Source organism: Natrix helvetica (genome assembly GCF_964273705.1).
Source record: "Natrix helvetica genome assembly, chromosome: 2".
NCBI classification, from domain to species: domain Eukaryota; kingdom Metazoa; phylum Chordata; class Lepidosauria; order Squamata; family Natricidae; genus Natrix; species Natrix helvetica.
In genome coordinates, this window is record NC_138552.1 from 65,159,744 (window position 1) to 65,222,480 (window position 62,737).

Here is a 62,737-nt window from a genome sequence, read left to right on the forward strand (position 1 = left end):
CTGCATTGTGTATTACATTGATACCTAATATATATTGCTTGCAGCCATTTTGTAATCTGACAGGTTACCCTCATGAAATATATGTAGATCCACGAAGAGAAATTTATAAAATTCTTGGTATGAAAAGAGGGGAATCCTCCAGCTCAGCAGGTGGGTTGTGCTACTGACTTCCAGTATCAAAAACTGCTAATATATCTTTACCTAATGATATGTAAACTGAAACTGTACTTTCAGTGTACAAAGTACCGTACTTTGTTTTATGTACATACAATATCAGGAATTAAGACCTCATTTGATTATAGAATTGGAGGGGCCATTTTGGCCATTGTAAAACCTCCTGCTCAGTGCAGGAATCCAAATGAAAGTATCTCTGTCAGGTAGTTGTCTAGTCTGGCCTATAGCAAAGTTAGCTGGAGAATTCTGGAAGTTCGGGCCATGGCATGCCAGAAATCAGGCCACACAAACAAACAAAGTCCAATCCGCAGAATGCAGGCAGCACACAAAACTATACCCCCTCTGGTCTGCATCTCTTCACAGAACTGGTCCCTAGTGTCCAAAAAGTTGGAGGCCACTGATCTAAAGCACATTTCTTTCCTTTGAACTTAGTTCTGATCTTCCTGCAATTGTTTGGTAGTAACTGCCCAGAGGACTGTAGCCTAATGTATTCATAATGACAACAGAGCTAATGTAAGCTTTTTGCCAAATAACCTTCCTCTTCTACTATCGTTTGCAGTGCACAGCCCTCATGTTAAATCCAGTTTGCTATCAGGAAGCGTTAAAAGCATGTGGAGGGCAATGACGAGCCCTGCATTTGATTTTCAGGGTGACCCAGCTCAGCAGGGAGGCACTTTCATTTTAGGACCAGGTAAAGTAATACATTTAGAGCTTTTTGTTGGCTAGGCAATCTATTGTATAGTCATCGAAGCATAAGCCTCTGAGTTTAAATCCTGATAAAAAGTTGATCATGCCATGTATAAGACCTGTCACGTGTGAAGAATCGGGACCACATATTAAGTTCCAGTTAAGAAGATTTATTGCTCAAATCTTTACACAGGAATTTGGTAAACTAATCACAAGCACGAAATTGACGCTAGTTAATGGAATTTAAGGAGATGCTGCACTTGGATCACTTGTGAGAACATAATGACCTTTCAGTCCACCCCCAGATTCTGCCCCTTCTTACCCTAACGAATTGTTACAGAAAGAAGCTGGTTATATTGGCACAAACACATTTGTAATGCAGGGAGGTTTGTGGTGGTGGTAGGCCTCTACCACCAATAAATATAAATTGCTTTCTCCTGGGTTTGCATGGCAAAGGGACACAGTCCTCTTCCTGACTTGACCGATGAATTTTCATCCATCAGATTTTCTATTTTCATTTTTGGTCAATAGCCAAACAGGTGACAGAAGGTAAATGATCTTGATGATCTTAAAAATCTAAACAGACTATGATCTAGTTAGTACTAGTAGGAGACTACTGGGAACCTCTTGGCCTGTAGGCTATAAAGGGAAATGGGGGGGGGGGGGGAATCCAGACGAAGACAGTGGCAAATAATCTCTTTCTCTCTTTTTGTCTCTCTCTGTGCATATGTGTGTGTCTATGCACACACACACAAGAGGATTGCCTATCTCCAGTTTCCAGATGAAAATCTATATTTGACAGTTTTACTTTTTAAAAAAAGTTTTTATCACAACCAATTCAATGATCTTCATATTGATGTAGCAACAGCTTCTTTCTATCCTTATTCCCAAGCATAACAATAGGATTTCTTGATGAAAAGGGTATATTGTCCAGATGCAGTGCTCAGGGAAAATATACAGGTAGTCCTCAATGTACAACTATACTTGAGTCCAAAATTTCCATTGATAAACAAGGCAGTTGTTAAGTGAGTCAGACTCCATTTTGCGATCTTTTTGCCACACTTGTTAAGCAAATCACAGCAGTTGTTAAGTGCATCATGCGGTTGTTAAATAAATCTGGTTTCCTCCATTTTTTATTTTTTATTTTGCTTGTTGGAAACCAGCTGGAAAGGTTACAAATGCGGAATACTTGACCCCAGGACAGTGCAACTTTCATAAGTGCATGTGAATTGCCAAGTGCCCAAATTTTGATCACATGACCATGGGAACGCTGCAGTGGTTGTAAATGTGAAAACTGATCATGTGACTTTTTTAGTGCTGTTGTGACTTTGAACGTTATGGTTGCAAGTTGAGGACTATCTGGCTAGATAACATGATGCTGCTGCTGAACCTGTGTTTTGTGGAGCTGAAAGTGATAATATTATTTGTTTCCCATTTGTTCCAGGTGATGAGATTCACTTTGCGCACCTTGACCAAAACAGGTTGGACCATATCCCCATTAATAATATTTTGCAGCTTGCTGGAGTTGAAACACTAGATTTTACCTACAGATGTCCGATTATTGATATATGAATTTTTAGAAGAAAAATACATCTGCCAAGACAAGTTATACATACATACATACATACATACATACATACATACATACATACATACATAAAAAACCAATCAGGATGCAACTACGCAGCCAATCAAACCACTTACAGCAACAAAGCCAGCACTCCACCCCCACCCCCCACCAAGATTTATAGAAAGATGGCAGCTCCGACCACGCTTTACTTGCACAAGCACGAAGCCGAAAACACCAGCCTGAAGATGGCGAGTGGGACCTCGCCGAAACGTTGCCAAGACAATCTCAATCTTACACGGGAAAAGACCCGAATACAACAAGACCAGCATGTATATACACATACACACACACACACACACACAGCCTATAAATTTAATATTGTACTCAAGACACAATAACAAGAAAAAAGTCATTAAACTTGCTGAACAAATGTAATTATTTTATAGAGTCTGTGAGTTTATTTCAATCAAACTATTCCACTTAGAATTTAACTTTTTTGTGTTAATGATTGAAACGTATGGGTAACAATGTCCTTTTGCCTCTTCAGTGTTTAATTAAAACAAGACCTCAGATCAAAACAAAAATGCAAACTAATTGTCTATAATTGCTTTCTTGGAAACCAAATTGGCGTGAAAGTTGTTCTGATATCTGTAAACTAGAGACTGAGAAAAAAGTGTTTCCAGAATTAATTTCATGGTAGACTACTGACTGGGTAATCTTTATTTTTAGTCTTGACACCTCACTAATCTTGAATTAAAAGTTATCTGCAGTGTTTTCTGCAGTATTTTGTTAAGGTGCATGCAAGAAGAATAATCAGTGTTACACCCAACTAATGGGTTTCAGATGATAGTTTTCACACTTTTGCTCACTTTGATCCCAAGAGTTCAGAAAAGGAAAGATCCTTGATCTTTTGGGAGGGCAACAAATTAGAATCAACACAGTTGTGGAGGCAGAGGCCTTCATTAAAAAACACATTGCCTTTCTAGATGGAACAGGGGACAGTACACAAGACATGAAGGAGGGAGGGGCAGTGGCTTCGCCAGAGGGCAGGGGGGAGGAAGCAACATCGAGAACACTCAGGTCACAAAAATAAGTTTGAAATATTATTGCAATTGTTATTACAATGCAGTTGTTGGAAGTGACATATAAAATGATTGAATATATTGTTGATATAATGTAAAACAAAAAGCTGCCAATGTTTATCTTTTAATATTTGATCTTTATTTCTTTTTCTGTAAAAGTTGTGAGATTTGGGGGGACTTCTACCCTTCGCACGATGTAGCTGTCAAAAAATTTTATACCTACTTACCCCATCCTATAAATATTTGTAAAAACCAATAAAATTCTTTTTTAAAAAAAGGAAAGATCAATTATATAATGCAGAGGTGGTAAAATTATAATCATGCAAGTCTTGTTAGCATACAGTTAACCAGATGTCCTCAGCAACAATACAGGTAGTCCTTGATTTACAAACCATTTGTTTAGTGACCATTCAAAATTACAAATGCATGACAAGTTTTCACACTTACAACTGTTGCAGCATTAGTTTACTTTATTGTCATTGCACCTCATACTATGAAATTAAATGCCATCCCCATGATCACATGATCAAAATTTAGGCACTTGGCAACTTGCATGTATTTATGACAGTTGCATTGTTCCCAGGTCCAAATGGTGATAACCATTTGTAACTTTCCCAGCTAGCTTCCAACAAGCAAAGTCAATGGGTAAAGCCAGATTCCCTAAAAAACCCTCTGATTCACTTAACAATGGCTATGTTTGCTTGACAACTGTGGTAAAAAGGACATAAAGTGGGATGTGACTCACTTAACAACTGCATTGCTTAACAACTGAAATATTGGATTCAATTGTGGTTGTAAGCTGAGGACTACTTACAATGCTCATTGGTGCCACTTCTAGTTGAGAAATATTGGTTAAAACTCTTATGAAGAATTATAGTGAATGAGAGATTCTCCAGCTTTGATATGTTAAGATTATTTACGAAGACATAAAGAAAAACTGCAAAACTGAAAATGCAAAATGTATATAATACGTGGATTTACTGTTTTATTTAGCCTGACATTGGCAACTATCTAAAAATCAATGCAGAATTGGAACATAATCATTGTTAAGACAAAACACATCTGTTATATAACTAGCAATTTTCATACCTGCCAACTACTTTAGCCAGATATAACATTTTATTAAAAAATATTTCTTATATTGTAATCCTCTCCTCCCCTCTCAAAAAAAAACTAGCAATAAACCCATTTTACAGAGGACTTTTAGCCTGTTTTTTCTGGCAATGTATTTTATATAATTTATGTAATGTAGCCTTTGCGAAGTAGTAAATGTAAGGGACATGATCAGTTTTATAAACATTAAAAAATGTGGGTTTACTCAAAAGTAAATTATGGGTTAATTTGATCTATAGTTTACAATACCATTATTCCACATAGTTCTCAAATACTCTACCTAAAAATTTATTTCTACAAGGCTTGATAGTGTATTTATTTCTTGGATTTATATTTTTCCCAATCACAACCCTATGTAATAGATTGGGCTGAGACACAATGACTTTCATGGTTGAAGATGCATTTCCCAGATTCTGGTTCAGTTCTGTAACCACTTTACCATATTAGCTTTTGTCTGATGTTTGAGCATTACAAATAAAAGTTTGATCTATATTCCCAAAATATACGCTGAAACATTTAATATGTAATCGCATTCAGAACAAATATTTTTATCACTGATCAGTCATTTTCTTTCAATGGCACATCAACATATATATCTTAAAAGTTCAGTCTCTTTCTCCATATCAGTAATTTTTGTCTATTCTTTTATCATTTCTTTAACATTGTGTTGATATAAATTCTTATTATCGTATGGTTAATCCATCTGATTTCATTGATGTCTAAGATGTCCATTTGTGATATTTCATTTAATCTTTCACTGGGTTGAGCTTTTCCATGTTTGCACTTCTTACCTTCTATTTTCCCAGTGTAATTCTGTCCTTGCAATTTTGGATTTTCATTTCCTGTGTGACAACATCAACAAATCGTTGCAGTGATGTCATGATATCACTATATTATTATGGTATATACACTGAATTATATTGTAAGAAATGTTAACTTGACAATTCAGTATGATTCCTTTTTGGTTTTCTGTTGAACAAATTAACCAAAGAGTTTTAAAAAATTTTCAGACCAGAGAACCTGTTATTTTTTTAAAAAAAAAATCCTGGAACCTCAATTCAGGTCATAAAGTTTTAATTATAGAAAATTGTCTGTATTAAAGTGAGTGTTTTTCCTCTTCATCTCTGACAAAACCCTATCAAATATTTTTTGAATCAGGACTCCACAAATATAGTTCAAAATCCCCTAATTCGCCTATAAATAAGTTGGTGGAACAAAACCTGTCCTTTGAAGAATCTTGTTTGTGGCGTGACACTAGAAATGGCCACTTTTCTAAAGACTTACCATCCTGACTTTCTTTGCCCATGAAAATTTGTAATGGACATAAGAGATTAAAAATGACCTTTGAAATGTGAGATTGTGAATATCCAGCAGATGGCACACTTCCCCTAAAGGGAAACCACAACAGTTAAGTACAGTAGCTGCAATGTATGAATATTTCGACATACCTCCAAAACAGGCAGGAAAATTGAGAATGAAGAGAACAACTGGTAACATTTTATAGATGCACTATGCAAAAACTCCATGCAAATTATGAGGTGTGTTCATAAACAGTTTGCCTCATACTGTACTTTTATAATTGCTCTTCCCTCGCATCTGTGTAATTATCAGCAAGTGTAGCTTCGAGCAAGGGAAACTAGAATTATTCAAATTTTCCCTCTAGTTTTATTGGACAGGCAGAATTTTTCAAACAATACTGCTGGAATTGTTTTCAGTGAGAATTCACAGAGGCGAATGTATTTTAGATTGAGCAAACATGGATATGTATGCATGTATCTTATCATTACTAGTCAATTTATTATGTTGCTGTTGGTTTTTAATCAGTTTTCAATTGCCAACCTGGTTCTCTGCCTATCTGCAAAATCTAAAGCAATTTAATAAATGTAAAACCAAGAAATTCACAGTAAAGCTTATTTTAACTATTCAGTACAACCATGCCAGGAATCAAGATATAAACCACTGAAGGCTCTCCTCTTGTAATAGCCATGGAATTCATCCATTTCCTGGAAATCATCAGTTCCATGCTAATTCCTGCTAAGTAACATGCATAAAATAAACCTACAATCCTAGTTCTTCTATAGAAGTCACTTTCATAGAAGTCACTTTTAATACACGTGTCTGCTACCACGTGAAAGAGACTCATCTAGTGAACTGGGGCTTTCCTGATGTGCAAAAATACTACGTTAAACCTTTTGCGTGGTATGGTATTACAAAGGCTCAATATATTTTATCACTTTAGAAATGACAATCTTGAAGCCACGGAAAGTAAAAATATTCAAATGTTTCCTCTGAAGTTTTATTTGGTTTTTGAGACATGGGGCCAACCACTCACAACGGAAGAGTATGCCAGGAGGAGATGGGACGGGAGGTTGCAACACCCTGATAAATTCAAGTGGTCCTTTTTGCAATGTTATTTTTGGGGGAGAAGAATAGAGCCGCGGCGAAGGCACTCTTAGGACTAGTTCGCCTTTGTGACGCAGGTGCTCAGGTGTATCGCTATGACATCACTCTGTCAGAGGCTCTGCGATTGTGACCTCACACTGGCCCGGCCCAATGAGGAGCGAGCGTGAGGGGAGGCCGAAGGGGGAGCGCTGGCTGAGAGCGGGAGCCGTGGCGGCAAGTGGCAGGTTGGGAGCAGCTGGGGGGGAGGGGGCGACGCTTCAGAAAGCGGCCGCAGTTGCCTTCCCTCCTCTTCCTCCTCCTCCTGGTCCTGCTGCTGCTGCTGCTCCTCCTCCTCCTGCTTTGGCTCCCGTTGGGCTGCTTATACCCCTACTGGGGGCGAGGCGGCGGGGATGAGCCCGGGCGCCCTGCAGCCGCCGCCGTCTCCTCCGCTACCACCGCCGCCATGAAGCGGAAGACCTCGGGGGTGGTGAGCCGAAGACACTCGGCCCCGGGTACTCTGCCGGCGACGGCCCCGCCGGCATTCAAGAAAACTCGGAGCTCCGCCGCCCTGCCGATCTTGGGCGAAGCAGAGGAGCAGTCCCCCCGGAACCCCCGGCGCGATATCTGCCTACAAATCTCCGGTGAGGAACGGCAGAAGGAAGGGTCGCTGCGGGGAATCTTGGCGATTTAACCCCCCAACTAGCGGGGCGGTTCGTACGGGCGTGTCTGCAGGCGGACGACTTCTGGGTCTCGGGGAGTGTGGGGTTCGGGGGCCCTTTCCGAGCCTAATCGTAGTAAACAACTCTCGTGGAGTTACTTTCCAGAAGTGCTTCTTGGTTGCCCCGAAGTGGGGCTTTGGTGGTGGTTTGCAGTGCTTGGGGGTCGGAGGCGACCCATAAACGGGCACGAGCGTCTGGATACCTTTCTGGTTTGAGGTGCCTCCGTTTTTGGGGGTGAATATCCTTTTGTATGTATTTCGAATGTATTTTTGAGAGAAGGTTTCCAATCTCCGTGGCTGTCCCTGGGGGGGGGGGGGGGAATGCTGTAATAAGGTAATAAAAAACATAAGGTTACCGTAATATTCAGATCGTATCTTATCCAAATTGCAGGTCAAACCTTGGAAAATAACTTAAATGCTTCAGGCGTGAAGATGCCGTTTGAAAAAGATGAGCACTGCTTTCACTTTTTCTTGTGCTAGCTTCTGCAGGATTGGTATACGAGTATAGAGGGAAACAATACTTTTTTTATTTTTTTGCTTAATGGATCTGTTTTCCTGGCTCCTGTTTTGCAAAAATCCTTTATGATTCAATATTGTTTTGGCACCAAAAATAATGGATAAAAAGTACATCTAGTTTGTTTTGCCAGTGGTTCCATTGTTGTGTTTTATTGTTGAGTTGTGTTAAAAATATGATGGAAAATATGATGGAAAGCATTGTACCACTGCTTTGAGTTATAAATAGGCAACTTTAGTGATTTCTTTCTCTTCTTTGCATTTTAAATTTAATACATATTTTGTAGCCTGCATACTATCAAATATTTTGTGTCTTACGTAAAATGAATGTACAATCTATGAAATACAATTCATCACAGTATAAATATTAATTTCAATTATCAATATTAAATATTTAACAATTAAATCTAACTGCAAAATTATTTTCCTGTTAAACTTTTTAAAAATGTGGTTGGGGGCCCGGGGTGGGGGGGAGAGATGGGAAAGGGACAGGATGAAATTTTTCAAGACCTCCTTATGGCTTCCACTTGATCTGTCCTGTTCCCTTCTTTTTCCTCAAGCATTTGCATGGGGTTTTGTTATCTCTATTGAGACAAGAAAAGAGATGTCCAGAGGCAATTTCCTGAAAACTATGTTATGTTGATTAGTGATGATTTCAGAACATTCATTAGCCTGAGGAGATCTCCAGGGATTTGGGGGGAGGGGGCGCAGCAAGACAACAGCATTTCTGTGAAAAGACATGGGGTGATTAGACACCATAATGATTTCCAATCTATTATTCACTACCGTGGATTGGGACAAAAAAAAACCCACCTGAATGAAAACAGCTTTGACACTATTCAGATCATTAAAATTAAAACCTACAGTGGGTGTCTGCTGTTTATGTGTTACAATTGTAACAAAGGGAGTTTATGTTGGGGAGCTCTAGACTTACCTTTTTCATTTGACTCTTACCCATTACTGGCATGATCCCTTTTGTCCAAGAAGGTGAACCAAACGGCAGAGTAGGCCTCAGAGTGAAAAGTTTTAAACATTGTAGGCCTATTCTCTTAAATGAAGGTAGTTCATCTGACAAAAAGGGCTTTTTGTTACCTGAAGTTCCTCTTTCAGCCACTGCCCCTTTACTAGATCTCAAGCCCTTCTAAAAGACAAAAATTCTCCAGGTTGTTATGAATGGTTAAATGGACTTTAAAAGCTGCTGAAAAAATGAGACAACTATATTTAGTAACTGGTTTCTATATGATTGTCTGGGTTCAACTCCAGGGGAATGGTGGCCATTGTGGCCAGATTCCCTTACAGGATGATTATGGCTCTTTAACTGAAAGACTGGTTTTGGTTTCAATTTTCAAGTCAATCAACTTCTTTCTGATATGTTTACTCAAAAGAAAGACAAGCCTGAAATTTATATAGCCTTACTTCCCAAGAGAATTAATCTGCCTGTTTTACTGCTATACTGTCACCAAAGTTAGGTTTTGAGTACATTATTTTTTATCTGTCTAGAGCCAATTTGCCATTGATTTTCTTTGTTCCTTGTTGCAAAGCTCTGTAAACTACATTGCTGGAGGTTTTGAATTATGCATAAACTCTATCACTTGGTATGCTTTCAATTAGGATCACGATTTGTTAGAAAATGTACAGAATTGTCTGACATAAATTATTTGGTTCATTTTTCTTGGTACTTTAAATTATTTAAACCAGCAGTTCAAGTTGCCTGCATTTAATCTGACCAGGGCACAATAGTAAATTCAGTATTGCTCTGAATCTTGACTTAAGAAGCATTATGTATACAGAAAAGCAGTCCAGATTAGATTATTACAATTGAACAGGGGGAAAAAATACTCAAGAAAACATTATTGTTTTCTTATGGGATTTTATGACATTTACCCTTGCCCACTTTAAATCAGTCTTTAACAGTTAATCTTTAACTTTTAATAAAATAAAAAGGAATTATAACTGGCAATAATGTAAAAGGAAATATGTATTATGAATATTGTATTGAAATTCAACAGCTATATTACAGCTATTAAAATAAAGAAGGCAACTAGCAAAACCCTAACTATATTTTAGTCTTGTTTTTCTTTTCCGAAATTCTTAAAGCCTGCATGTATTGTAATTCTGGTCCACATACCAGCTTCATGTATTGGTTGTTAATAGGAATTATGTTTTTTTTCATAGACATGCAACAGCTTCCTCATTGTGTATCATGCCATCATGATTTTACTAATATAATTGAAAAATATATGGACCTTATTATTTACTATGTGCTAAGTAAAACAAGACTTTCGACAGTCAAATCAGATCTATTGTAAAACCTCTTTAAGTTCCAAGCTCTTGCAGTGGAAAATAAAACAGTTGCATCATAAAAGTGTTACCTCTTAATTTATTGAGCAAAGGCTTCATTGGCTGAGCTCACACATCATTGTCAGCGGTTACGTTCTTTTCTCATTTAACCCCAAATCAAACTACAGTTATGGCTTACTTCAATGTGTGAAGCAGCCATTTCATTCCAGAAGTCACCACTTTTATATTATTAAGTATATCTCAAGTATCTCAATGGGTAGTCCTTTACAAGCCCTTAATTTTTAAAAAGACATGTTTGACTGTTGCTTCTTCTATATTATGCTTGAAAAACCTCTGTTCAGATTTTAAAACTTTTAGTGACATGCAGCTTCACCATCGATATTTATACTAAAAGATTTACAATTGCTTTAAAATAATTCTTAGAGAAAAGTAGTGTATTTTCAGAATGTAACCTGTTTTGACAAGAAACTTATCAATTCATATAAATGGCATAGTAGTCACTACCTCTGTAAAGAAACTAGACAGAAGAGAATTGTAATGTGTCTGTGTTGAAATGTACTTGGCAAATCTGTCCTATAAAAGATTAAATAATACATTCTGAAGGACTGCTTTGACAGAACAATTCTTCAGTCTGAATTAGTCTGGAGTTTGGAGTCTCAGTGCAGGAATTCAATATTTTAGTAGTGCAGTATTATATCAGTCATGGTGCCACAGAAATATTCACCATCAACAGCTGCTCGCAAGAATATATAAACTATTTTTAGAAAGACGGTGATAAATACAAATTGGCAGATCATCAACATCATATGTACTGTAATATGTATACAATATATACTGTGTGTACCCAAATTCAGTAATACTTGCTTTGAGAAACTATTATTTATTAAATTATTGTTGTAAGTCATTGAGAGTTGCATACAAGTTTAATAAATTATTATTACCCTTATATATATAAGAATGTGAAATAATAGCTAGTTCTTTAGCTGGTGCTTCATACACATCAAATTCTTCTCAAAAACCTAGGGAGGTGTAATGTATCCAAGCATTGTCGCCTTTTGTAATTGACAGTTGGAAATTTTGCACAACTGTGCAAAAAACCACTAGACCAACACAGCTAGTTTATGCCATAATCTTTTTGATTTTCAGTTCTTGATACTTTGTGATCTTCTCCCATTCTTTGTCTTCTATTTTATTGTCCCCCTGGTATTGCCACATCAATTATCCAAGCATTCTTCTTTTTATTATTATTATATGGACAGAGGAGCTGGAAGTTTGAATCAGAAGCTTTGTGGTTTACTTATGCAGATTTGTAAAGGGGGAGACACAGAAAGCAGGAAAAATGCAAAAGAGAAGTTATCTAAAAAAGGCATAGAGGTAATGTGAATTACAATGCAATATTAAGTATAGTATTTGAGAAACATGTATAGCTTCAATAGCATTTTATTATATGTCCCTATTCTCTGAATAAGCATAAGCAACCTTGATAAATAATACTACCATAGGCCATTACCATACTTATTTATTTTCCATTTTATTTTAACAGTCATTTAAAAATACAACCAGATAGAAAAGAAATACATTAAAAATTGATTTAAAGGCTATAAAAAATTGACAAGAATTTTCAAAGTAGCATTAGGTTAATACTACATATAAAGATAAAATATCAGTTTTAACTGTTACTGAAATTAAATCAATAATCATTAATTAGCAAAGGTATAATAAAAATCAACAGTCAGAATAAATAAGAGAAATTTCTATTATAATTAAGTCCTATCCTTACTAAAATAAATGCTTTAACAACACACTTTAAAAACAACCACACTTTGGATGCAATATAAATCCATGTTTAGAATTATAGTCCATAAATAGTTTCCAGATTAAATTCCATATTGTGTTTTTAACCACAAAGTCATTGTTTACATTGATGGCTTAGTCTATTATTCTAAATTAATTTTGCATACTTTCTATTTAAAAATGTAACATTTCCTGACAACTGTTATCATATAGAGAACTAACAGCTGTTATCGTATAGAGAACTAATATACTCTGTATACTTTTTAGAAATATAAGGCTAAGTAATATTTAGTTGAAAAACAGCTCTCAGAAAAAAAAGTCAGTATTTCATTCTATGGTGAATCACCTTATAGAATTATTGAGCTTGAAGACATAACCATTAAGTGCAATATCGTTAGTAAGTTCTGTATTATGTACTCGGCAATGCAGCTATATATTGGAGGGAGGGGGAGTCTTGTACCAGTTTTCTCTAATGTCATATTCACAATAAATTTGATACTTATCTTCCATTGGTATGCCCATTGTTATATATCAGTTGTCATTTAAGTAAGCCTCAACAAATGTTCTGGATTTTGTTGATAAGTTTTCCAAATTTATTCAAATCTACCTTGTTTTTTTGCAATTCCTTTTGAACTATACTATTCATTGAAGATGATAGAACCAGTGAGGTGTTTTTGGTTATTCCAAAGAGAAAGCTACCCAAGATTTTGTTTTGTTTTATCCAACATTTAATATTGATGTCTATATGAATGATCTCTCCGTGGAACAATTTGGTATTTGAGAATACTCTGTGTGGCTAAGAAATCATGGCTATTTATAGAAGGGATATAATGAAATGTGCACCGGGAAGAACAGTGAGGGAAAGTATTGGCAACACACAACTTTCTCAGAAAGAGGCCCGGATTAAGATACTGTGCAGTCCCAACCTACTGGGAGAAGACGGGGATTCAGGATAGCAATACTTTGTAATCCCTTTGGTTATATCAAGTAGGTTAAAAGGTTAAGTAGGTAGCTTTAGTTTGGCAAAGAGTCTGTCTATTATTGGTAAGTGTAAACAAATAAATGAGTGAACTCGATTGGACTTTGCAGAGTCATCTCTGGGCTTGGGCCTTAACAGGGATCCAGATATTTTAAAGAATGTATGATGGTGAAGTATTTCCAGTGAAGAAATGATAACAGAGCTGACAACTGACAGAATTAAGAGCTGGTGAGTAGGCCAACTCTTCCTAATTCCTGCCCAGACAAGGAAAAGTCCTGAAGTTGCCCACAAATGTTCTAGGCCAGGGCTGTCAAACCCGTGGCCCGCAGGGCATATGCGTTACGCGCTGGCCATGGCCATACCCAGTTTAACAAAGGGGGGGAAAGTCCTGATACGTCACGTGATGCCACATGTTTGACACCCCTACTCTAGGCAGTTGGTTCTTATAAGACACAGCAAGACAGTAGCATCCTGTGTGTTTAGATCTCAGGGAAATGAGGAAAGCCATCTTTACTCAAACCATGATCAGCACCAGAGTTTGCCTGATTCGTTTTTAATGTTTTCAGAAATGATTTGCTATCTGCTTTTTAGCTATTAGTAATCTTTGCATCAACAAGTTTTACAACAATGAGTGAGTTTTGATCAATCCTAAAGAAAAAAGTTTTAACTACAAGTTTAAGAACTTTATTTTTGTTTTAATAAAAAGCAAAAAGGTGATCAGAACATTGGTTTGAAAAGTTACAATGGACTAAGAGCCCACATGTATTTGAAATAAATTATAAGAATCCTTCCTGTGGGAAAATGTTTTTGTTCTGAATTCTTTAAAAAAAAGATAGGATGTGACTTTGACAGTTGGACACCTGAGGGAATCAGAAGGAATGAAAGGTTACAATTAAAGAAGAATGACACTTAAATATGATTTACGAATACAGAATGGTGCAAAATACATTGGATCTATTGAAGGATATTTGGGAACAATGGACCCAGTTAGTTTTAAGAATGTCTGCTGCTATAAATAGATTGCACTTAAAAGATATTATGGAAGAGGAACAGTTTGCTGTGTCAGAGAGACCGAGCTAAAAGTGGGTTTTGAAATGATAAGCTATAAGAATGATATGGAAAAAGATGCTCTATACTGGATATACAAATGAAAGCTGATATCTTAATAATTTGTGGGAAGTAAAACAGATTTAGGATAGCCACTCCCTAGAAGAGGCAAGTCAAATTTGGTTTCATTGAGGGCCGCATCAGGCTTGTAAGTTTGACCTCGGGGGACTGGGGTGGGCATGGCCAGGGTGGTATGGCCAGCTCAATGTGACTCATGTTGGGATGCCTATGGTAGCCCAAGCGCTCTGCCAGTGAAAATGGGCTCCCAAGCTCTGTTTTAGGCTGCGACGCCTCCTGCAACTTTCTGCCAGTGAAAATGGAGCTCAAGAGAGCTGTGTGTGAACCTCCCAGGCTCCATTTTCACTGGAAGAGGCACTGTGGGCCAGTCCATCACTATTTCCAGGGCAGCCATGCAGGCCAGATCCAGCCCCCGGGCTTTGAGTTTGGTACCTGGCCTAGAATCTCCCAAGCTATATCTGTTATGTTAGGATAGCATATGCTTAGTTTGGTAAGATTCTGACAAGATTAAACAAAGAACTGAACTTTTGCTGGATTGTGTGATGTCATTTTTGAGCTAAGCCTGACAGATATACAAAAATAAACAAAAATAATAATACTCTGGATAATTTACAAAAGAGACCTGTTAAGATTTTGAATAGCTTTGTGAGAAGGGACAAAGGAAAAAGTGAAAAGAAATTAAATTCCATTACATCATTTGAAGAGACTTAAGATCAAGATTGTTAAATGTAAAAGAGTAGAAAGTTGGTTTATTTGACCAAGGTTAAAATAGATATGTTGTTATTGCTGGTAATCCTTAACCCTTTTTGTTTATCAAGACAAATGCTGAGGTTTTAAGGATTTGTTTATAGATAAAAGATGAGAAGAAGAGATCATTTGTTGTATTTTAAGAGAAAGTGATAAGTTACTAAAGTTGTTTATACTTGGTTGAAAAGGGAGGTCATTTCCTTATGTATTTATTTTCTATTTCTTACTATATTCTTTTACTTTTCCATTTTCTGTTTTCTGCACCTATTTTTATTGTTTTTACTTTGTTTTAGTTTTCGTCAGTGCAATTATAATTTTAATAACATTACTATTTAAAACAAAGTATTTATGGTATGTAATAGGTAAAGAGAATGATATGCATACATGGTCATATTCAGCCTCAAAAAATTGCAACTGTGCCTTCTATCCCCTTCAAAACCTGTTACAAATTGTAGCTTTTAATGTGATACTAGGAGAAAACTGTTAATAATAAGCACATTTTTTGTCTATTTTTTTAAAAAGTCTTTTTAAAATGTTTTAATATTTCTATATTAAGGCAAGATATCCACTTTTTTACAGCAGGTTATAAATTAATTAAATAATACGTATTAATAAAATCTCATACTTCACATTATTTTTGGCCTTGTACCTCCTTTTTTTAAAAAAGAATTTCAAGTATTTCCCATACTTTGAATAGTTCATTGTTTTTGTTGCTAGTTAGATTTTGTGCTGCTCTTTACATACCTAATACTGCTGCCTTTTATTTTCACCACAACAGCTATCCTGTGAAGTGGGTTGGACTGAGAAAATGACTGGTCCAAAGTCACCCAGCTGACTTTCATGCCTAAGAGAGCCCTAGAACTCACAGTCACCTGGTTTCTAGCCCAGAACCTTAACCACTACACCATATTGGGCCCAGGTTCACGATCTACTTCAGATTAAGCAACCAAAATCACTACAGTATAAGTAGATAAGGTAGAGAAAACGGGCTAGGGTCAGTTCTGGAGCAAAGTAAGGTACTCAGAATGAGGGGAATTATAGATATTTGGACTGTTTCTTAGTTACATTAGAGAACTACATTGTTACGTAGAACTTAGCACAAAAGATACATTTTATCTGAAAATCCAAATAGAGTAAACCTGCTATTATCCCAGAGCACTAATGTCATTTGTCCCAATCTGTTTTCCATTGTGGGAGGGGAAGTGGTCACGTGTGGGTATTCTCATAGCCTGATTGGTCCAAAGACTGAGAGCAAATGCTTAAATACTCTTGGCTTTCCTTTCCTTCCCAGTTCCTCTCAGTCTTTTTGGTCCAATCACTTGAGAATCTGTGTGTAGGTAGGAATTTATTGAGTTGTTTTCTTTAATTTGGTCTGGATTTGGCTAATTGGGCATTTTAAATTGTTTTCCAACAATTTTAAATTTGCAGATGTGGCCCAAAGGGACAGTTTCTGCCCCTTTGGGCCACAGGTTTGGGGGGGCTCTTGGGGTCTCTTGGGGGGGTCTCTTGGGGGCTCTTGTCTCCCTTCTCAGGGCGCGGAGCCTAGCCCGACTCCCGGGACTGCGGGGGTGCCGGCTCTGGGCAGCTGCAGCCGCGCCGAGGCTTTAAATTCAAAAAGCAGCCTTCGGCGAAGAACACGAGGTTTGGAGCGGCTGGGAAAGCCGCGGATCGCTGGAAATGGCGTTTTTCGCCTGGGTGCGATCCTTTTGACTACAGGAAGAGCGAGCGAAAGGGGGAGTGCGTGCGGGACTGCCGCGAGGTCCCAGGGTGCCGCCAAGCCGCCGCTACTGCAGCGGGAGGCTAGGGGAGCCGCGCCATGCGGTTTTCGCCCTTTTTTTGCCGCGTTGGTGTTCCGGTGGCCATTTTGGATCACGCCACATGCGCGCGGCCCTTGCAAGCCGGTGGCTCTTTACAGGCCTTATTGCAGGCGAGCGGCCTAGTACAGGCCTTACTACTACGAGGGTCCAGGCTCCGAAAGGGCCTACAGCGGCCTTCTCTTCGCATCTCCTGGGCTACTGGACACGTGAGTAAGCGATGGAAAGGGACGCGGTCATTCCCCAGGACCAGGACAAGGGCCCAACTGGGGGGAGCTAGCCCAGGGGGCCGGGGATCCCTCGGGTGTTCCAGGGACGGCCCAGCGTCCATCCAGGGCCTCCACCAGAGAGGAGGCAAGGAGGCATAGGGCATTGGAAAAGACTTTTGCCAGGGCCAAAAGACAGGCCAGGTCTGCGGGGCGGGCTTCAGCCAGCAGGTCTCGTTCGCCCATCAGGCCTAGATCGATCCAATCCTCTCCCAGGGGATTCAGCCCTTCTTCCCCCTCTGTCTCTCCGCCCAGGCCTTGCAGGTATTCTAGGCGGAGGGAGTCTTCCTCTCCTTCCCCCTCTATCTCACCAAGGTTAGCAAGGGAGGATGAGGAAGATCCCTTGGAGGGTACTTCCAGGGGACCTGTGTCCTCACGCAGGCTGGCCCCTCAAAGGCCTGGCTCTTCTTATGGAGGGGGGGAGGATCTAGAGCATCTCCCTGAGAACATTAAGAGGCTTATTTCGACTGCTATTACTAGGGGCATTGCACAAAGAGATAGGGGTTCCCTTTCTGCTAGATCCCAGTACAGGGCATCGTCTCCGTCTATGGTAAGCGAGGCCTCAGCCCTGGGGGAGGAGAATCCCCAAGGTATGGGGTTCTCTGAGGATGAGGAGACTGCTAGGCCCAAGAGTTCTCCTCCCAAGGGGCTCTTTCACCCGGCCATGTTCAAGATCCTTCTGAGCAAGGCTAGGAAGACCACCAAGGTGGGCACAGGTGATCCTACGGTTCCTCCTCCAAGGGACCCAGATATGGCCATGTTTTCAAACACTGCCACTAACAAGGCTGAGATTCCGGCTCCCCCTTTGTTCATGGAGGTTCTGACCAATCAGTGGTCTCGTCCTTCCAATTTCCCTAACCCCGGGAGCAATGACCGTCGCTTCTATAATGTGGAGCAGACCTTTGCGAGTGCCATTCAGCTACCCTCCATTGACGCCCCGGTGGCCGCCCTGGTATCTTCTTCCCCAGTGGTGTCTGGGGATGCGGCTGATAAGTTGAAGCCCGAGGATAAACGGGCTGAACTTACCTTGCGGAAGAACTTTAACGCCACAGCGTGGGCCATTAAGGCGGCGGCTGCTGCGTCTTATTTCAACCGGGCTACGGTCATGTGGTTACACCAGCTCCAGGATCGCATCCCGATCCAGGACGAACGGTTGCACCAAGATCTGTTCAAGATCGTTGCGGCTGCCGAATTTTCCACGGACGCGACTTTGGACGCAGTAAAATTCGCGTCCAGCGCCCTGGCCACCTCGGTGACCTCTCACCATCTCCTGTGGCTGCGTAATTGGCAGATGGATAGTAAGGCTAAATGGGATCTGGCGGCCGCCCCGTTCAAGGGCCCCACCCTCTTTGGGGAGGCTCTCGACCCGATTCTTGTCGAAAATAAGGACAAGAAGAAGGTCCTTCCATCTTCTACCAAAAAGTCAGAGAATAGGTCTCATCCTTACCGCAGGCAGTCTTATAGAGCATCTGAGTTTGATCACCAACAACGCTTTTCTTCTTTCAGGTCGGACAGACAGTTTTCGCGACAGCCCTATCAGGACAGGAATAGGTTCCAGCATCAGTCCCGATGGCCCTTTCGGGGGGGCGGCGGTCGCCTGTACCGTAGGGGGAAGTGACTCGAACCCGAGTCGTCCCATAGGCGGCCGCCTGTCCCTCTACGCAGATCGTTGGGACGACATCACGTCAGACACATGGGTGAGGTCCACAGTTCGCCAAGGACTCAGGTTAGAATTTCTCTCCACACCCCCGAACTCCTTCAGATCGTTCCCTCCATCTCGGAGCCTGGAGCGCCGCCGCCTGATGGAGCAGGCAATCAAACATCTCCTGGACATTCAGGCGGTGGAGTTAGTCCCCCGTTTGGAGAGGGGGCTGGGCCACTACTCAAACCTGTTCGTGGTTCCGAAGAGTTCGGGGGGTTGGCGAGCAATTCTGGACCTCAAACGTCTGAACCGTTTCCTAGTGTACAGACGATTCAAAATGTCATCACTCAAGTCTATTCTTCAGGGCATCAGGAAGGGGGATTTCCTGGCATCGGTAGACCTCACAGAGGCCTATCTTCACATCCCGATCTTCCCTTCTCACCGTAGGTTCTTACGGTTCTCGCACGGGAACCAACATTATTAGTACAGGGCTCTTCCGTTTGGCCTGGCCTCGGCCCCCCGCACCTTTACGAAGGTGCTGGCGGCTCTGGCAGCGCACCTTCGGGCTGTTCCAGTGAGACTACAATGTTACCTGGACGACGTCTTGGTCCAGGCGGGATCCCTTCCGCGGGCGATCTCAGATATCCAGCTCACTATCCGGACTCTTCAGTCCCTGGGGTTCTCAGTAAACTTCCCCAAGAGCCATCTGTCTCCCTCCACTCGCATCCTTCATCTGGGGACGGTGATAGACTCGGAGGAGGGGGTGGTGCGTCTGTCTCAGGACCGTCAGGATGGGTTGCGCCAGCTGGCAGAAAAGGTCCGCGTAAGTCGGTCCATTTCTGCCCTCACGTTATCACAGTTGCTGGGCAAGATGGTGTCGTGCATTGGGATAGTTCCGTGGGCCAGGCTCCATCTCCGCCCTCTGCAGTGGGAGCTCATTCCATTACAGAGGGACCGGATGAGCAACTCGCTCTGTACCCTTCGCCTTCCGGCAGGGGTGCGTGCTTCCCTTCGGTGGTGGACGTCTCCGGCCATTCAGATGGGCTGCTCCTTCTGGGAGCTGGACAGAGTGACAGTCACCACGGACGCGAGCTTGTTCGGGTGGGGAGCTCTGGTGGGTTCCCGCCTGGCTCAGGGCAGGTGGACCCAGACAGACCTCCGCCACAACATAAATTGGTTAGAACTAAAGGCGGCCAGGCTCGCCCTCCAACACTTCCGGTCCTCGGTGGAGGGCCGGCACGTGCTCCTTCTGACGGACAATGTGGCCACCAAAGCCCACATCAACCGACAGGGGGGGACGCGGTCTCGAGCACTCTGGCTGGAGGCTCTGAGGCTGGGCGCCTGGGGAGAGAAACACCTCTTGTCCTTGGTCTCGGAGCACATCTCCGGCCTCTCCAACCATCAGGCGGATTGGCTGAGTCGAGCCACTCTGGACAATGGCGAGTGGCAGATCCATCCGGACCTCTTCCAGAGGATTTGCCAGCGGTTTGGCACGCCCCTGGTGGATCTCTTCGCATCTCCGTCGAACGCGCATCTGCCCCGGTTCTTCACTCGCTTTCAGTCCCGGGGGGCGGAGGGGACGGACGCTCTCAGGAGCAGGTGGCCGGCGGGTCTCCTGTACGCTTTTCCCCCAATTCCGCTCATCCCGGGGGTTATCAGGAAGGTGGTGGCGGAGAAGGCTCTGGTCATAGTGGTGGCCCCCTTTTGGCCCAGGCGACCTTGGTTTGCGGATCTCACCCAGCTATCGGTGGCCCCTCCGTGGAGGATTCCACGGGAGGAGGTGATCTTGCGCCAGGGGGTCCTGATTCATCCGGAGCCCCAGTGGCTTCATCTGACCGCATGGTTGTTGAACGGGGATTGCTGAGGGCGACTCAGCTGTCCTCGGGGGTCATCCGCACCATCGAGGCTTCCAGGCGTCCATCCACAAATCGCATCTACAACTCAACTTGGGACGCGTTCGTGAGGTGGTGCTCCCACAATCAGGTCTCCCCGACTAGAGCCACCATTCCTAATGTCTTAGATTTCTTGCAGAAGGGCTTAGAGAGCGGTCTGTCTCCCAACACCACGGTCAGGTGGCCGCTCTATTGTCAGTTCTGGGGGGAGTGGGCTACTCTTCGCTAGCTCATTTTCCCCTGGTCAAGAGGTTTCTCAAGGGGGTGGCTAATCTCCGGCCTCCCCCTGTCCACAGGTTCCCCACGTGGGACCTGCCCCTGGTCCTCAGAGCCTTAACGGGGGCCCCGTTCGAGCCGCTTAGGTCGGTTCATCTCAGGTTCTTGTCCCTTAAGGTAGTTTTTCTTGTGGCGATTACATCCGCCAGGCGTATCTCGGAGTTGGGCGCCTTATCATCCAAAGATGACCTCTGCCATTTTCATTCGGATAGGGTGGTGCTTCGGCTTGACCCTACCTTTCTTCCGAAGGTAAACACTCCGTTTCACAGGGCCCAGGAGATTGTTCTCCCGGACTTTTGCCTGGGTCCGTCTTCAGATAGGGAACGGCTCTGGCACCGTCTTGATGTTCGTCGAGCCTTGCGCATTTACCTCCGGCGGATGGCTGAGTTCCGCAGGTCGGAGGCCTTATTTGTGTCCTTTCAACCTAGGACCTTGGGCGCTAGGGTGTCTTCGGCCACTATTGGCCGTTGTCTGCGTCAAGCCATCCAAGAGGCGTATGCGGCAGCAGGGCGTCCCGTTCCTTCAGGGATAACGGCCCACTCCACTAGAAGTGCCGCGACTACGGTGGCGTGGGCCACTAGGGCCCCCCTTGAGGACATCTGTCGGGCCGCCACTTGGGTGTCCCCGACACCATTTATCAGACATTATCGTCTGGATTTGTTTGCTTTGGCGGATGCGGCCTTTGGGAGAAGAGTGTTACAAAGGGTGGTAGCAGATACTCCCCTTGGGCCATAGTTTTTTTGGATTAGGTATCCCTCCCTTGGGACTGGGCTTTGGTATGTCCCACACGTGACCACTCCCCCTCCCACAATGGAAAAAGAGCGTTGGTCTTACCTGAACGTGTCTTTTCATTGTGGTAGGGGGAGTCGTCACGACCCGCCCTTATTTGATGTTGGGGCCAAGGGGAGCCCGGGGTCCCTCCGGGGAGGGGGGTTGTGTTGTTTGTGTTTATTGTTTCAGTTCTGCTGTTCGCCTTCGAGGAACTGGGAAGGAAAGGAAAGCCAAGAGTATTTAAGCGTTTGCTCTCAGTCTTTGGACCAATCAGGCTATGAGAATACCCACACGTGATGACTCCCCCTACCACAATGAAAAGACATGTTCAGGTAAGACCAACGCTCTTTTTAGGAGTCTATTAAAATAGATAGAAATATTTTCACTAAATTTTATAGATCTGCATTTCAGGAACCTATCAGAAGTCAGGGCAAGATAAGAGTGGAAGAATGAATTTTATTGCAGGTCATGGGGATTTTTTCAGCATCTTAAAAGTGGAGTGCATATGCATTGAACTAGCAATACCCATTTAATAACAAAAGGAAATGGCTGAATTAAATTTGGACAAGTTGGAAGCGAGCTGTAAAAATCTTAAAAAACACAATATGTGTTTTCTATGGTTCTTAAAATCGTAGAATCAGAAGGGATACTGGAGGTCTTCTCGTCCAGCCCCTTGTCCAAGGCAGGAGTCTTTATATCATCTGAGACAAATGGCTGTCAGTCTTTTGAAAACCTGTAGCAATTGAATTAAGATTCCATTGATTTTAATTGTTCTTACTGTCAGGAGATTTCTCTTTATTTCCAGCTTGAATCTCCTTCTAACAGGTTTCCATTGCTTCTTGTCCTGTCCTCAGGTGCTATAGAGAATAAATCTTCCCTCTTCTTTATGACAGCCATTCAAGTTTTGAAAGACTGCTATCATGTCTCCCTTGAGCTTTCTCTTCATTAGGTTTAACATGCCTAGTTCCCTTAGCTGTTCTTTGTACGATTTAGCCTCCAGGCCTGTTATCATCTTTGTTGCTTTTCTCTGTGCTCTTTGTAAGACCACATTATCTTTTTTGTATCTTTCTGATGAATGCAGAATTTTTTAAACATCTAATAGCCATATTGGCCCTGAGGAAAACAAACATAAACAAGCAATCCCATGGATTGTTAATTCAGAAATAGGGCCCATAAACTCTTGTTTGCTTACTGTTAAGTGTACACAATATTGAGTCTAAGTTATGTTGTAAATGTACATTTTCCATTACTTAATACAAAGTATTCTATTATTCAAGGAAATTGTTCTGCATTGCCTGTTTTGATTACTGCAAAGCTTTTTCATGAAACATTAAACACTTTCTAACTGCAGTTATTACTCTGCAAATATTGATAATTGATTTAGCACTCTATCTTTTTGTATAGTAATTTAAAGAAGTAATTTTAAACTTGAATGATCTATTTTAATAAAGAAGTAAACATATTACAAAGAAATAAAATATGCCTTGTGGGTAGGATTTCATAAATATTTTCCTTACAGATAATCCTCACTTAGCAACCAGCACAATTGGGTTCAGGGACTCGGTTGCTAAACACTACAATTGCTAAGCAAAGTATCATAGGCCCATGATGGATTTACTATATCATTTCCCATTTGGTTATATTAAGCAAGTCACCATGGGTTATTAAGTGGGACATCATGTGACCGCAATTTATGATTTTAAATGCCCACTGGTTGCCAAGCACCTAAATGTAGATCATAGGACGATGGGCATGGTTGTAAATGCAAGAACCAGAACTGCAATAGTCATAGATGCGAGGACTGGTCATAAAGTTAGAGTGCAGCTGTAACTTCAGATGGTTCATAAACAGGACAGTTGTTATGCTTTCAGAAGTCTACCTATATTAGTCATATATACTATGGTAATAGCTATTAAAGCATTTAAACCAGGCCTGTCAAACTGGCAGCCAGCAGGCTGGATACAGCCCATGCAGGCCACACCCACCAAGGCTCCACAAAGGCAAAAAAAAATCCCAATACATCATGATACTGCCTCCGATGCGATTGGGTTTGACACCTCTGATTTAAACCACTGATTTATAGCCTTAACACAGTTTGGATACTAACTATAACAGGTTGTTTGATTTTTTTTCCTTCGCATGGTACCAGTGGTGGGTTCCTGCTGGATCGCACTGGATCGCGCGCGCTCCCTTTCAGCGCTCCACCTGGCTTGCGCGCTCCCTTTCAGCGCTCCACCTGGCTTGCGCGCTCCCTTTCAGCGCTCCACCTGGCTTGCGCGCTCCCTTCCGGCGCTGAAACCGGAAGTACAGTTTTGCCCGGCCCTGGCGAAGCAACGACGCCTGCCTGCGCTCCACCAGCTCGGCTGGGAACGGAGATGTTTCCTCAGCGGAGCGGAGCCGCTCCGCTGAGGAAACATCTCCGTTCCCAGCCGAGCTGGTGGAGCGCAGGCAGGCGTCGTTGCTTCGCCAGGGCCGGGCAAAACTGTACTTCCGGTTTCAGCGCCGGAAGGGAGCGCGCAAGCCAGGTGGAGCGCTGAAAGGGAGCGCGCAAGCCAGGTGGAGCGCTGAAAGGGAGCGCGCAAGCCAGGTGGAGCGCTGAAAGGGAGCGCGCGCGATCCGGGAGGAACCCACCACTGCATGGTACGTATACATTATCTAGTCATTGTACTTTGTAAACCAAGACTTAGTATTAAGTGTGTAACAGTCACTCTGGCTTAGTCAATAAGTCAAAAGTTAAACAATGTTGTATATAGCTTGACCATTGGCTGTGATATGCAATTTAGAACCATTATTATATATAAACCATACTGAAGACGTGAAACAAGAATAGTGATGTTAGCGTTTTAGAAATACCGGAAGTTGAAAATTGGGAGAGACTAGGATGGTGCCTTCCTTTAAGATGGAATGCCCTTTCTGTGTCCAATTTAGGCAGTGAAAAACAAGCAGATATCTATGCTTCTTATGGATTATTTCATTCTACTGACCAGCCCTTTGGGACAAAATTTCAAGATTCACAACATGTACCTTTGACTGCATGAGCTTAATCTTTCAGAAGTCTTTCAGGAATCGTTGTATTTTAACACCTTGCCTTTTAAGAAAGCCAGGTATTCCCCTCAAATTATGTAGTATTCTTTCAGTCTGCAGTAGTAGCTTGGTCTTTTCTTTTTCTGAAAGAAAGGAGGTCAAAGATATAGTGATCACATTTAATGCTATTCTATATTGGCTGTCATCCCTGTGAAATTCAAAAGCTTTTCATTTAGTAATGACAAAGCTCATCCAACTTTTCATGTAACCGTCAAAGGACAACAGTTACTCAGTGGCTTTGTACAGACAAGTAACAGTCACCTAAACTATGACAAGGCTCACACAACTTCTTTCTTCCTTGGATTGGTTGGCACTTTGGGGAACCATTGTGCCTAGCTGTGCCTTGCAGCATGTGCCTTACGTCTTGCGGTAGCTGGATGCAGACCTAGCCCTACTGTACTACTGGGAGGAGCAAGATTTTACTACTGAGAGGGACAAGATTTGATCTTGCTGAAGAAATATGTCATATCTGAGAAGTACAGAACTTGTAAGTTTTCTGGAGCGCAACTGCAATGTTATTGTGTACTTTAAAAAGACAACAAAATTATTGAGTCTGTTTCATAGTAATAGAGATATGAAGAGATTAAAAAATAATATGAGTGGTTTTTAAAAAAATTACACCCTGAAATTCTTCCACACGCTACACTTAGCATCTTAAGTATGCTGCAACTAACATATTACTATTATCACTTGTTTGAAACAGAAATGAGCCTTAGGCATAAAAAATAAATATGCAATATTTGTGTGTATTTAAGGACTATTGCCTACTAGACTATTAAAATAATAATAAGTAGATGATAGATTGATGCAGAATTTTAAAAGCATTATTTTAAACAGTTATATTTTGTGGAATTGGGACCACATCCAGTTTTCTTCTCCCATGTAAGCCTTTGACTTACAACAGTTCGTTTAGTGACCGTTCAAAGTTACAATGGCACTAAAAAATATGACTTAGGACTTTTTTTCCACAGTTATGACATTTGCAGCATCCCCATGATCATGAAGTTTGGCAACTGGTTCATATTTATGATCATTGCTGTGTCACATTGGAGTCATGTGATCACCTTTTGCAACCTTCCAGCTGCAAAGTTAATGGGGAAGCCAGATTCACTTAGCAATCAAGTTACTAATCAACTGCAGTGATTCACTTAACTGTGCCAAGAAAGGTTGTAAACTGGGGCAAAACCCACTTTACAAATCCCTCACTTAGCCACAGAAATGTTGGGCTCAATTGTGGTTGTGAGTCGAGAACTACCTTTACTACACAAAATGAATGAAAACTTTTCCGCAAAAAAAAATCAGACAACCACCAAATGACCACAAACAGATTTTTTTAAAAAGCTAACATTATGCTTCCTTCTACTGGTCATCTTAATTTTTGCAGGTCTCTTCAATATTTATAGTTCATTGAAAGTGATTTTTCAACACATAATGAGTTACAATATAACCAAAGCAAGGAGGTTTATATTATATTATCCAACAACTTTCTGAATGATCAATTAATTGATCATTACCACCATAAATAACATTCCCATTTCCCTCTGAATATTCTGGGGTAAGATTTATGTACACAGCATCTGAAATATAAAACACATCAGGTGAACTCTGTTTTATAAAAATTAATGTAATCAATATGTTAATCTTTACATTGAAATAAAAGGGAATTTTGAATACTTCATTCTCCATTTCCCATATCAACCTTGCTGATCTTCAGTACATTTCTCTGTATGTCCCCCATCTATCTGAATTACTGAATTAAATATTAACAGAATAAAGGAGCTGGAAGGGACCTTGGAGGTCTTCTAGTCCAACCCCCAACTCAAGCAGGAAACCCTGTAACATTTCAGACAAATGGTTGTCCAATCTTTTCTTTAAAACCCCCAGTGTTGGAGCATGCACAACTTCTGGAGTCAAGTCAACCCACTGATTAATTATTCTATCAGGAAATTTCTCCTTAGTTCTAGTTTGGTTCGCTGCTTGATTAGTTTCCATCTATTGCTGCTTGTTCCGCTTTCAGGTGATTTGGAGAATAGGTTGACTTCCTTTTCTTTGTTGCAGCTCCTTAGATATTGGAATACTATTATATCACCCCTCATCCTTTTCATTAAACTAGAGATGCCCAATTCCATTCTTTGTATGTTTTAGCGTCTAGTCCCATAGTTAATCTTTGTTGCTCTTCTCTGCACTCTTTCTAGAGTCTCAACTTCTTTTTTATATCATGGCAACCAGAACAGGTTGCATTATTTCAAGTGTGGTTTTACCAGGACATTATAAAGTGGTATTAACACTTCTTGTTATCTTGATTCTACCACTCTGTTAATGCAGCCTAGGATTGCATTGGCTTTTTTGGCAGCTGCAGCATGTTGCTGGCTCATATTTAAGTGATTGTCCACTAGGACTCCAAGGTCACTCTAGCAGTTACTACTATTGAGCTAAGTACCATCTATTCTATACCTGTGCATTTGGTTTTTCTTGTCTTAAGAACTTAACTTTTCTCACCATGTAATTTCATTTTGTTAGATAGGGGTAGGGATCAATGTCTGTTGAGATCCTTTTGTACCTTGAGGTTATCTCCTGGGATGTTGTCTATTCCTGCCAGTTTGATGTTATCTGCAAATTTGATGAGTTTGCCTTTTATCCCGTGTAAATATTGATGAAGATATTGAAGAGTACTCAGCGTAAGACAGACCCTACTGCACACTTTCCTCCAAACATAATATAAAATTATTTAAAAATAAAATTGAAGTTATGAGCATAATGCATAATGACAAATGCCATAGGTCTTTTGCCCTTTTTATGATAATTTAACTAGTCTTGTATTATACTTTCCATTCAGTAGTAGTAGTTCTTATGTGTACACCTTCCTTTCACATTTAGAGTTCATGGAGACTCCTAGATCTGGATGAGAGTTTAATAATATATTGATACTGGTATTAGGAAATACTATTGTATTTGTATACTGTATATCAATATACAGATAACTATGTACTGACATCTGTGAGCATTGTTGCAACTAGAAAATGAAGCATTCAATTTATTCCATGGTTATTCCATGTTACTGCAACACGTTATTGAATCTGTGATATGAGCTATCCTTTACAACTATGACATTTGCACTGCAGTGCCAAATAATTATTTTTTGTACTATGGTCTTAATATGAATAGTTTAAAGCCCTTCGTGGTGTAATTACAACTTTACTGTAGACTTTGGAGATTATTGATCTTATTCTGCAGATAGGGCTTGGGCTTGCCCATTGTTGGTTTACTAACAGTTCTTGCTCAGATGTAATCTCAAATGCAAACAATAATTTATCTGTTTGATTTTCAAGGGTCCCCAGATTTGGCAACTTTAAAACTTGTCGTCTTCAACTCCTAGAATTTTGGGAGTTGAAGTCCACAAGTCTTAAAGTTGCCAAATTTGAAGACCTCTGAGTTAGTTGTTAGAGAGTTGTAAACGAACAAATTGCTCCATTTGTTTTCCCCCCATAAAGGCTTCTGAAAAATAAGCAATTTTTAAATAAACTATCTAGCGCTTTTTTGTATCAGATGTACCAGTGCTTGTTCAACGTTTGAAATCAACTTGGTGTCTCAGCATGACTAACCAAAAAAAATGCAGAAAGTGCTTGTGGTGCGTGGGCAGGCACCACTTCCACACACCGGGAGTTAAGATCATTTTTGTGATCCTTTTTCAAGCGCCTTTACAATTCGGCCTGGTTCCACACGCGATGGTGTTGCTAAGCGTGTTTGCGGTCGGGCGGGTGTAGTTTTCTGCCAGAATGGCACAAAAAAGACACACAACAAAACCGGAGGCCAGGCAGTGACCAAAATCTTCCATTCTTCCCAGGAGGAACTAGGCCAGGCCGAGGTTTCAGGGAGGCTCCTAGACTGGGCAAAGGCCCTTGGTTGCAGTGCGAGGTGGCCAGCGGTTGGCAAGGAGGGGCTCTGTTTGCTTCCTTCGCCCAGCCAATGGCCGCTTCTCGGTGCGAAGCTTTCGAGAGCTGCCTCCTTGGCTGAAGAAAGGGGACGCGTTAATGATTGTTGGGAAAGTATTCGTCGGCGCCTTTGACAGAAGCGGAGGCGCGTTCGGAAAAGCTGGGACGCCCGACGCGCGCTCTTGAGGCCCCTTTGCAGGCAAGCGCGGCGGGCCGACGTTTGGGAATTGCTCCTTGGGCCGAACAAATCAGGGGGATTTGGAGCTGGAGAAAGCGCGCGGGAAGGACTGGCGGCCCTCTGGAAGCTGCGTGTTGAAGAAAGAAGCTGCAGTAAACTCAGAGGGGGAAAGGCTTAGGTGGAAGAGGATCTTGTGGCGCCTTTTTTCGAAGCGCCCCTAGCCCTGGCGTTCGAGTTGGCGCTGCTTTCTCTCCCCCCCCCCCTTGAAAGCAAGAGTAGGGACGTTGCAGTTAGTACTCCGAGGAGGGAGGGAGGGAGAGATTTTGGAGTTTCCGACCGCGGCTGCAAAAGTCAGCAGCGACCTCCGCAAGCAGCCATTTCCAGCAGCTCCGTACCGCTGCTCGCCCAGTCCCTGGTTTTTCCGGTTGAATGTTGATAAACGGAGATGAACGCCGCCAAGCGCTTGCCCTTCTGCGCGGAGTTAGTTAAAGGTAAGCAAGCAGCGGAGCTTTAAAAAGGAAAGGCGGGGGTGGAGAATGGCTTTCCCCTATGGTGCGTTTAAAATTCTGACTGAACAGGCAGAAGTTTTCCGCCAAGTGGGGAGAGAGGCCAACTATAAGCTCACTCGTTGTGGGTTTTCAAGTTCTTTCCTTTGATGCAGGGTAAACGGTTTAAAACAAAACAAGGTGCCGCAGGTATTTTGCACAACAAAGAACTTTTTCTGCCTCTGTCTTTGTCGGAATTTAAGCCCTTTAAATCTTCGGAGTAAGTGGAATCGTTGTGTCTGTAGGGCTATTAGTCTGTTCCACAAAGCTCCCCAAAATTGCGAATCACCACAGCAGTTGCTGATGTGTCTATTGGCTTCCTTGCCCGCCCATATATAATTTTCTGTGTGCCATTGTGTGGGCAACATTTTTGAATTTGTTAGGATTTCCACATGCTGTGATATGTAAGCTTAAGTGCTTTTCAATAACTATTTATTTATTATAGATAGTTTTGTGCTTGTACTGTATGGTTGTAGCAAAACCATATTTACATGGAAATAATGTAACAAATCATGAAGCAGTCTGTGGAACTTCTTTATTCAGAATAAATGCATTGTTCAGTTTTTGTTTTTGTGCAATTTATAAAAGTTTCTTTGCTTTTAAGAGAGAGTTCTAAAAATATCTCTCATCTTTATGTTTTTTCCCCACTTAGATTTCAGACTTTTTCCAACCAATTAGAGCTGAATTATGTCTTAGCCGCTATTTTTTAATCTGTATTTCCTGCCAGACTTTCCTCTGTTTGAAAAAAATCCTAACAACTGTCACTGATAGTAATTTAAAATCTCTTAGTCATGGGAAGGATAGAATTGCAAGGCTGTGCCCCTTCTGCAGTTCTGCTTAGAGACCATGTTAACATAGTTGCGTTGTATTTAGTGTGTATGACTAAGCAACATGAATATATCTGCAAGAGACACTCTATACATGTAGTAGCTACCAACAGTGGACTTTTGCCATTCTTTGAAGCACTAAAAGTTTCCAACATGGAAATTGCCAAGATTGGAAAAAATGTGTTGACATTGATTGATTTATCTCACCTTTATTGTTTTTTTATAAATACCAAGACAGCAAACATATCTAATATAATAACATAATACTCCTTCCTCCTATTTTCCCCACAACAACCCGGTGAAGTAGGTTAGGCTGAGAGAGTGACTGGCCCAAGCTCACCCAGCTGGCTTTCATGCATAAGGTGGAATCAGAAGTCATGCACTCTAACGTCAATAGTATAATTAACAAAACAGTGCTTTGTTTATGAAAGAAACTTACAAACGTACAAGTTTCTAACCTGGTGATTTAACCATTGACCAAACTTTTACTGCATAATTCTATTTCTAACGTGTTAGGAAGTGATGCCAGTAATTTCAAAAGTATCCCATAAATACAGCTGAATTGTAATGTTCCTTCACATGATTCATGTAAATAATTATCTTAATGTTGCACAGAAAAGGATTGTAGTTTCAGTGAGATAGGTAAGAGTTCTTTTTGACAACTCAGGTTATGAATTTGAATTTCTTATATCCAAATTTAACAGTTCATCCTCTATGCCACATTGAATAGTTATTAATGCTTATACTGCAAATTTTCTGAAAGCATCAGATTCCGAATAGAAGTTTTTATTTTTGCTGTTGTATAACTTGGCTAAAAAGAAACAGATAAATCTATCAACCCATTTTCTACAATTGTCTTTGTGTTCATTATAAATACAATTTTGGTGTTTTTGTTTTCAATTTCAGATCGTCTTTATTTTGCCATTCTGTTCCATAAACCAAAAAGCGGTAGTACAAGTACACACTATTTCTGCATAGATGATGAATTTGTGTATGAAAAGTAAGTATAATATTATTCCCTTTTTCTGCAAGACAGAAATAAAAAATAAGAGCAACAGCATATATAAAAATACATTGCGAAGTTTTCTGATAAAATAAATATAATAAGTATCTAGTCTTCTATCATTGGCCAATTGTGGTCAGTTAGAAATCTTTGATTCTAAAAGCATCGTTTATGATACACATTATTTGTGTATAGTAATCACATAACCTTATTTATCATAAATTTTACTCACATAGTTTGTAGGCCCTCATTACTTGTGACAAGGAATATTGGTGTGATTTCATTGTACTTTAGGGTGTGTGTGAGAGAGAGAGAGAGAGAGAATTTTATATATTTGATTATATGTTGATTGCTATGGTATATAACATCTTAGTCGATTAAAAATGGTTCAGTTCAACAATTGAAATTGAAACATGAAGTTTGGTTGATATTTTTTGCTTTGAAAAGAAGTTGTATTGAATTTGGAATAAAGCAGTCAAGTCTACTTTAAACTGAATATTCCTAGAATCCTGTTTTCTAATAAGATAGGAAATGCTTATTGAAAAACTACTAAAATGTAGTAAATTAGAAGATTTTCATATTTTCAAATACATGTTTTCAGAAATTTCTGCATCTGTAGATCCTTTATCAGTTAGATACAGTGAAAAAGTTGGTCAGTTAAAACAACAAGCCTATTGGTGTATATAGAGAGGCAGCGATTTAGAGATTCATTTAGTGACTGTTCAAAATTAAAAGTGCACTGACAATAGTGACTAATGACCATTTTTCACACTTATGACTGTTGCAGCATCCCCCTGGTCACTTGATTTGCATTCGGATGATTGACAACTGGTTCAATATTTATGACAGTTGCAATGTCCCAAGGTCATGTGATCAGCTTTTCAGTCTTCTGACAAGCCAAGTCAATGGGGAAGCCAGATTCACTTAACAACTGTGTTACTAATTCAACAACTGTAGTGATTCACTTAACAATTATGGCAAGAAAAATCATAAAATGGGCTAAAACTCACAACATATTTCTCACTTAGTAACATAAATTTTGGAATCAATTATGGTTGTAAGTTGAGGACTACCTATATCTGGGGTACTGCAAACATAATTAAAGAAATCTATCTTGGGTGGGATTATTTTGCACTTGCCTCCTTCCTAGGGTTGAGAGAAAGTGCCTGGGATGGGATTTGAATGCAAGGTCTCCCATTTTCTAGCCTGGTGCTTTAACCACTACACCAATCTGGCTCTATCTTGAGGGGTTGCATGGTTGCGAAGCATGAGGTGATAATATAGGAAGACAGTATGAGTATACTTGCTGTCTCAAAATATAGTGTTTACTGAAAAAACCACCTTAAGCTGATTGATTGCATTTCTGAAAAACAGAATATCAAATTGCTCCAGCATATTTATTTCCTTTCTCAATTTTTAAATTAAAAAGCAACAGTCAGGAGGACTTGGCAAATACTTAGGGAGTGCCATAGTGAATCATATGGCTCAGAAGAAGTAATTTTATAAAATTCAGTTGGAATAATTAGCAGCTAAAATTAGTGGCGGTGGAAAGGGAAGCAGAAAAGTTTACAATAAATAAGGAAATGTATTTTTGCTTTATTTCTTTGTAAATAAATAAAAGGAACCTGATTTATGTTCCTTTTATTTTAGTTCTACTGAGTACTAAATACTGGTACTAATGCTAAGTATTTGCACGACTTCTATTGCACAAATATTACTTAATTTATATGATGAGATTGCTTGAAGCTTGTTTAAAGCTTTCGTAGTACTGTATACATATTATTTTTCTAAATGAACATTATATAGCAGTCAAGAAGGCTCATTTGAAATAGAACTCATTATTGTAGAGTAAGGATCTAGCATCTGTATCCATCAATGTTGTCCAAGAACTGAAAAATGGAAAGCCAGAAGTGAGAAAGAGCATTTTAAGTTTTAGGTTTTTAACTTAATTACAGTATGTCCTTTCTAGAATACTAGGCCAAAAAAAGAAGAATTTCAAAGAGTTTAAGAATGGTTAAGATTTTTTTCTAAGGTGTAAACCTGGAAGCAAATTTATATATTTGTTTCTTTTAACTCTGTAAATATTGTGATGTTTTAAAATTATTATTGTATTTTTAACTGATCTGAAGCATGATTTATGTCGAAGAATCATGTTTCATGTTAAATGGAAGAATAATGGTAAATATCCATCTCCACAGTCTCCATTGAGTTGAGCTTTTACTTCTGGTAATTTCATAAACATTTCCATGTAGCTGTCTTAACAACAAAATGGAAATAATTTGCCACTGCATTCTTTTAGGATGGTTTTTCTGTTACTTCCCAGTCTAGCTTATAACTTAATGGTATTCCATCCAAGTATTAATCAGGTCCAGTCCTTCTTTGTTTCCAAAATCAGAAAGTTCAGTTGGGAAATACATTTTCTACTACAGAGGCTAAGCATGCTTCCTTGATTAGTTATTGTAATGAAAATACTTGAACAAGATCTGTGTTTCATAAATTTACACAGGGAAACTTGTGGCCTATCAAGCATTCTCTTACCCTCCAGATAAACGTTAATGTTAATGGCAGTGGAAATCCAGTACATCTGGAAGTCCCAAGTAGGGAATTGTGGCTTGGATTGTATATCTTTGAATGAAAAGCAGTTGAAATAAAGAGACGATCTTCTGTTGGAATACAGTATTCTCATTATTGGCCTCCAGAAATTACAAATATGGGAATGTGTAACATTGTTGCATTTATTACAAGTGAAAATGGTGTTGCAGTGTTATTTTGCTGGATAGACGCAAAAATATTTCCTAACTTTCCATGGTATTTCACCATCGCTTTAAGGAGAGTTATTTTTACAGAGATCAAAAATTTTGTATTTACCCTGAGACAGTTGAAATTATTGACTGGGTTGAAACTACAGACTTCAATTCATTTTAATAATATGAATCAGTTGAATTATATTAGAAAAGGCCTGCAGTCCAGAAAAATTGGTAGAAAACAATTCTAAGTGTCAATTCAGACAAGACCTGTTAAATGGTTTTCTCATAACATTTCACTCTGCTACCGGTAAGAGCAATCGGTTGTTCAGTTTTCAAGCTGTTTGAGCATTAGGCTGCCCGAGAAATTGTCATCTATATGGCTGAAATGTTTAGATGCTATCCTTATTCTAGTTCTCTCTAGTTATTTGGAAATTGTGGGAGTTGAACTCAACACATCTGAAGGAATACAATGGGAAAGTCTACTCTAGGTTTAGGGTTTTCTCAGTTGTGAAATGTTTTGCCCTAGATATCATTAATTGACTAAAAATATTCAAACTTGCATATTATTCCCAGAAAATATATCCATCATGGATGCGAAGCAAAACTATAAATAGTTCTAACTTAGGTATTGTTTGTTTGGACTGGTTTTTTCTCCCAACCATCTTATGTGACAGAGTTGATTGTAGAATTCTGAAAAGAAAATCTATACTTAAGCATCGTTCATCCATAAATTGAGGCATACCATTTGGGATATGTATACTCTGCATGACTCATGGACATGTTTCTTTGTATTCTCCTGAAGATCAGAATGGTACAAATGATGACCTGGCTTTATAATCTCACTTTTAGCTACTGTCATATTAGTTATTCCTTTAGTGCCTCTCTGTCATTATAACCTGCCATAAGATCCTCTAAATAGTATTTTCCCTATTTAGCCATGATTAACATTCTGATTTCTGCATCGGTAGATCCTTTTTCAATTGCATACAATGAAGAAGTGGGTCAGTTAAAACACCAAGCCTATTGGCATATACAGAGAAACAAGCTCCAATCAATGAATCATGCAGTCAATTAGCTCTCTTTTGTGAGTTGATACTTCAGGCTTACACTATCCTTAGTAGTCTGATCTATTTGCAGCATGTTATGTGTGTACTGTTGAATTAGTCACTTTTACATTTTAATTGAAGATATGCCTACAAAATGTTGCATTACCTATTCTAAAATGGTTTCACCATTTATTGACTTCATAATCTAGGAGATGTTGCTGACTTATTTGGCAATCTATGTAAAACTTGCAAGATTTTTCCCCCTCCCACCATTAATTAAATTGTGTTTCAATGGTTATATTGAAAGAGATGGGAATGTGCCAGTTATAATGCCTATTTATTAAAATCTTAAGTAGCTGAAGTGGGAGTGTGTTGAGAGAATGTGGTTTTTTTTTTAAACAGACATTTCAATAAGTTCTTTTTTTTCCCTTCCCTATCCTTCTCTTCTCCTTTCCCCTCCCTTTTTCCAAGCTTCTATGCAGATTTTGGCCCTCTCAATCTGGCAATGATTTACAGATACTGTTGCAAGCTAAATAAAAAATTAAAGGTAACATTTAATAGTTTGGTCATTCTCAGTTTCTTTGTAAAATGTTAGAGGAAGTGAACATTCTTTTCTATTTGTCGTATTTGCACTTTTTTATTATTGTATACTCCCCACCCAGAAGAAATAATAAAATGAAGATTTACAGTATTTGGGCACTGTAGTTACTCTACTGAAGGAGAATATGTTTTCCAGAAGAGTGGGAAAATACATGATCAGTTTTAGATTTTATTTCAGAGTATGAGTAATTTTGAATTCATGATGTGGCTAATGATTAAAGGCAGAAATGTAAACTTATAAAACTTGAAGTCCTAGTTATCAGGAGCAGAAGAAACGTATTGAGAAAAATGTTGGATCTCTTCCCTGGAATACATTGGAGTGGCTGATTATCAATATCTGGCTTTTAGTTACAGAAGGAAATTTCTTTACTATATTTTTAACAGCTTGTGCATATTCATAGTTATTCACATTCTTGAATATTTTAGTCAACTTATTATATAAAGCATAATACTGAAAATACAGTTCTTATATTTTATGGAAATGTACTTTAATGTATAAATAAATTGCTGGAATGAAATCTGTTCCCGTTTCATGATCCCTCTGAAAATGAAATAGTTTTTGGTTACTATGTTTGTTTTCATCAGTTGTGTCATAATGCAAATAAATAGCTTGTAATTTCTCTCTCTCTCTCTTCGTTGTAAATAGTCACATGCAACAGCTGACAGAGCTGCATGGTAACTAGCCAGTTATTTTCATGTGAAAGTAGTATCCATAATGTCAGTAATAATTGACACTACTGCAATATGTGGCATTCTAAAAACCACTGGAACTTCTAAAATCACCAAACATAATTCAAACTATTTTCCAGATGTTTTATGCAGCATCGAATTACTTACTATTAATCTATTAAAATATAATTTATATTTAAAAATATCAAAAGTACTTTGTATTATTGTGTAACAGTATATTTTAATTCAGTTTTTGAAATTCCATTGAAATATGAAAATCTTTTATTCAACATTCAGCTGTAGTTTTAAGATTTTCAGCTGAAGAGTTATTAGTATGGAATTCAAAAATATTGCCTAATTCTTGAATTCTGTTATTCAAGTTACTCTGCAAAATTTGCTTTCATGGTAATTATGCTTTCAGTGATCTAGTATTCTTTAAAACTGGCCTTTTTATAGATACACATCTTTAGGGATATAATCCCTGTATGTTCTAGGTTATGTCAGTATGTGTCTGTCCCTTTCCTGCTGTACATGAATAATGATTCCTCACAGGCAGGAAAGTAATTAATGCATCTTAAACCACTTTGTAAATTAGTTGGACGTTAAATCAGCAAAGTTGAGAAACATTGCTCTATAGTAATTTCATTCTACAATTGAGTCGAAAATGTTGAATGAACCAATTACTGAAGCATGCTGGAACCTTCTAAATTATTTCATTAAGCTAGTGGTTGTTTAAAATTTTGTTTCTTAAATTTTTTGCTCTCAGGATACCTTCCCAATTTTAAAAAATTATGAATGAAATAATGTTTATTTGTATGGATTATATTTATTAATATTTGCCATATTAAAAATGTAAATTGATATATTTGAAGGCTATTTGGAATCATTATGTGGAATTATGTAAAAATAATAATAAATGCATTAGATATTAACATAAATAAAATATTTCTCAAAAGGTGCTAATTTCTAACACAAAAAATAATGAGAAAAATGATGTTTTAAATTTTTACAAATGTCTTTAATATGTAGCAAATAATTCCAATTATGGTGAATTCCTGAGAGGGTCTTAGGAGGCCCCTAGGGGTCTTTGGACTACACTTAAAGGAACATGACTTAAAATATTAATTTGAATGTTAATTTTTTTTCTCTTGCTGTCCTTTTGTTATATATAAGAATCCATGTGCCACATTCTCTTTTTATAGTGGATGTTGTCATGGAACGACTTCTTAAATGTAGCAGCTCTGCATTTGACTATTTAAATTGTATTTGGAATATTTACATTCATTAATATATCTAATATTCAGGGATTAAAATTATAATTCTGTTCATTTCTTGATAGTCTTTTACCATGTTAAGGAAGAAGATTGTTCATTATTGTGGTCCAGATCAGAAAAAGCAAGCCAATGCAGCCTTCCTCATAGGCTGTTACACAGTAAGTATTTTAACATCTTAAACTGGCAAGGTTCGCAAATTTGACTTCTATTCAGTGTCAGAATTGGAAATAACTTTCAGCTTATTTGCTTTTTTACATAGTATATGAGTAGAAACATATTGTTCTGCGTTTAAAGATTGAAGAGTTGTGTTGTGCATTCTCTTTCATCAAGGGCGCTTCAGTATAAAGTCTCTAGATGTCACACAGACAGAACTTATTTTAAGTAAAACAAAAATTAAATTGAAAACTACACTTTGAAATGGCAATCACAAAGTGGACTCATTTGAGTGACAAATAGTAAAGAAGGGGGGAGGCTTGTTTGAAAACAAGAGTAGGGTCCCAAAAATGCCCCTAAACAAACAAACAAAAAAGCTAAGCCCCATTATAATGAGCATACCAGGGGCTAGAAAAAGCGGGAGAAAATGATCCGTTTGGTTTCATGGCTCACTACTTTATAATACTCATTGTTTTAAAAAATGACATACAGTAGAACCTGTGGTCACAAACTCTTCTGACCACAACCAAATCGGGTTCTGACCAAATCGGGTTCCAAGTTTGGAATTGCAGCTTTAATTTCCATCTTTATTCCTTATACCCACTCCTTATTTAGTCACTGTGTCAGTTAGTAATCATTTGCAAATACATTGATAATAAATGACAACAAAAATTCATTCTTTTGACCAATTCAGACATTTAGAATCAATTTTCCTGTGCCTGACAGGCAACATTTTCAGTGTGAGATTGATTTAGTTCTGATTAGTTTCAGGCCCCAGATGAGCCAGTGGAAGGATTCTAATCACTACTTAAGGTCACAGAATAGAGCTTGTTGGCTTGTAGGTAGCACTTTTTAGGGAAATACTGTGCTGCAGAGAAAAGATCAGGAAGAGGTAGCTTGTTTAAGCCATCTCTCCACCCCATAGAGGCAAAGAAAAGCAGGGATGGGTCAGGCACAGGTCACTATAGGAGAAACTATCTGAAAGATCCCAGTAGTAACTAGTGATCTTTGCTCTCTTTCTCAGTCATGAGTTTGCTTTGCAACCATTTCACTTAGTGGCAAAGTCACTAAAATGCTATCTGAGGAGAGGATGTAGTTATAATTTTTATGTAAAAGGTATTTTCATTCATGTAATAAAGGATTCAACCAATGAGGATAGGGCGGAAAAGTGAATGGGCTCCTAATCTGGAAGATTATCTTTTTGCATGTTATCTGTACATGTTAAAGTATACTTGCTTTATGAAGAGTAAGTGGCATGATCCACTGATTCTGATCTGGTTATCCAAAAATAAGAGTCCTTATGAAAGTGACAGTCCTTCCTATTCTTAATAGCATTTGGAATTGTGATTTAATATTTTTCATAAAATCATTGTGCTATTTCTTTATTTGTTAATATTGCACAAAAATCTGTTTTAAGTCAGTCTTTAAGATCCTGGATAGTAGGCATAATTATTTTCTCCTATGCTTGAGGGTGGATGAGTGTCATGGCTTTGAAGACTACGCCTGAGAGCCATATGGTCAATGTGCTTTGTTCAACTAACAGATTATCACTGTACAGTGTAACACAGAATTTTTATTCAGAGAATCACGCTGTTCACACTTGTTTATTTAATTGTTGTCAGGTACACATTCTTTTAATCCAATTCAGTTACTGCTAGCAACTGGAAAGGAAGGCATAGTCCATTTTTTATTAATTATTTTTGGGCGCAGTGCTTGATCTGTAACATAATACCACCCAAGGGGCTAGTTTTGATTGATTTGGGTGGATTGTAAGATTTAAATAGCAGAAACTACACTATCATAAAACTATTTTTTACATGATCCGGGAATGCTCTGGGGCTTCATTAGTGACAGCGGCAAGCAGCCAATGTGCCACTACTTGTCATCTACAATTTACAGCATTCAACATTATCTAACTTGATTATATTGTTATAGCAGAAGAATGTGGGTAAAATCATATTTATCAACACAAGTATAGCCTCATCTGTTTTCATTCCAATTCCAAATGTATCTTTACTGCAGATTTATCTGAATTAATATTCTAAAAGGAACTTAAATGTTTAGTTTATGCAATTACTTAATCCAAAAATAATAAGATAGTTTAATCAAACTAATTATTATTGATATAAATTAATTGGATAGTTGCTAACATGAAAACTTCAGCTGCAGTTGTCTTAAGAGATTTTTCTACTTTTGTGCACACAATGAAATGCCTTTACTTGGATGTGTAATATATGTATTATGAGATATAAAATGTTACCCATTTATGTAATCATAAACAAAATACATTTACTGAAAGCCAGTGGTTTTATTCATATAAAATATCTTCATGTTTGTTTGATGATTGAGAATATAATTAAAAACTTACGATTTTCTTGCTTATATCAAAATTATTATGATATACATGTCTTTCAATCTAATAGGAATTTTCAACAGGTTTATTTCCTCCTATGATGTTTGTGTGTGTGTATGTGAGAGAGAGAGAGAAAGAGAAGGAGGGAGGGAAGGAGAGAGATCTCAGTTGATCTGGTCTTTTCAAGTTGAAAACGCAAATGCCTTGAGCAGATTACACAGGATGAGAATGAATAGTCTGCATTATATTTTATTTTCGAATTGGCTCGTGCCCTTAAGAATGAAAATAGTTGTATTTAAGGTGGAGCGATTCATATTGCTCAATGCTAAATTCCTTTTTCAAAGAACTTGTTATGGTTGTTAATAGCCTTTCTGTTCTAGTATCCACTAGGGTTTGAAATTGTATTAGATGTTTCTAGAGAACATGTTAAAAATATTTAGTAAGATTTCAAGGCATATTAAATATGAAGAGTTATAATAGCTTTCTACCTGACAATTCTTAAGCATTATTACAATGCAAGTTCTTGTGTTAATTAACTGGGGTACTATAGCTTAGAATTTAATGTATCTAGTACCTATCATCAGAATATTAATATTTTCAAGCATCTGTAATGTATTACAGTAAATGCATTTTTCTAATGGTTATTATATTCCTTAAAATATAATTGACAAAATATTTTCAAATTTTACAGTGCATTGCAATTCTGAAATGTATTTTTAATCTTAGAAATAAATTTATTTACAAAGTTGTCCTATGTAACACAATTCAGACAAAGTTAGAAAAGTTTTTCTGCTTAATTGGTTTTGGGACCCAGTTGAGAATGGAATGTGCAAGCTTGGGCAAAGAAGAGGAAACCTAAAATGTTCTTTTTCATAACTTTATCAATAACACTTTCTGAAAATATGTACTGTACACTGAATCAAGATATTGCTGCTTGCTGCTTCTGCTCCATCAAGGTTATGAAATGTTTTAAGAACAGATTTTTGTCCTTATGGTTGTTTTTCATCTGGTGATATACCTATTTTTATTTTTATTTTTGTTAAATCCTGTCAAGTCTTTTGCTTTCCTACCATTATTCAGTAAGAATTTCAAACACACAATGATTAGCTATGCAAAGTTCTGTAGCAGAAGAAAGAAGTGTTTGAAATAACATAAAAAGATTGCATAGACCCCATAGATGTTCTTAGTAATCTGGTTTTTAGTCTTTTGTAATAATTCCTCATCTCTACATGCCTTCTTATTTCACTTCTTATATGCCAAGCTATATTGAAGTAATTAGAATATATAACTGTGGAATTGTGCTGTTGGAAAAGCATGTAGGAAATGCTGAGGAAATGAAATAGCAATTAAAAATAAGATTAATCCAGTGTTTCTGTTTTGCTTAACTAAAGATTAATATGCCAATTTTGTCTTAAAAGGGAGCACTGTGGGAAGAAACACATTCATATTATCACACTAAACTTCTGCAGTAGGTGCTTTCAATCTACTAATATTACAAGGATTAACACAGAATGTCCTTTCTTCTGTTTCCTTTATGTGTCTTAAATTAGAAATAGCTTCTATATGTCTTGTCCTCCTTTCTTTGTCTTCTGCCTCCATCTCACTTCTTCCTTCCCAACCCTGCATTAACTTAGTAACAGTGTTTCTTTTTCTCAGGCTTGGCACTAATTATGTTTGGAGGGCTACCGTTCTTGGGTCCTACTCCCCAAGAATTGCTGTAATTCAGGTGATCTTCTCCAGGACTCATCTCTGTGTACTTTATTTTCTCATCTTCTTCCTTCAGGGTAAGCAGTTTCCTTCACCCCTTGTGCTCCCTCTCCCGTTTTTTCTAAAAATCCTTCCTAGGTTTCAACATTTCTAGTTGTAACCCTGTTGTAGATGACGCTGTTGAAGCAGACACATCATCTCTGATGTAGCTTTCAAACATGTAACTTCTTTCCCATTAGTATTTTGAAACTAGATGAAATTATGGTAAATATATGCCAGTAAAATCAGTTTTAATTTCTAGGTTAATGCATAAAACGTAATGCCAGAAGTATGTTTCATGTACAGTGTGTAGATTTTCATAGGCATTTCCTTATTTTATTTTTTAAAAATGTGTTCTTCAGATTTTATGTGGCTGCTGGTATTTTTCTTTTGCTTTGTATAATATTCTCCTTCTCTTTGAGTGTGTACTTCATACAGTACTCTTGTGTGTATTTTATCCAAGAGATCATATATTACCTTATCTTTATCCTATATTAGATGTCAAGGTTTACTTTCCACTGTACATAAGGCCTTTTTTTCTCTCTCTCTTTCACTGGTTTAAGAAATTTCTGCTGCCTTTAATTTTGCATTGTCAGTTCATAAGTTTTATTTACGCATTGGTTTAGGATTATGATTTTGTAGGTACAGACTCTTTTAAAAAAAACTTTTATGAAAAGATACATATTAAAAAAATATATAAACTGCTGGAGACTTGAAACTATCCTAAGACCATTTGTTTTTTCTAAAAATGTGCTTAACCTTACAGGTCTCCCTCTCTTCCAAACTTCGTGACAGCTGTTTTAACTTTGATTCAACTTCATTGCATGTTTTTAACTAGAAAATATGAGTAACCGATTTGTATGTGTTCGATAAATAAGCTACTTTCGATGCTGCAGACGTGCTGTTACCCAACTGTTAACCTAGTTAAGAATGTTTCCTTCCTTCCTTTATTTGAGTTCAAGAACCTTCCTTCACAATAATTCAGTGTTAACATCTCCATCAATATTTATAGTTATTGAACTGGAAGAATTCACTCCTAGGTTGGGGAAGAGAAAATGAAATCCACGACCTGTTCTTAATTTTTTTTTCCCAACATGATTGCAGCCAGCTCTATTGTGCCTTTATTGAATCTTCGAATAAGTGTCAGAGAAAATAAGGACTTATTTCCTTGGTACTACTCAGTGAGAATTTCAAATATAAATAGATTTGTGTTGCAGGTTAATCCAGTGTGTTATCGCAAAAGGTATTTTGCAGATTGATACTGCTAACACCTAGTTGTTGGGAGGGAGGGGGGAAACTGAATATCAATGATTGTCAATGATTAATTTGGTGGAATCCATTCCTCTAAACTAAGGTGGCTCAGTGGCTAAGATGCTGAGCTTGTCGATCAAAAAGGTCGGTGGTTTGAATCACTAGTGCTGCATAACAGAGTGAGCTCCTGTTACTTATCCCAGCTTCTGCCAACCTAGCAGTTCTAAAGCATGTAAAATGCAAATAGAAAAATAGGGACCACCTTTGGTGGGAAGGTAACAGCATTCCATGTGCCTTCGGTGTTGTCATGCCAGCCACATGACCCCGGAGATATCTTTGGATAGCGCTGGCTCTTCGGCTTTGAAACAGAGAGGAGCACTGCCCCCTAGAGTCAGGAACGACTAGCACATATGTGCCAGGTGAACGTTTACCTTATTCCTGTAAAGCATTGTTACAATTAAATAAATAATGAATTAATCAGTTTCCAGGAAGGCGACTGAGAACATAGGGATGAAATAACTTCTTCATATAAATATTAGTTTACTAATATTTATTTATTAGTAAATATTTAGCTTTAAATCTGTTTTTTGTAAAAGGTATAAAACAATGGTTATTTTTTTAAAAAAAACTGAAACATTTCAAAGAAGTTACCGTAATTGTTGAAATTATTCCAGTTATAATACATGTCTTCCTGGATTTATAGGTAGACCTTGGGTTAGAGTAATTTATTCAATGACCATTCCAAGTTATGGCAGCATTAAACAAAGGGGTTTAGAACCATTGTAGCACACTCATGATCACATGAACAAAATTTAGCACATAGCAATAGCAATTATATATCTCTAAGCCACGGTTGTCAAGTTTGCCACGTCACATGACCTTTCATGACGTTTTTCCCCTTTGCAGAGCTAGGGTAGGCATGGCCTACGCGTGACACATCCGCCCTGCAGATGCCAGTTTGACACCCCTGCTCTGAGCAGTTGGCAGACTCAGCATAACAATCTGGCTCCTCATTTTACCAACTCAGAAGGATGGAAGGCTGAGTCAATCTTGAGATGATCAATCCTGGCAGTGGAATGCAGAATTAGCCTGCAGTACTGCACTCTAACCACTGCGCCACCATGGCTACACATGCTGTGTCTGCCTTCCCAGGTTTCTTGAGCTCGAGTCACTCAAACCATACCAAAGCACCCATTCCTCAACTCATGCACTGCCTGCACTGGGTCTCAGAGTCTTCTCCAGTCACCCACATTGTACTTTAAGGCCGTATTGCTTCGCGATGGCAATCCCAGTCCCAATTGCAGTCAAAAATCAAAGACTCCTTTTATGTACTGTACTATTCCCTCATATTTTCTTAACAATAAATCTCCTCTACCTTCCTCTCAGAAACTATAATCTTCCTTGCAGAACTAAGAGGAGAGTTTTTTGTTTGCTGCCTTTCTACTTCTGTCTGTTTAAAATTAGTTTACTGTTTTTTAAAAGTAAAATCCAGGGAGCAAATTTTCTTAATTGCATCCATGGTATTTGCCTAAGTGCAGGATATAGTACCACTTGGTACAGCTTTTCTTGCCTCTTAAGGTAAAAAAGCATAAGGTTGCGTTTTGCAAGTTAATTGCATTTATCCAGCACTGTAAATACAGCAAGATTGAGCAACATCTTTGTCTATTTTGCACCTGGCAGGAAAAGGAACAGCAAACATAATTCCATTACAGCCTGTTATATGTAAATATGTGCGTTCACATTCTTCCTGCATACAAATTGCTCAAAATTTGTTGGGAATAGGAGTTATGTTCTGTAGAAAGACCGAAAGTGTGAAAATGATACTCCGTACAAACTTACAAGCAATGATATTTCTTATGAAAAATACAACATTCTGAAGAAAACAGAATTAAGCATTATACCAGGCATGTCCAACCCATGGCCCTGGGCAGCTTAAGTAATGCAGCCTCACAAAATCATAAATTTAAAAAAAACAGTATTATTTTTAGTGATATTAACTATATTGGTCAAAGATAATTCCTCTTCAAGCAATTCTGCCCAGGTAAACCAAACATTTTGACACCCAGCCACTATAAATTTAATGGCTTTGTATAAATTTTCTAAAACAGAGGTGAGAAACAATGGCCCCTATATGACTTGTGGACTTCAACTCCTAAGAATTCCTGAGCCTGTAAGAATTCTGGGCATTGAAGTCCACAAGTCATGAAAAGGGCTATTGTTCCCCACCCCTGTTGTAGAATGTTGCAATGTACCTATGGTATTTCAGGGGATAAGAAGGCAATTATAAAAACTGCCATCTTAGAAAGCAACACTTTTTCTTAGAATTTTGTCAAATTTAAATGCTACCTTTGTTTTCAAGAATTCAAGTGATATATTGTACATAGTGCTTCCTGCATCTTTTTCCCCAATGTGTAGGATAGGTCAAAGAATGTGACTGTCTCAAAGTCACCCAGTGAGCTGTCCAGATGAAGTTATTTCCCGTTTCTAACGCAGCACTTTACTACACCATACTAATTCTTTATTTATGCTCCCACTGGATCCAACATGAAAACCACTAATTCTAACAGAATTAACAAATGGATTATCAAGTAGCTTTGGGTAGAGCAAGGGAACATATCATTTCTGAGCTATAGGCAATGTCAGGAAATACAAGTAGTCCTTGCTTAATGACAGTAATTGGGATTGGAATCTCTGTCATTAAGCAATGCAGTCATAAAGTGCAACATCACATGACCATACCACTTAACAGCAACACTGCCAAATTACTGTTAATAACTGAGGACTTCCTATGATAGCACCTTTTGACTTCCTGCTGCTTCCCCATTGACCTTGCTTGTGGGAAACTAGCAGGGAAGGCCACAAATTGTGTCTCTGGGATGTTGCAGCAGTCAGAAATCCAGCCAACTGCCACACACCCTTATCACAGTCATATAGTCACAAGGGCAATTTGACAGCCAAAATTTTGAAGACTGATCAAGAGTACCACTTGCTAACCCGTGTTTGAATGGTTGCTGAATGATTGGTCATTAAATGAGGACCACCTGTAGAGTACAATTGAAATGGGAGTATATTTTCTTTTCATTTTAGGGCAACCTTCTTAATCTAGTCCTTGAACTCTTAGCCAGGAGGTCAAGTGAAACTATTAGTTTTGAAATTTGGTGTTTAGAAAGTGTTATTTTATAAAACATTTCCCCGTTTTATATGAATGTGCATCTGCTTGTACGAAGTTTTACTTAATGTATATCTTCCTCGTATTTGAAGTTCAAATTTAACATTTTGTAGTTATTGTCAGTTTGGCTTTTCAGAGCAGTTTATAATTACTAAGGGCTTTTTTAAAAGCTTACATTAACTACATTAATTAACATGGCATGTGAATGTCCTCTTCAAGGTTTGTGGTAATAGCTAGTTCTGCTCATGAGAATGTAGCATCTATTCATCAAGAGATCTGGATGTTCTTGAAACAGCCTGCAATTTTAATCTGTGTAATGGATAATTACTTTGTGTACAGCTATATTGTCTTGAGGATGCTAATTGGATAATAAAATGTTGCAGCCATAGAATTATGTTTCACCTATAATTTTAGTATTTACTTCATCTCCTAGGAGAACATTGTCAGTTTGGGAGACAGAAGTTTTGTGTTATTTAGTTTTTAGAATGTTTTTAATCTAAAATTGGGGTTGAAATTTATTAGAAATTGCTAATCATTCAGGGGTCTTTTTCTTTCTTTCATTTTTTAACAATCAGAGTAGGTATGTGTGTATTTTATTAGTTATTACTGTTAACAGGTACAATTAAATAGGTAATCTGAATACCTGGGTTGATGAGCGATTAAATCACAGTACAATGTTAAGTTTTTAAGATGTTGCTAGAAGTCTACTGTTTATTGTTCTATTAAATAAGCAATACAGATAAAATTAATGCACCCATTTTTTTTAGACCTGGTGGGAGTTCTGTGTAACCATTGTGCTAAAATGATATGATCTGAGTATGATGCAGTTCCTCTTGAGTATTGAGATATTGGTAAAAGCAATTTGTCTAAAATAGTTCCCAAATGGTTATATTAATGGTAACTGTATAACTGCAACCCTAGACCTGGCTACCTAAGTGCCAGAATGTTGTCGTGCTTCTTTAAACATTGATTTAACAATTCTTACTCATGTATGAAATAAATGACCTTTTGAATCATATTTTATGGCTTATGTTATGAAGCAAATGTTACAATGAATGCATAACTAATTTTGAATTGTAGATTTTCTACAGTGGCTCTGTATGGAACTTGAAAAGTACTCACACTTGTATGACGTTTTGTTCAGTTTCACTTACCTTATCACTGACTTCATGTTGGCTAGTATGTTTCATTTTTCAGTTCTATTCTCAAACTCTGTGTCTCATTTTTTAGCAGGTAAAAAAAACTAGATAATTTAATAATGAATTCCTTAAAACTTCCGTAAGAATGTTTTCCCTTTCTTTCTTGAAACAGATAATATATCTGAGAGAATCTCCGGAAAGTGTGTACAGGCATTTACTATTTGGGAATGTTTCATATCTTCCATTCAGGTAAATAAAAGCATGCAATTGAACAGTGCCTACTTTAAAAAAAACATTACACTGATCTTCTAACCCTTTGGAATATGTAAATTGGTATTTTCTATCTTGACGCTTTTAAAATAAGTGGACTTTCATCTCCTAGTATACTTACCCCTGGCTATGTTAGGATTAGACAGTTGAAGTCCATATAGTATTAAGGCTTTCTGTATGGCTACATTTCTTATTCTGCAATTGACTAGCTAATGTTTTATATATATATATAAATATATGTATGTGTGTGTGTGTATGTATATATATATATGTATGTATCAGTGACGTGCAGTCAGGTGAGGCAAGTGAGGCACAGCCTCACCTCTCATCATGGAAAAAAAAACATATGAGAGCTTGCTGTAAGGTTTTAGCGCGCTCAGCCTCTCAGGCGACAGCTGAGGCGAGACTGAGCTAGCTGCTGATGACTCTGCTTAACTGTTAAAAAAAGGCTCAAAAAAGCATCCCGGCCAGACAAGAGGGACTGCAGAGAGGGTCTCCTCGAGTCTAGGACAGCGAGTCATTCAATGGGAAAGTTGCCTCTTGGAAGGAATAACCCGGCTTGGCTCCCGCTTCGTCTCTCCTGCCTCTTCGCTTCTCCGTTCAGTCGTTGGGCGGCAGATCGAAAGCGGGAGCCAAGCCAGGTTATTCCTTCCAAGAGGCAACTTTCCCATTGAATGACTCGCTGTCCTAGACTCGAGGAGACCCTCTCTGCAGTCCCTCTCATCTGGCCGGGATGCCAGCGAGAGTGTTGGACTGGAGGAAGGAGGGATACATTCTCTCTCTCTCTCTCTCTCTCTCTCTCTCTCAAATGGCAAATCCGAGCAGCCGCTGCTGGGAGCCCATCACACACGTTCAGGCGGGGGGGGTTCTGAAGGCGTGCAAGAAAGCCCCCCCCCATTGCCCGAATGTATGTGATGGGCTCCCAGCAGCGGCTACTCGGATTTGCCATTTGTGTGTGTGTGTGTGTGTGTGTGAGAGAGAGAGAGAGAGAGAGAGAGAGAGAGAGAGAGTGAGAGAGAGAGAGAGTCTAGGACAGTGAGTCATTCAATGGGAAAGTTGCCTCTTGGAAGGAATAACCCGGCTTGGCTCCCGCTTTCGATCTGCCGCCCAACGACTGAACGGAGAAGCGAAGAGGCAGGAGAGACGAGGCAGGAGAGACGAAGTGGGAGCCAAGCCGGGTCATTCCTTCCAAGAGGCAACTTTCCCATCGAATGACTCGCTGCTCTAGACTGCGGAGACCCTCTCTGCAGTCCCTCTCGTCTGGCCAGACTAGAGGGACTGCAGAGAGGGTCGCCTCGAGTCTAGGGCAGTGAGTCATTCGATGGGAAAGTTCCCTCTTCCTCCGCCCAGCCCTCCTTTGCTTAGGCTTCTTTGTCAAGAAGCGGCTTTTGGGGCTAATGGGAGAGGGAGAGGGGAAGAGAGAGAGGGAGAGGGAGAGAAGCCCGTCACATACGTTCGGGCAATTGGGGGGGGGGCTTTCTTGCACGCCTTCAGAAAGCTTCTGAAGGCATGCAAGAAAGCCCCCCCCATTGCCCGAACGTATGTGATGGGATTCACTCTCTCTCTCACACACACACACACACACACACACACACACAAACACAAAAATGGCAAATCTGAGTAGCTGCTGCTGGGAGCCCATCACATACATTTGGGCAATGGGGGGGGGGCTTTCTTGCATACCTTCAGAAGCTTTCTGAAGGCATGCAAGAAAGCCCCCCCCCATTGCCCAAATGTATGTGACGGGATTCACTCTCTCTCTCTCTCTCTCTCTCTCTCCCATTCACTCTCTCTCTCTCTTCACTCTCCTCTCCCATTAGCCCCAAAAGCCGCTTCTTGACATAGAAGCCTAAGCAAAGAAGGGCTGGGCGGAGGAAGAGGGAACTTTCCCATTGAATGACTCACTGCCCTAGACTCAAGGCGACCCTCTCTGCAGTCCCTCTAGTCTGGCCCCCCCATTGCCCGAATGTATGTGACGGGCTCCCAACAGCGGCTGCTCGATTTGCCATTTGTGTGTGTGTGTGTGAGAGAGAGAGAGTGAGTCTATCCTTCCTTCCTTCGCTAGCGAGAGTGAGGGACTGCAGAGAGGGTCACCAAACCAATTTCGAAATCATTCTTTATTCCAAATGCGCACAAAAAGCGTCCGCGATCGGTGGAAAAGAGCACTAGGTAGCTGGAACGCAAACACGCATCTACCCAGCTGTCTTTTCCAGCTTTTCGTGCGCATTTGGAATAAAGAATGATTTCGAAATTGGTTTGGCGAGGCAGGCAGAGTTGCGGTTCTCAATGGAAGCTGCGGGCAACCGAGGCTCCGACAAGAGCGAGGTGCGCACGGCAGGGGCGGAAGGTAGCCCGCAGCTACCCCCTCCTCTCCTTCCTGTCGCTCTCGGCTGGAGCCAACCTCGCCGGCCCTTCCAGAGCCGGAGCGGGATGGAGCGAAGAAAAAGGGGCGGAAGCGCAAACAAGAGCTCGGGGCGACAAAGCGGACTTTTCCTTGTTGCATGCAAAACGCCGCTTTGGTGGGAAACCGCTCGCCGTTCTTGCGCGCCTCTCCAGCCACCGCCTTGGAAGTGAGTCGCGCGGACGGAGCTTTGGGGCTGAGGAGAGAGGCAGGGACGGAGGGAGTGGGGAGAGAGGAGCCGGTCCCCTCACCCCCCCAGGCAATGGGGAAAGATTTCCCGAAATGGGGGGGTATCGCGGGAAATAAAAAGGGCGTGCACTGGGGGGGGGGACGAAGGAGGTTTTGGCGCGCCTTAGAGGTGGGCGGGAAAGCAACGAAAGGGGCAGCGAGGGCGGGCGGTGGCTGCAGGCGGCAAGGCTTGAGCAGGGTGAAAGCGCAGCCCCTTACGTTGCTTTCCCATTCACCCCGCTCAAGCCTTGCCCGAGGGAGCTGGGGATCGGGCTTTGGGTTGGTGGGAGACCTTGAAGGAGTGGGGGGGGAAGGGACTGGCGCCGGTGGAGGAAGCAATGCTACGCGGATCAGTGCACTCCGCGGTCCTCTTAATGTTCACTCAGGAAGGCGGAGAATGGGACCACATGTGCTGCACACGTGGTCCCATTCCCCGCCTTCCTGATGACGTCACCAGCCTCCCCAGCCATAACCCTCACCGCACGTCACTGGTATGTATGTATGTGTATACACACACATATATACATACATACATACATACATACATACATACATACATACATACATACATACATACATTTGTGTTACAACCCCTGGTATGCCCAAATATGGGAGACAGCTCACTACTCCCTCTTTCTGTCATTCGGCTCATCACAGAAGATCATCCAGGCAGAAAACCATATTTTTATTTTTAATGTTGCCTTTTTATATTTGTGTTGTATTTGTGCTGATAAATAAATAAAGGGAGACTAGTATAGATCCATTTCAAGCTATTTAGCTCTCATCAGCTAGCCATACCCTTACTAGGATTCGAACCAGGGCTGTATTACATATTAGGCAGTTATATTAGCCACTAAGCCACAGGCTAATATAACTGCCTAGTATGTAATACAGCCCTGGTTCGAATCCCAGTAAGGGTATGGCTAGCTGATGAGAGCTGAATAGCTTGAAATGGGTCTATACTAGTCTCCCTTTATCTATTTATAGTGTGTATATATATATGTGTGTGTGTGTGTGTGTGTGTGTGTGTGTGTGTGTGTGTATGTATGTATGTATGTATGTATGTATGTATATCTTTGCAGGGAATTAAAGTGAACTAAGAACAAGAGAGAGAATCATAAATAATCAGTGTTTCTAATTGCAGTTTGCAGGGGTAGGTTAGCATAATGAATGAGGAAAATGTAAGCCATTGTTTCACAATGACTTATTGCTATAAAGCAAGTAATGATTTATTTGGCAACCCTCTTAGCACCCCATATTAAATTTAAAACATATCAGATACATTGTGACTTTGTGTAGTACCCAAACTCAGATCCATAAAAAGAGATATTCTCTGTTCTCAGAGAAGGGAGTGGGATAGGAAAAGGAAAAGAGTAGATATGGATTCTTAATATTACCATTGAGGCTATTAAATCTGTTCTTTTACTGATGAAATTGGTTTGGATAATGGAAAAGACGGATGGGACTGCTTGTCAAGATGATAGATGGTGTCCATTCTCTCTCTCTCTCTCTCTTCCACATCTTGGTGGAATGGAATTTGTTTCTTGTTTTTGGATCAGCAGCCTTAAAATGCCATGTGATAGAAATTATGCCCATCTTGTGCTCTGTTTCAGTGCTGTGGCTATTTCATGTGACAGATTTTATCAGTTTAACAACTTTATTTATAAGCCCTCACTAGCATAATACGTTGGTGTAAACGGAATCTGGAAAATCAATTAATAGATGCTAAAGAACTGGAGAACATCTGGTGGTTTTTCAGTCCTTACTAGACCACGTTGTGCTGATGTAGTGAAAATGGGTATACAGAAATATAGGCAAATGAGAAACATCAGCTATTTCGTCTTGCGAACTGAATTTGAGCTCAAACATGTATTCCTCACAGGGATGCTGCATTTGGTACCTGCACTTTTCATCTAACACTGCTTGACTGTTTCCAGGCAATAAATAAGGTTAGTATGTTGGCGTAATACATGATTGTTATTTATTTAAACTTTTTGGAATCCTCAGGAAATTTAATCTCTGAAACTAGATAAACCAGAGAAATAAGTTAAAACAAGTTCCAATAGTGAGTATGCAAGAAAACTCTCAAGAATTCTTTGGTTGCCTTTCTATGTTTTATCATTCATTCATTTTGACCTTCAAGATTGTCTGCTTGTCTATGTTAACTTGAGCAATGAAAGCTTCATTATAAAGCGACCGTATTTTTCAGAGTATAAGATGCACCTTTTTCCCTCAAAAAAGAATGTGAAAATTTGGGGGTGTCTTATACTGTGCACTGAATACGGTATTTTTGGCCTCCCGAACCCCCCCCTTTGCAAAAATGGCCATGCATAGCTTCCAAAGTTCTCCTGGGGACTGGGGAGGGCAAAAATGAGCAAAAAAATGACCTGTTTTTTGCTCATTTTTGCCCCAGTCCCCAGGAGCACTCTACAAGCCTCCTAAAGGCTATGCATGTCTTTTTTTTTTTTTTTTGACAAAAAATGGGCTGTTTTTGCAAAAAAGAAACCGTTTTTGGGAGGTCTGCAGAGCGCAAAAACATTTCATTTGCCTCTTCAAAATGTTGGTGCGTCTTATATTCTGAAAAATATGGTAAATAGCATTTAAGCAGTAATAACTGTTATGTGGTGCTTTTTAAGTATTCAAAGTTTCCAGCTTGAATATGTTGAATTTAAACTTACCGTGTCTGCTAGTTTATAGAAGTTATGCAGCTAATTTAGAAGGTTTCTGGTAGGAATGTTTAAATTAAATCAGTTACTATGCTGATGATTGGTAAATAAAGTGTTTAGAAAGAATGTTTATCATCAACTCTACTGGATTTCTACATTAAATTCATTTCTTATGGATTATAGGCATTGCAGTATGGCTTCCTTGATTTTAATACATTTGATGTAAATGAATATGAGCATTATGAAGTAAGTATCATTCACTTTTTTTAGTAATTACTTACAGTTACTGTTGAGACTATTTTTGCATAAAATTGGCACTTTTTTTACATCACTTGAATGTTTCAAAATAAATTTAAATGGAGGCAGAAAAAATAAGTAACGAAACTTAACTTAAAATTGTCACATTACTATGCGAAGTGGCTTTTCAGCTAAGATTAAAAGTGTGATAGCATGTGGTCTATAATCCCAGATGAAATTGAGAGTATATATTCTTATATACAACAAGACCTTTGTATTAACAATCCTTTCTCCTTTGTATTGTTCACTAAAAAAAGTAGATTGAATGCTATATATCAGAAATGAAGTTTTAAAAAATGTTTTATTTCTTAACAGAGGGCAGAAAATGGAGACTTCAACTGGATAATACCCAAAAAAATCATGGCCTTCAGTGGACCTCACTCAAGAAGTAGAATTGAAAATGGTATGTTTAAATTATAAAGAATTTTATGACATTCCATAGGAAACTACCAGATCGCATCCTCCCACACACATCCCTGCGGCCAATTCGCTCTCACAGGGAGGGGCTTCTCCTGGTGCCGTCCACTAGGCAATGCCAGCGGGCGACACCAAGGAGTAGGGCCTTCTCTGTGATGGGCCCAACCCTCTGGAATGACCTCCCCCCCGACATTAGAACCACCACTAACTTCCGCTCCTTCCGACAGAAATTTAAGACACACCTGTTCCGACTGGCTGACCTGGCATAATTATAACGTCTACCTCCTGGCATATATATTTCTTACTGGTTTTTAAGGGGATTGTTCTTTTAAATTTAATTTTTTAGGATATTTGTTTGGGGTTTTAAACTTTTAAATTGTAAATTATTTACTTAGCAGTACAGTTCTGTATATCTTTTTATCCTCCTCTTATTTATCTATTTATCTATCTATTTAATAATTTTAATTGTCTAAATTTTATAATTATTCACGATGTATTTCTGATATGGACTGTACACCGCCCCGAGTCCCTTTCGGGAGAGGGGGCGGTCTATAAGCGCTAAGAATAAATAAATAAATAGATACAGAATCAGACTGTTGGTCAATCTGGTAGCTGCAGCTGCCTTATTTTTACGCCAGGATATTCCCTTATCAGATTTAATGTTTATGGAGAAAAACACCTTTGTATACATTTGGATGCTCTTTTACCCATGAGTTGTATCTGACATACTTTTCTGCATTTGTTTTTTTCCTTCAAGGGTATCCACATCATGCTCCTGAAGCCTATTTTCCATACTTCAGAAGACATAATGTTACCACTGTAATCCGCCTGAATAAGAAGATGTATGATGCTAGAAGATTTAAAGATGGAGGGTTTGACCATTATGATCTCTTCTTTGCTGATGGAAGCATACCTAATGATGCTATCATCAAAGCATTTCTGAATATTTGTGAAAACGCTGAAGGTGCTATAGCAGTACATTGCAAAGGTATTAAAGTGATGAATTCAGATCATTAATGTCTCATTGCTTATAATTGTGTTCATAAAATGCCTTACCAATCCCTGTAGAACTCATCAGACGTGGCTCTCTGAATGCTGCCTCAGGATGTAATTTTAATGAGTTTGATCAAAACTAGATCATTTCACTCAAACAGTTGAAATCAATCATAGCAGAGCGTACTCTTTTGATTTCTGCTATGAAATCAATCATAGCAGAGCGTACTCTTATTTTGTCTTAGGCTAAACTATTGTGGCCTCTTGCTACAAATCTAATGACCCTGTCTTTGCCATTGTCTGTATGGAAGCATGCTAATCTAATATGCTTGAGACACAAGTTACAAAATATTAATATGTTCTGCTAAAAGTCTGATCTTACAGTAGATGCATGTACTGTATTTTTTGGAGTATAAGATTCACTGGAGTATAAGACGCACCTTAGTTTTTGGAGAGGAGAATAGGGGGAAAAATTCTGCCTACCAGGTATTCGTCTGGCTAGCTTTCTTCATCTAGTCTACTTTAGCACACAGGTTTGCTGGTTTTGAGCACATGCACGAACACTTTTTATCCCATTTGGGGATAAAAAACAGCTTCTAAAGCACAACTGATCATTGGAGAGAGAAGCAATGAGAAAAGCAGGCAAAGCACAGAAGATTGCTTCACTCCTAAGGAGTGATGTGCGGTGAGGTTTATGGCTAGTGAGGCACTGACACAGTGGTGGGTTTCAAATATTTTTAGACTTGTGGACTTCAACTCCCAGAATTCCACAGCCAGGCATGCTCAGTTCCAATTTAAAACGACAGCATTGTTTTTCTCCTTTGTGAAGTAAGTTTCCTTTTTTCATTTTCTTTTTCTTCTCTCTTCCCCTCCTTCCCTCTCTCCCTTCCTCCCCCTCTCTCAAACACACACACAGAGAGAAGTTGGATTGGACTATCTCTCCTACCCCCTTCCCTTTCTCACTCACTCTCAAACAAATACACACACACAAAAATTTGGATTTGATATCTTTTCCAGTGGATTGAAAGCAGCTCCTCTGCTATTCCCCCCCCCCCCATTCCCCTGCTGCTTTCCCCAAACACCTCCACCATTGCAAATGCAGCCTGCTGTCTGGGTGGGAAATGTCTGGAATGCAATAAAGCCCACCCACTCACCTCCTGCTAGCAGGTTGGGGTGAGAGGAGAGGCAGAGAAGCCGGAGGGGAGCCGATCTGAGCCTTCCAAAAGAAAGAGGCTGGGGGAAAGTGTGTGTGCTACAGCATGGCTCTTTGCCTGGCTTCCGTGAATGACTCTGCTTAACTATTTAAAAAAACCTCTAAAAAGCGCCCTCTACTATGATGCAGGAGAACTGCGTGCCTCACCTACGTCAGGAATTTTTAGGCTTTTAACCCTTGCTTAACTCTGCTCGAATGATCATAAAACGCCTAAAGTCAGACTAAATGAGGCTTGCAGTTCTCCTGCCTCATAGTAGAGGGCGCTTTTTGAGAGGCTTTTTTTAACAGTTAAGCAGAGTCATCCACAGTGACTGAAAAATACAGTAATTGTTACAAATATTTTCAATCAAAATTATTTGCACAAATGAGTGATAGTGTAGAGTAAATCCAGGATATTATTTATACAAAATTTCAAACCCCCTCAAAGGTTGTATTATTGATTTTGTATCCTGAATTGGTCTAATAAAGGTTTTAGGATTTTTTTTTCCTAATAGCAAATTTAACCACCTTAGGTTTTTGAAAAACAGTTTAAAGGTTCTCCTATTGTTAAAACTTTGAATTGAAGGTTCTTAAATTTTTTCAAGCCCAAATAAAGTAAATTTCCTTATGTTTTTATACAGCTGGACTTGGCAGAACTGGTACACTTATAGCGTGTTATATTATGAAGCATTACAGGATGACGGCTGCTGAAACTATTGCCTGGATTAGAATTTGTAGACCTGGCTCTGTGATTGGAACTCAACAACATTTCTTGTTGGAGTATGTAAACATTTAAATAGGGATGCCTGTATTTATGTCTGTATGCAATTCCAGGATGATTAAGTGTTAAATATAATAATTGTTTTTAGTACCAACTGGACCTCTTTAATCTGGTGCCCTTCAGATATCTTGTCTACCCTGGCCGTTGATAAAGGAATAACAGTCCATTCATCATCTGAAAAGTACCAACTTTAAAGAAAGCTACACTTAAATGTATAATAGTTGTTCTTTTTTCAATACATACATACGAAATAGGTGTTGGTATACTCACGTACAGGTAGTCCTAGTTTAGTGACTACAATTGGGATCAGCAACTTGATCAATAAGTGAAGTGATCATATGATCTTCAGCTTTCCTTTGCTTTGCAAGATTTGCAAAGGTCATAAACATGAGGATTGAAAGTTACTTTTTCAATCTGCAAATACTGCAAATGGTCACTAAACAAGGACAATCTGCATATGTTGCAACCATCATCAGATTTTTGAACCATATGTATAGAGAGTTACTAGTTATTTGCTTTTTAAGGAACTGGTCATTGCTTTAAGTTCTGAATGGGATGAGACACTGCATTATAAACAACCTGCAATTGCCACTGTTTGAATTATCCATGTCTATTCAGTGGCTAAGTGTGTTATACCACATTAGGTTAAAAATACTAGGTTTAGGCATATTAGCCTATAATATTGTTTATGTATTTGGTTTAACAAATTATGTGAATCCAGTCACATAATCCAAATTATGTGAATCCAGTAATTTTTTTAAAAAAATATGATTTATAGCAGTCCAATGTGGAAAATGACTTTATAGTTAATCAACAAATTTTGCATAACAAAATAATGGATTAATCAGTGTATTATCCTAACCTATATTTATCAGTGATGGTTAATCTTTTTGGTACCGAGGGCTCAACGTACACACGTAAGCGAATGCAGTGGTGCGTGCCCCAATCTCCAAAATGCAATGCAAGCGCTCCCTGCCCATTCGCCCTGCCCCGCATGTGCATCCCCCCTGGCCTCCGTTTTGGCTTTCAGGTTGGTGCAGGAGGCTTTTCAGGCCCATAACAGGGCATTGGGGAGCTTCGTGATCATCACAGTTTCTTCCTACAGCATGCCCTAGCTTCCTTCTGCATTCCTGCCTTCCCCAAACTTTGCAGTTTCTCCCTCCAGCATGCCCTAGCTTTCTTCTCCATTCTTGCCTCGGAGGCTGGAGGTCCGTGGAGGTTGGAACATGCAGAGATCGGGAAAGGCACAGGCAGCTGAAATGCAGGAGATAGATAGGGTCCGCTGGGTGGAGAAAAGTAGGGCACATTGGGGGTGGGGACCTGCGGAGATCAGGGAAGGCCCCACCCCCACACATGCACAGCAGAGATGCAAGACCAGCTGTTCGGCAGGAGGCACGGACACATTTGCAGTTGCCTAGGCTGGGGCGATGGCTGGCATGCCACCTGTGGCATGCATGCCATAGGTTTGCCATGATGGATATCTATGGTTGCAAGTGTATCATTCCATATGGTCAGTTTTGCTTATTAAATATGTTCTTTGACAGTCATTCCAGTAATGCTGAAAAGTAAAGTTTAGCCTTCATTTTTGAAATCACACTTCATTAGGTCTGATTCTGTCTTTTCTGGTAGGTCTTTATACCCAAACAATCCAAGCTTCTTCTGTTTAAGGATGAAGATGGCTTTTGATGAGCCTCTGCATCTTGCCAGCCTGCCTTTCATACTGTCCCAGTAGCTCAATGTTTTGGAAGAGACACAAAAAACAAAGTGGGGAAGAAGAATGAGTGACAGTCATGGCCTTTTCCATTAGCGGACACTTTTGTTAGAGCAAAATGGATGGAACCAGATGGAAGACAGAAATAGTTGCATGCAATTTAATAGTGGCATTGTATAATTTCTAGGAAACATGATGCTAGAACTACAACTGATGTTATATCTGTGTCCTTGCAACAATTAATGTCTGATACTGAAACAACTTCATTTAAATTATAAATATAGTCATACATTGGAATGAGCTGGTTTCTAACTTAGCTTCTTTCTATTATAGGAAACAGTCAGAACTTTGGCTGGAAGGTGATGTTTTTCGTTCAAAACTAAAGAAGACTCCAAAATTTGCAGTGACAAAAATCCTTTCAGGAGTAGATGACATTTCAATTAACGATTCAAAAAATCAGAATGCCAGCAGAAAAGATTCTGAACCGGTAATCATCCGCATGGTGTGCTGTTGGAAACCTTAGGACTGTTTTTTTTTCTTTTTAAATGGTATAATAAAGCAAAAGTGGTTGGATTCATTTGTATGGCTGTTCTGTATTTCTGTTCCTATCAAGCATTCCAAATAATAGAGAAAATAATGAACAGGACATTCTGCAAGGCAAGTCTAGTCATAATGGTACTTTTTGCCAAAATACCTTTCTGCTGCTCAGGGTTACTTTTTGTCTTACTGATTTGACCTTCCCAAAAACTAAACTAAAATGCTCAGAACGCTTTCCATAAGAACTATTGGAACTGGGATAAACAATGCACCCCTACCTAGTACTGTGATAAATATGAATCTTCAGTAGTAGGGCTTGGAAGCTTTGTTATAAATAACTTTAATGACTTACCATTTATTTGCAGTACAGTGATGAAGAAGAAACACACACAGTAACACAAGGGGACAAGCTCCGTGCCCTTAAAAGTAAAAGGCAGGCAAAAGCATATTCAGTTCCATTAACGTAAGTTTAACTTTATTTTGATTTTGTAAATACAAACACTTTTTTCTTTGAAATTTGATTTGGTTGTGTTCCGTGTTATTTTAAAGAGCTTGTTGTAATTCTTTGTGATTGAATCACTTACAAAATCACTGCTTGTGATTTTATTTTATTATCACCAAATTCTTTGGTCTGTCACTAAGGTGTACATGTAACCTTTCTCAAATGCTTTTTTAAACTGAATGTTGCACCAACATCGCAAAGCATTTATATATTTTTTTAATCAACATCAGCAATATTGAAAATGACTCCTGAATGAAAGGACAGACTCATTGTTTTGGTCAGAATAACCTTGTTTCTAGGGACCTTTGCTTAGGAAGCTGTTGTCATGCCAGCCCTTGTGCTGGGATGGGTTCTGCTATATCTTTAAATGTATATGGTAAGTTTGCTTTTATTAGGGTTAGGAAAAGAAGCATAACTGATTAAAAATGGCATGCTTTTAAGATACATATTTAAATATTGAAAAACAACAGTTTCCTCAGTGCTACATTTTGTGTGTACAGTATAGGTAAAACATAATATACATAGAACAGATATAATATGTTAATCATCCACAGAGTGCATGTGATATTGGAAGGTCATTTTGTAAATAAGGGGCGTGGTTGGGCATTTGAAAAAAAAAACAGTACTTGAACCAGTCTAGGAATAATTCATACTTTAAGATGAAAGTGAGTTGCAGAATAATGGCAAAGGTTCTCCTTATTAAACAGCTAGCCTTTGCCCAGTGAGTGGAAAACATTTTCCATAGTGAAAATTAATGGACATTTCTTTTAAATGAAATGTACCACTCATCTGCAAAGTTCTTGATTTTCCCACCCCCTTTTGACTCCATGTTCATCTCTTCCTTCCTCACCCTCACCCCTTTTTAGATGTCTCCTAGCTATACTGGCCTCTGCTCTGAGTAGCATTGTCATCTGGTGGATTGTGTGTGGCTCCCTTCTTCCCAACCTGCTATTCTGTCTAGATGGTTTAAGAACATAGGTCCATCAGAACCTCCCTTGGGAGAGCCACTGTGTAAGTGTCCCTATTACATTCTCTTCAGTAGCTCATTTTCTTGCCTTAATCATAAGCGCATTGCTTCTAGCTTTTATTACCATTTTCCCCATGACCCTCCTTCATTTAACTTATCTAGGTACTTTTAGAAACAAAAAGGGATGTAGTACAAGGGGTGATTTATCTGCCTTAGAATTTTATTTTGAGCTGGAAGTCTCTTCATGTCTGTGTGCTGGTCCAGATATTTTGTGTAGAAAACATATGTGTGTGTGGTGCTGTTTTTAATGTATGGTGAGATTGCTTCCTTTTGTCTGCATGTATGAGGAATTTAGTCTCTTCCTGGAATTCTTTGGGGTTGGACCTGATGACTTGTGTTTTCACTCCTTACGTGTGAAGAACTGTAAATGAATAAGCCCGTAGTCTAGACATTGTTATAGTTCTGTTATATACCCGCTCTTCATTTAGTGACCAAGTTCATTTCCTTAATAGATATTTTTATTGTACATTTTTCTTTATATTACATTACATTTCCAGTTTTCCAACGACAGTGTACTGGCTCTGTCCAGTCCTTTTTGAGTATACATAGTTTCATAGATTATAACCAATATTCTCTTAAACATACATTTATAGTCTCTTTTAATTACATAATGTACATCATAGTTATAGGCATTGTTTTGATAATTGTACCATAATGTTCTATAGATTAATCTCTCTCCTCTTCTCTACTTCCTTCTCCTCCCTTTTCCTCTTCTGCTCTCCTCCACTTCCCTCTCCTTTCCTTCTCTCCTTTCCTTCTCTCCTTTCCCCTCTCTACTTCCCTCTTCTTCCTTTTCTTCTTCCCTCGACTTTTCTCTCCAACCAAGTTCATTTCCAGTGACCAAGTTGTTAAGTGAAATGATCGCTAATTAAATAGATTACTGAAATAGAGAGAGAGAATAAGGAGATAAAGGTCATTGGTTGTTTCCATCTCATTCAGCTAAGTTCTCTCTTGCAGCTCTGCCAGCATTATTCTTACTGGCATGCATTGTTGCCAAGCACATGAAATTTGGTGATAAATGCATGCATTGGTCAGAAAATGAATGTTTTATTACATTAGTATTTGCAAATGGTTGGTAAACAAGGAGTAGGTGTATGCCTTTTTCCTTTCCTTCCTCTTCTGTCTTCATGAATGTTTTGAAAAAATTGGAGCATTCCAATTAATCAACGTAGTATTTGGTTGTACACAAAGTAATTCAATTAATAAAAAAAGGTTAACATCTTTTAAATTGTTATTGTTTTAGACTATCAGCAGGGGACAGTGTTTTAAGTCTTAAGAATACTTAATAGAATACTAAGAGAGGGGGGGGTCAAGTCCACAACTCTATTCATATTTATTTCTTGTTTGATTGATTGATTGATTGACTGACTGACTGAGGTTTCTGTGCTGCCAAATTCCTATAAGCTGTAAAAGGTTTACAAGCCACTAAAATAAATGTTACAAATAGAAAAAAATCAAATGTATAAGCCCCCCCAGAAAACAACAGGTGAAATGCCATTCCATGATGTTTGGCAAAATCTCCACATTCCCAAATAAGTATCCCAAAGATCCATGTCTTCATAGCTGTTTGGAAGCCCAGTATTGGGAGGAGGGCGGGTAAACTGTTCCAAAGGGGTCATCTCAAAAAGTTTAACCCCAAAGTCAATAGCATTCCTGAAAACAGGGATCTTCAGAAATCTCAAATTACCTGATTTCATTGGTTGTTCAATGCAGAGAATGTGGTCTCATAAGTATCCATTCCTGAGCCATAAAGGTTTTAAAGTTGAAAAATAGCATCTTTAGTTGCAACTAAAAGCTAATTGGCGGGCTTTGCACCTGCTGAAGTACTGTCATACTGTCACAGGGACAATTTTTTTTTCCAAAAACTTTTTTATTTATTTTTAATTTTCAAAACAAACATAAAAATCCTCCTTCTTTACATACTGTAAAAAGTGTATCAATTGGTTACAAAATGTTTTTGTGCATCTCTTCTACTGTCATCAAGTATAATTCATATTAACTCTGGTATCTTAACTCAAATGTTTATACATATTACCATAATCATACCTCCATTTTTATTTGACTATAATTGTTTAAACGTCCTTCATCATAAAATATAGCAAAATTTAGTACATAACCACATACTGGCATTTCATTTACTTATTTATAAAATC

General features: G+C 39.2%; 2 protein-coding genes across 3 annotated transcripts in view; both read left to right on the forward strand.

The window, feature by feature from the left end:
• PRXL2C (peroxiredoxin like 2C) overlaps nucleotides 1–2,881 on the forward strand; it is a 6,339-nt gene extending 3,458 nt beyond the window's left edge. Inside the window, exons 4-6 of the mRNA XM_081943208.1 lie at nucleotides 45–150; nucleotides 734–865; nucleotides 2,306–2,881. Of these exons, the coding sequence (XP_081799334.1) occupies nucleotides 45–150; nucleotides 734–865; nucleotides 2,306–2,433 (366 nt within the window). The 3' untranslated portion in view covers nucleotides 2,434–2,881. The remainder of the gene's footprint in view (nucleotides 1–44; nucleotides 151–733; nucleotides 866–2,305) is intronic.
• Nucleotides 2,882–7,209: 4,328 nt separating this feature from the next.
• CDC14B (cell division cycle 14B) lies at nucleotides 7,210–60,647 on the forward strand. Of its 2 annotated transcripts, none has more exons than XM_081940691.1 (13): nucleotides 7,210–7,649; nucleotides 31,319–31,412; nucleotides 35,680–35,755; nucleotides 37,817–37,909; nucleotides 47,735–47,811; nucleotides 52,344–52,410; nucleotides 53,311–53,373; nucleotides 53,740–53,827; nucleotides 54,599–54,829; nucleotides 56,668–56,806; nucleotides 58,852–59,005; nucleotides 59,421–59,518; nucleotides 60,424–60,647. In XM_081940691.1, the coding sequence occupies exons 1-13, from the start codon at nucleotides 7,472–7,474 to the stop codon at nucleotides 60,533–60,535; spliced, it is 1,470 nt and encodes a 489-aa protein (XP_081796817.1). In that variant the 5' UTR covers nucleotides 7,210–7,471; the 3' UTR covers nucleotides 60,536–60,647. The 2 variants fall into 2 exon arrangements, with proteins under 2 accessions (XP_081796817.1, XP_081796818.1); XM_081940692.1 differs by lacking the exon at nucleotides 7,210–7,649 and adding an exon at nucleotides 28,773–29,531 and having other exon boundaries at nucleotides 60,424–60,644.
• The last annotated feature ends 2,090 nt before the right edge of the window (nucleotides 60,648–62,737 follow it).

Coding starts and splice junctions, on each gene's coding strand:
- CDC14B (XM_081940691.1), top strand. CDS start 7,472: ATGAAGCGGAAGACCTCGGGGGTGGTGAGCCGAAGACACTCGGCCCCG. Junction 31,413..35,679: donor GATGAATTTGTGTATGAAAA/GTAAGTATAATA, acceptor CCTTTTTCCAAG/CTTCTATGCAGATTTTGGCC. Junction 56,807..58,851: donor CAACAACATTTCTTGTTGGA/GTATGTAAACAT, acceptor TTTCTATTATAG/GAAACAGTCAGAACTTTGGC.